This window comes from Phoenix dactylifera, unplaced genomic scaffold (assembly GCF_009389715.1).
Source record: "Phoenix dactylifera cultivar Barhee BC4 unplaced genomic scaffold, palm_55x_up_171113_PBpolish2nd_filt_p 000077F, whole genome shotgun sequence".
NCBI classification, from domain to species: Eukaryota; Viridiplantae; Streptophyta; class Magnoliopsida; order Arecales; family Arecaceae; genus Phoenix; species Phoenix dactylifera.
The window spans coordinates 1065526-1137614 of NW_024067676.1; the positions used below are offsets into that span (position 1 = coordinate 1065526).

Here is a 72089-nt window from a genome sequence, read left to right on the forward strand (position 1 = left end):
CATTCAATGATGCTTCTTAACTACATGCGGCCTCAAGAAAGGGACTATTTCTTTATGACTGCTGTAAATGTATCTGGCTTTGATCCAGTCAGTGGCGGTGTAGCAGAGGGGATAGCCTTGTGGTTTTATGCCTTCTCTGTAATTATAGCCTCGCTGAGCCGCCCCCACCTTGCATCTATTCTATTTGATGTCATAGATCTTTATTTGAGGTACTCTGCTATATTTAGTGCAGTCTACTTATTCCTTAATAGTTAGATCAGGTTTAAACACCTGAAAATGATGAATTAAATGTGCTGTCTTGTTTCGCAGACTCCTTGGTATGGGAGATTTTCTTGTTCTCCTTTTTCTTTTTGGATGGGTTGGCCACAAGAGTGCAAATTCCTAGAAGCAACAATTATTTACAGTGTATCCTATATTTTTCTGTAGTTTTTTTATTCAGCGCTGCATGAGTAGAGCTTTACGCGAGACATGAATGACCATTTTGCATGGGTACGGAAACGAACTGTGATACTAAAATTATGGAAGAGAAAAAGTCCTAAAGATGAAAATTAGTTGCAGTTATCCATTGAGGAGCTTACTTTGGACTTGGATGACTATCTTTCCCTTGATAAATGTCCTAAAGATGGCGACATGATCAAACAATTTTTTTTGCAAAAAAAAAAAAAAAAAAAATGCAAGAAAACACCAAAGCCTAACTGCTTACATTACCATTCTGGATTCACAAATTAATTCCAGGTCGTTATTTTACTAGTTCTCCGGTCTTAAGATATCTGCATGCAGTTCTTCATTCATCATAAGGCATATAACATTCTGATGGACATTATCGCCATGGGAGGAGGGTCGAGCTTACACCATCTGTGGGCTATGATTTTAGCTTCCGTCGAATGGCACAGAAGGATAAACAAATTACATCGGTACCGTCCCATCTCAACATTTGCAATCCCCGAGTGCTTCTTGCTCGTTGGCTATGAGATTCCGTTAGTTTCAAGGTTGTGATGATGCTAGTCTTCTATCCAATAATTGACCTCCTATAAAAACCTCGATTGATGTTTTTTCTCTTTTATAATTTCCAACACTTATAAGCAATTATAATGAAAATTAATAGATAGTAATGGCCTTTATGGAATAAATATATTGTTTAAGCGGATGTTGAAATTTTAATTAAAAAATAGAATTTTTTTAACATGAATATCCTTCTAAAAGTTCAAATTTACTTGAATACCCTTTTCAAATTTAGATTTATTTCTCTACTCTCACAAAATACTGTTTTTGCACAAATGCCCCTAATATAATATAACGATTCTTCTAACAATGTTAATAAAAACTATATTTATTTTAATTAAAAATAAATTAAAAATTTGAAATCACAATCTATCCATTAAGGATATTTTAGTCATTTTAATTTAAAACCCTTAATTTTTTAACGATATTAGATGATATGGGTACAAATGCAAAAATAAGAATAAAAAAGGGATAGAATAGCAAAATAAGTATTAGATGAGGATATATATATATATATATATATATATATATATATATATATATATATATATATATATATATATATATATATATATATGTGTGTGTGTGTGTGTGTGTGTGTGTGTGTGTAAATATTAATTTGGAAGGATATTTATGCAAAATTTAATATTTAAAAGGGTATTTATGAAAAAAAATACCTACAAACTAACATTTTACTAGGGTGAATGGTGGAGAAGTCAAATAACAACCAGAATTTTGCTTATGTAATGACCGTTGCAATGAGACAACAGTTGTGTGATGCCTATATTTTATCAGAAAATTTCTAAACCATTTTACCGGGTATCATTCGTGTAAACCAGCTAGGGCGGCCGGTCAAAATAAATGGCTCTGGTCTGGAGCCTGCGACCAACTAAAAACTGTATGATAACGGGAAAACACCCTCCGCCGTCCGATCCGCTTCATTTCGTCCTCGGCCCAAGTCGCTCTCAACGCTCCCTCCACGATCCCCACCAATTAACAGCGCCATCCCAAGGGCCCCCACAATATATTCCATGCGAACATGCTTATACACCGTCCATATTTTAGCGATCAGACATCTGCCACCGTCGGTAGCCCCCCGCAGCACAAGCGAGCGACGGCGATGATGGGTCGGTGATGAAGCCGATGATAGGATGAACGGCAGAGATAATTTCCATGTCGATGATCGGATGGGATGGGATCACTCATCCGAGCCCAATTAGGCACGCGATGGAGGCCCCGAGAGAGAGAGAGAGAGAGAGAGAGAGAGAGAGAGAGATTTCTCGCACTTCGAGGTAGTGAGGAGATGGAGAATCTCTGATCAGGAGTTCTAGCCTTTGGAAGGGCGTTGGATTTGGACCGAATCGAGGGAGGGATTCGTTCCGTCTTGGTCGGAGTGCGGTTTCTGAGGCCTAGGGCATGAGAGGATGTGTCTGGCGGTTGCGGTGAAAGCGGACGCGGGCGAGGAAGGGGCGACGACGGTCGCCTGCTCGATCTGCCTCGAGACCGTGACGAGTGACGGAGATCGGTCCACGGCCAGGCTGCAATGCGGACACCAATTCCACCTAGGTACGTAACAGTGAACAATTGCCCGGTTTTATTTCTTGTTTCGCACCGAATCGTTGGTTTTGCTTCTCAATTTTGCTGGGAAGTTCTATATTTGAAAAAAAAACAAGGTCATTTTTCTAGAAGTTGTGATATAAAGCTTGGATTTTGTTTGACCGGACTACCGATAACGTTGGCGGAGATCTGAAAATTTTATTGTGGTAGAAGTCGTTTGAAATATTTATATCTGAGGACATTAGAGCAACGTACAACGTAAAAGATTTTGGATTTGAGAATTTTATGGGCATGTGAGTTGCCTTGCATTAGCTGGTGTTTCTGCACCTCTTTCTATAATGGGACCATGCTGATTATTTTGATGAAGCTTTGAGTGGGGGAAACTTTTCTAATGTTTCAGGAATTTTATTGAGGATGCTTGCGGTGAAAAACAACTGTGGGTAGTTGCCAAAGCATATTGCTACTGTTTTAATTGTTTTTTGTAAGATGCCAACAATGGTTAGAGCGTTGTAGGTTGTATGATCAGGATCCGTAAATAAAATGCTTGCAGCAGTTGTGAAAGCTTGCTTCCATCGCTTTAGTTGTTTCTATAAGATGCCTCACTTGTTGTTGCTGTGGTGGACTTGCAACTGCATATAATTTTTTGCCCAAAATATATTTTTTGATGGGTGATGACTGCTCGAAAAACATCTCATATGCATTAATTTATTATGGATTGACCAACAAATTTTGAACTTTTCATTTTTTTATTGTAATATATGATAGGAAAAGCTGATTGTCAGAAAAGGCTAGCTCATATTCCAATATAATATCTATACCAATAGTTTCCAGCAGATTTGGAAATTGCCTTTCTTTTGAAACATCAAAGAGGCCTATCTTTGATCACACATTGGTTTTGCCTTATTCTATATCTATTAGATTTTGGCACATGCAGTGCTCATTGCTTTATTTAATAAGGACCATTCGATGGATGGCCATCAAAGTAGATTGGAGTAAATTTCATAAGTATACTATATTTTATGTCTATTATGTTTTGCCTTATTATATATCGATTCTCAACAAAGAGTATAACTGGCGGTGTATTTGCCAAAAAAAGACTGAGTTAAAAGGGATTCATGGAAATAAAAGGCCTTGTTGTGGGATTCAAGAAGATCTCAGGCCTCATGATGATAGTACGTGGTTTTCTATTTTAACTTAATTTATTTCTTTGTTTGGACCCTCTTTCTTCTTAGTCCTGGTTAAGCTTGCAAGGATCCTCGTCCGTGTAGTTATCATACAATATGGAGATGGTAAAAGATGGATGCCCATAGAGTTTGCTCTATGTAATAGTATAGATGGGGATTGTGGTATGGACCCTTTGAGACGTGACTAAAGTTGGGGGGAGAACTTGTTCTTTTAGGGTAAGACAAGGAAGATATTGGCAAAGGAGCAAGATTTTTGTTTTTCAGAAGCAGGACAAATGAGCAAGGGTGTTACAATGTTATTAGCATTGCATAAGAAAGCTCAACTTTGTGAAGCAAAAGTTGCTGACTTAGAGAACCCGGTTGGGATAAGTTGGTAAACTTCAATCTTATTCTTTGGCTTGAGTACATCTTGGGTCTAATGAAATATGAAAGGAGTGCCTTTATTGGAATTTGTGTGGATGGTGCTTGGTTGCCACAATTACAAGCGAGTGCAGGTACAGGGAAGCAGATATATTAGAAACTCTTTGTCATAAATAAATGCTTAGGAATTGGGTGCAGGTTTGAGCTTCCAAGGATATTTTTAAGCGGGTGCACTACTCTGGACAGAAGATTCTGGCTACTAAGAGATAGTGAGAGGTTAAGGTAGATGGTGTCCCCATATTGCAACATCAAGTAGTTGCCTTACTGAATGTGCACGCTTGAGATCCTATATTAGAATTTTTTGATCAAAGACTTGTGGAGTGGTGTGGAGTGGAACTCTAGATGAGAAAGTTGCCCAAAGTTGGCTTTAGCATGGATCTTGTTAAATGAATAACAACATATCCTCTTATTTGTAACTCTTTGCAAAGCCTTAGCATTTTGATTGTGGTTAAGCTCAATAGTTCCAGTAGACCAAGCAAGTTATTCTAGATGGAAGAGGTGTGGGGCATAAGTAATGAGATTCACCTTGTCAAATCGGCCAAAATTTCAACTGAGCTTAATGTGAGGTGCATGGATGGGTTAGGTGAGGTACTCTAGCATTAGTACTTTGGGAGCTAGAATATCTTGAATCGAAGTTTATAAGGAAAAGGAAAGTAGTCAAAGACAAGGTCTATATGTGGGGGAATTGGGAATCAAACTGATTCTAGTGACCTGTAAAATAGTGTTAGAGGGAGTATTTTAAATGGGGTTAAATGATCTCTGTAGAGGGCACATAAGTGTTTCATGGGATAGTATTTTTTTGCTTTCCAAATCATAAACTTTTGAGTATCCAACTTAACCTTTTACAGTAGTAGCTGAATCTACCTGTTGGTTAAAGTAAATTTCTTATAATACATCATGTTAATAATGAAGAAAGCTTACTCTTCACTGATTCAAGGTATGATATTTGGGGATCAAAATGCACATCCAAAAAAAATTGGAGTCACTTTAAGTCCACTTGAAGTCCCCATTGCTTGCTTGTAGGGCTGCAAATGAGTTGTGTAGACCTATGCCCCCCCCCCCCCCCCCCCCCCCCCGCCTCCTCCACAAAAAAAAACAAAAAATAAATAAATAAATAAATAAAATCTGGTCATGCCCAAATTGACCACTTGTTTTGAACTTGTGGGTTTGGTCTAGGTCTAAAATGTGACTCATTTAAAGAACAGGGTCAGATCTGCTCGTGCATTTCCACAGACTTCCAAGCCTAAAATGGGTCAAACATTATTAAGCCAACTTGGCCAGGCTTAGCCCAATAAACAATTATATACCTTGGGTAGAACACAATAACTAATCTGATCATGAGAGGGTAGTATCCTCACTTGTGTCTTATGTCATGTTTCACATACAGACATTTTTTATGCCGTTTTAGTTGGATCTTGAAAAAAAAATGTTTGACTACCTAATAGAGAAAAAAAAGCTAGCATAGGCTGTCGAGACTTTCCGCTATCATGAAGAGATGAGCCTCCTCATAATCCTGAGGTTTGAGCATCAAATGCTTCTTGTTTATATATGCTTCCTTGGTAATGTGCGATCTAATGGAGTTGTAGGCTCTCAAGGACAAATGCTCAAAGGAATTGAACTGAAAGTAGAGTACTTAAATAGTGCAGGTGACTTTGCGAAGAGATGTACTCGTTTTAATTTTGTTGTCAATTTGCCTTACATCGGACAGATGTTATTCCTTCTTCTTGTTAAAAGTCCAATGAGTTGATAAATATACTTTTTCATTATGGATGTTGGGGTGGGGAGATAAGAACTTATTTGGAACAAACTTGATGTCCTTATTTCCTTCTTGTCCTTATTCTTTTTATCCCTTGGTACACAATCATTTTTCCTTTTTTATCAATTTTTCCTCTGCCATCTCTGCTTACATAATGGGAGCCTTTGAGGCCGACTCCATGCCTTGGGTGATTCCCTCATATATAACTGCTACACAACCATCTAACAATGAGCGAGATTATCGCTAATAAAGAGGGAGAAAAGAAACCAAAGTCATGTGATCTCCCCCCCCCCCCCCCCCCCCCCCCAAAAAAAAAAAGAGAGTCAAAAAACCTTGCCTTTTAGATCCTTCTATCTATTTCTTTCTTTATTTTCTAAATATCCCACTTTAGAAAGTGTATCTATCTTGGTTATAGGCTTCTCTCTCTCTCTCTCTCTCTTTCACCAAAAGCAGTATCTCATTTACCATTCTGCATAAATGACTAAAAATCTAAATCATATAAGATCATGGACATCCATTTCACAGATTGATGAGTTCACAACCATTTATCTAATAATTCTACTTCTAAGATGAATCATGTGCTTGTACATGATGAATGCTAGTAAAGTAACTACAAAAGAATAAGTTCTTGATATCCAGGGTCTGTCTTCATGATACCTTCTATTAGAGGCTACATTCACTATTAGTGCAAGCTTTTCCAAACTCATATTCACAATTACTGTTTGTGTTAACATAGGTCTTCTCCTCTTCTTTTTGTTGAGTCTTTAATACATGAACAAGCCCTTGTCCCAGACAACAAGGCCTCTTTAAATTTTTGTCATGGCATTCCTCTGCCACTTCATCTTTGGTGTGACTTTGCCTATTCCTTACTCTAACCTTCTTAAGGCTACTGCCCATTCACTTTGACACTATCATCCTGGAATCTATCCCAACATTCTTAATCATGCAATATTATGGAGCCACTATAGAAAAGTGTTTCTTTAAGTCTCAAAAAAATTGCATTGACTATATTTGACCCGAGATGCACCTTCCCACTTCATACATTTGGATCTATGTCTTTGAGATATTTCTCTGTCCATCTTTATTTTGCTAGATAAAAAGAGAAGTAATTTAAACATTTTTTGAATGAAAAGCATATTGTTAAGTTTAACATTGTTTAGTATATGATATGATATGAGATTTTTAAGTTGATAGCGATAGGAGTTTGTAGCCTAGTAGTTGACTTTGTTAATTCTGCAAGTTGTGTTTGCTCTAATTTTAACTATGAGGACCTTTGGTCTACACAATGCATTCTTGGTTGACGACTCCAAATTGAGGTGCATTGAATTATGTTTTTTATTATTCATGAATATGGAGAAACTGTGGTCGTATATGTATAGTTGGTTATTATAGTTATGGAGATTAGACTTTGTCAATGGTATTTTGCTTCTAGATGTTGCATACTGAAGGAAAATGATATGCATAAATTTTTATATAATTAAAGTTCGGTATGTGGAGTGGAGATGCTTTATGGAGTGAGCTATCATGAGTCCATGGGAATGATTACTGTTAACATCTAGTTCCATAGGAACTGAAGTTTTGTCTTCTTTTTTTTTGACCTATGTGGATAAGCTGAGGTAGCTAAGATCAGGAAGAGAGTAACTTGTGATAATGCTACAGGAATGTCTAGGAGAATTTAGAATTGTGATTAATGTATGACATGCTTAAATCATGCTCCATGAAACATATTCTTGTTAAGTATGCTCTTAGATGAACTGGTGAAGACTGAGAAGGCTTGATGACAGTGACAGGTGGAATTTGGACTTTGGAAATGACCATCGACACTAAAAATGAATCTTTGTTGAATTATGAATTTTGGAACAGGGTTCATGAAGTCCTAGTGCTTGCTAATTGCATTGCTAATTTTTACTTGATCAAGTCCTAGAGAGCAGAGAAAACAGAAAAAATGTATTAAACTTCAATTTAGTTATGACTTAGTGCGTAATTTAATAATTTAGGCAAGATATCGTTTGTATGTAAAATAATTTTTGTGGAATAATCATAATTTTGTTCTCATTCAATGTCTGTTCACCTATTATAACATTTTCTGCACATTATTTATCAGTGATAATATGATATAGTTATTCAATGAACCACATCAATCACATGGTTCAAAAGTTTACATTATCTACCTATTGTACAATTTAACTTGGATTGCTTTTGACTTGTCAAACTTCATGAGGTTTTAAAATTGGCTATCATGTTCACCTGTTGGGTGCCATTCCTCTGTCCATATATTTATTGCGATGAATATATATGCAGTTGACATGATGTTAATACATATCTAGGTAATTTAGAAACACTTCCAACAATGTATGACTCTCTAATTACTCATCGCTGTTGCTTTAACAAATTGTTCAGACTGTATCGGCTCTGCATTTAATGCTAAGGGGGTTATGCAATGCCCAAATTGTCGAAAAGTCGAGAATGGCAATTGGCTCTTTGCAAGCAGTTCACAGCCATTGCCAGAGCTGAACATGGGTGACTGGGCACATGATGAAGACCTCTATGATCTCAGTTATTCAGAAATGGTATGGTGATCGGTGGATTTATTTGTTTTCCATGATCATATAGTGTAGTCACATACTTGTTCGTATATGTCGCTTTTCTTTCGATAGCATTAATGATGTTATTTTAATCTATATCTTCTGTTCTTTTACATTCAAAACTTTTCTTATTCATTAAACTTGGTGCCCATTTAATCGCTTTCCTGTTCTTATGGTTTGATTTTTTTATTTTTTTATTTTTTTTACATTTTCCCAATTACCAAGGAGCTTGTTGCCAAGTTTGCCTAAAACTCCAGATATTTTAATCAAATGCAATAGGGTACTTTTAATAGAATTATAGTTGTCTAAACACTAGTCTTCCAGAGCATAAGGTTTTATTTTTCCTTCTCTTTGGTCTGTCATTGGGCTATGATATGTGTTCTGATATTATCAAAAATGTCTTCCTCTTTTCATTCTTACCTGCTTTAATTATTTACTTGTTCTAATGATTTCTTAATGATTAAGGGAGAACATTGTTTGGTCTGCCAGACATGTCAGGTAGATGAACACGGTTGAATTTGAGTAAAGAGACATACAGAGGTTTAGGTCTAGAGAACTTGTTCAGGAGTTGCAAGATTAGTAGCCAGACTTTTTAGCCCAATTTGCTGCTTTGTTTCAAATTCATGCTCTCATTTCTGCACCCACTTCCTAACATCCCCCTTCCGTTGGAAATATCTTTGTATCACTTTTAAGTTTTAACTATTTTATTAAATCAGTATCTTTTTATTGCTTTTAACTATTTTATTAAATTAGACTTTTTCAACAATAAATTTGTGATTTTCATCTTATCATTTCTTTTTGAATGCCTAAATCATGTGTTCCTACAAAATGTAATAACTGAGTAGATTCTTTTATTTTTGTGCATTTAAAATTATATTGCTTTCTGGGCACTTTATTAATTTTTATGGGAGTTTCTCTTCCTCATGTTGCTTTCTCACCCTCCCCCATATCTGCTAACTGCATGAAATTTGATTTTATAACACGATATAGGACTCATAAGTCATAACACTCAAAATCAGATGGATGCACCGAGGTTAACTGGTTGTGCTTGTGACTGCAGCTATATTCTGACCTCCTATTCACTGTTTTAAAATGTGGCTTATGCAGCTGCATATGTGGAGGTGGTCCTTGGACTGCAGCGCACAAGCCATATGCAATCTTTTTATGTGCTGGGCCGCATGTCCGGGCGGCCACGTATGTGCTCAAGCTCCCACATACCTTAAGTACTATATATTATTACACTTATGTTTATGAACTATGTACTTCAAAGCTTAAACTTTGTTATAGACTTCTAAGACATCTAACCATGCTTTGATGCAACTTGTAATTTACTCTTTGTTGCAAATTTGAGCATGGTCCATACTCCATTGAATGATATTGTCATTTTATTAGGCTAACATGTTACGTTAGAACTTAGAATATGCATTCAAAAGTCACAAATAAATCTGAATGTGCATATGTAATTCTTATTTTTCTCATGAACTTTCTGATTTATTTCTATTTTTTAATTATATTATTTATTTTTTTAATATTTAAAAATATGAATCTTTCGAATGCTCTACATACAATTAATGCACTATGCAGTCACCTGACTACATGCTTCCACATTTTAAAACATTGTTTCTGTGGGTGCTTTATGATTTGAACAGCATGTGAAGTCAGCTGTGCTGCTTAAAGTCTGCTCAATAGTTTTGTTCTTTTTCAGGAAACATCATGCTGTGCATGTAACTGATAGTATGGTCTGCTGCTGATTAACATCTCCAGGACTTCTATTTGATTCTCTATTTTTGCCTTTGCTTTGTCGTTTAATGCAAATATGTTTGAGCATGACTGCCGAAACAAAGATTTGTAGATGGCTCTCTGTATTATTGTCATCGATTAAAAAAAAAATATCATAACAAGTTGATCTGAGATGCATATTTGAAGAGCTTCTAACTATCATTTTCCTTCAACATGTATATTCTCAACTTTACCATATTCCCGTTATATCTTGCAATTCATCTCTTGCTCTGCTACTTTACCTGACAAATATGCTGTCTATTGCTTGTCTTTTTTGTCTTTATTAGCACTGTTATATGTTTCAAATGAAGGTTTTTATTATCATTTAGTTGAAGAAACAATGCTGTTTTAGCCATCTTTCATGTTAGTAATTGTATTAGGGAAAGTGCATGCAGCTATACTTCAGTTTGTCCAACTAATTTGTTAAGTGTCTCGTGATTCGACTTTTATCCAAAAATTACTCCATTTTGTTTCTTTAAAAAAATATTCTTTAATTGTTTATCAGGGTTTTTTATTGACAGTTGTATCCGTGGAATAATCCGCAAATGTAATCTTATGACATTTCTAATTTAATTTTTGCATTTAATCTGTTTATGCAGCCATTTGGACTTCATTGGTGCCCATTTAGTAGATTAACACGGGTTCTATCATCATTTGAGTAAGTGTAGTATATTTGTTTACAATGTCAAGTTCAATTCCTTCCACTTATTTTTTTGGAGACGTAAAGAAATTCTGATGGCATCACTTCTCTGCTTTTATGGAGGCAGTGCTGCTCACTAAAAACATATAAAATATAACTGGATCTGATCTGTATAAGCATATGAAAGACTCTGAAATGTAAGCATGCTTCCGTTGAAGCTTTAATATATACTTCACTGGCAATTATTCTCAAGGACAACTCAGTTGTCAATTGTAAAGGTTGCCACTAGCAAACTTCATGTTAGTACATGCATATATCAGCTCAAGGAACTGGACTTTGCTTTGCTGGCCTCATATGCATCCATTGTTGTTTATCTTGTGCTAATGCATTCTATCCTTGCTGAATCCTCTTGAATACTCACGGCAAAGTAGGCTTTTGAAGTGGCTAGTGCTGACAATCATCAAAATAAGTTGCTTCCTTCTGATGTTCAATAGATATGAATTAAAGCTATTTATTTTTTGTTGTCCGGTTACTAAATTAATGGTTTTGTGAGCAATGTTTATGCACCAGGTGGTCTCTGTTAAAATGAGTATGTTACTTGATGTCTTAATTTGAAAATTAATTTCAAAGGATCTTTGGTCTTGAGACTCCAGAATGTTCCTGAAGCATTGGTTTGCAGGCATGAATAATTATGCTAAGAATATTAAATTGTGACAACATCTTTTGCAAGAAACATACACTGAAAAACATACTCTTCGACTTGAACAGCTAATGCGTCTATAACCAGTATAGAGAGCATAGCTCAAAGCTTTGGTGCCAGCCTATTGCCATTGAAATATGTCCTCATGATGCTTGGATGCTAGCGAAAAGAATACAACTTGATTGTAGGACCAATCATTATTTAGAGAATCCAAGAATATCAAAAAAAAATTCTTTTGCTAATGATTTGGTGCTAAGAGTTTGCAGTTCTTCGTTGGTCCAATCTTTCCCATTTTTTATTCTTACAAAATTCATTGGTCCCAGTCGTTCTACAAGCATAGATGGTGCGGTACCTAGTCCTTATATCAAAAGGCAAAGCATCATGGTGTCGTGAAATCCCTGACATATCCATATAGCACAAGGATATAAAGACGTGTGTGTGTACATATTCATATGGTAGAGGGATATACAGGCATATGTGTGCATGCACGTGTGCTAAGCATCAAGATTTCTTGAAATGCCTAAGACTTTAGCATTTAAGAAAAGGGAATAAAACACAAGAGCTTCTTCGAATAGCACAAGGATATCCTGACATATATGTTTATATGTGCATGCATGCGTCTGTGTGCCTGCATGCATTTGATTGTGTGCATGTGCATGTGTGGGTGTGGGCATGTATGTGTGTATGTATGCATGCACGAATGCATGTGTGCGTTGTGCGTGTGTGTGGTTGACCGACCCAGTAATACTTTTAATTAAAATAAGTTGCATTTCATATTGAAATAGATTGATATTAAGTAAGATTTTAGAAAGGATATTGCCAAGTAAATATTGTGGCACTACGGATGCTTTAAACAATCGTGTTCAGCACGTCCAAGCATGAAGAATTAAAATGCCTTCCAATAGGAAGTTCTTTAGAAGGACATCTCAATATATTATGTCGAGCACCAACACCTCAAGTTGCCTTGAGTAGAATATTGTTTTTTAAAAAAGGGAAAAAGTGGCAAAGGAATGTGTTGCCTCGCTGTCTCAAAAGGTACTGTCACTCAAAAGTCTCGAAAAAATAAGTTTTAGTGGTTGTACAGCACATGCCCATGTATGCATACACATTTAGCACTTACCATCCATGTTTATAAACTAAATAAGAGCCTTGCTTCTGTTCTTGTATCTTCATTTTCAAATAAATTTGTAATGATTCATGATATTGATCTTGCTGAAGTTTATATGCAGAACCAGACTCAATTCCTTCATCTGGATATACATATTTTTTCCTACTTGGTCTTAATAATTGACATTTGATTAGATGCTTTTATTTTCCTAGGCATTGTTTCACACTCCATTGACATTTTTTTTTCTTTTTTAAGGGAAAGGGAATCTTCTCCACCTATTGCTTGTAAGTTTATACTTTTCCTCAAAATGATTAGTTGCGTGTGTTGGTGTAATATAGTAGTATCATATCAAAATACTGTGCTTTGCAGTCCAAGATCTTTTGGGACATCATGCCTTCTTTACGGAGCATCTGGCTACTTCAGCGGCAGCTTATCCAGGCCCACATGTGGCTTACTTGCAGCCACTGCGACCGTCATCTTCCTCAAATTCCGATGTTACCGCTGAAAATCCTATTGGTGGTTCTGGATATCACCATCACTGGAGTCATATTCCTAGGCCAGTGGATGTCCAGACTGCTCACACATTAGCGCCCACTGATCTTCAGTATCATGGTTGGGAACACCATTCTCGATCATATTCGCCTCCTAACAACAATATCAGTAGTGCTGATCAGGCTTCCGCTTCTACAATGATGAGAACTGCAAGGCTTGATTCTGATGGTCTACTGAGGGCAGGGACTCTTGTCCCCTTTATTCTTGGGAACGGGTAAGTGATGCTTAAGTTCAAATAATTGAATGTTAGCTTTTGTTTTGTTTTGTATTGTATTATAGAAACGCCCACAGATTTTTTGTGGTCTCCAGTGATGCACATCGATAATGTTTGCTATCAAAATGTGATTCCCTGTCAAGGGTTTTAAGATATCTCGCATTCTGTTCTATTTGCAGCATATGTTGGCCAAGCGATCTGCTTTTTGATACCCTTATTTTCCTGTATTCATCGTATTTACATTTTAGAACCAGCTTAAGGTTTCTCATCTGACTTTCCCTGAACAATCTAAATTCATCGAACTTGTCAGCTCATAATTTAGTTGCATACCTCTTAAGAGTGGCAGCTCTCCAATGGTTATTCTGCTTGCAATCTCTTAGTAACAGCATGTCATTTCTTGCTTTCCTTCACTATCCAATATTTTTAGTTGGTGTCGTCCTTGCTCCTATGAGATTCACCAACATGGTATAAGTTTGCAGCTGGCAGATGTATCAGCAAAAATCTTGTTTTTATCTTGTATAAGATATTCCAGGCAGTGATGATACTGACTGATTTATTTGCCCCATTTTCCTCCCAGATCTGCTTCTAGAACCAGAGTCACCAGTTCTTTTGTTCCCCCGCTGGTTCCCCAATATCAGAGAGTTCGTGGCATTGTTCATGATCATCAAAATTCCCAAAGCATACATGGAACCATATTTGCAGGTATACAGCGTTCAGGAGGTTTGAGGGGTTTGGCTACCTTAGGGCCAACACCGCGCTCTCTGCCAGATCATGCTGGCTTTTACCTGCTCCCTTCTGCCGGTCCATCAGGTCAAAATCTAATGGATGCCGAGAACCCTGCAGGAAACCATTTCTATGCATCATGGGAAAGGGACCGATTTGCTCCATATCAGTTGTTTCCTGTTGACAGGGAATCAGGTTGGTGGGGATCCTATCCACAATCTACTGGTGTGTCAGATTCTAGTCACAGGGTTGGTCTGTGGCCCCTAACAGGATCCGAGAGGTCATCATCACGAGGCTGGTCAGAGAGCCTGTCTTACCAGCCTACACATGTTGCTCGCATGCATTGGCCAAATTCATGACATGTTGCAGAAGCAATGTTGTAAAATGAAATGACTTTTACATATGGCTTGGTTGCCTCTTAGAACTGAGACCGAAAACAATCTTTTGGGAGTAATCCAGCTGAAAGCTTGTTTATAGCTTTGTAGGGGCCATAATATAATTTATGCTTGGAAACTACTGGGATGATTTTGGGAGACAGACAGATTTCAATTACTTCTGCTGAATCTATCCCAGTGAGAAAAATCGAGAACATCATCCAAAAATCCCATTGTCTAAAAATAAAAGGGAAACATTTTGCTTTTCAATCTCTGTTTTGAAGCTTTTAGCTCTTCTCAGTTCAGATTCGGCGAGTACTTTGCTATATTTAGTTCCAGTGCTGGTTGATTGTTTTAGTTTCGATATTTAACTAGTTTTTGGAAAAGTGTTGCTGAAAAGGACCATTTGATCTTTTATTGCAGATCTGGAGAAGCATTATTAAGGTGAGCTGCATATTTTGTTGACATATATCATAATGTAAAGAACATGGATTGCTCCCCCTTTCCTTGTGATGGTTGTCTGCCTCTCACTGCCTGCCATTACTTGGTAAAAATTCTTCTCCAGGACTTTACCCTTCCACAAACCATTTGCTTTTGCCTAGTGTTGGAATTCCTCATTATCCATTTGAAAAGAGAATTTAAAGAATATTGGTCGCATTGTTGGAATGATTGTCTTTTGATCTCCCTGCTGCCTAACATTTGTATGTATCCATGATTCATTGTTCTCTTGTTTATGGAACCCCACATCATTTCTGTTCGTATGGACGGTTTACCTTTTGACAATCTTTGTGGTGATTGGGACGTATGATGCTCCCCTCGGACCTTAGAAATTAAAAATTCTCAATTTAGATCCTCTTCCAGCTTGCTTTTTTGGATGAACATAGGTGTTTGATATAACCATCACTTTTCCTATGTAGTATGCAACGTTTCATGTGTGTTATACTTATTAAAATCCACTTTAGTGTTTCTCTGAAAAAGCTTTGTTTAAAAATGTTTCCAAAATAAGTCATGATTAATGTAAAATGGCTTACCTTCCAATGAATGCCACCATAGAGTACACTTATCTGCCCATGAGAGAGAGAGAGAGAGAGAGAGGGTGTAGATCAAGAAATCTTTTGCATGGTTCTCTCGAGAGAAATAGGTATCTACTCATGATTCCAAAATCTATAATGGGATACTAAATCAAAGATCCAAATTATTGATCAAATAATTTATATTAATAATATGTAGAAACCAAAAAATGCATATTTTCGTAGTTTTTAATCTATGCATCATATGGACACCAAAACTCATAGTTTCGTTACGTTAGTATGCTAATATTTATAATAAAATATTTAAATTAAGAATTTATTTATTGAGCAAGAACTATACAAGTTAGTATAAACTAAAATTCAATATATCTTATTGTGTAGACCATAACAAAATATAGTCTCATATCTTTCGTTTTATATTCATTTGATGCATAAGTTAGAGACTACTAAAATATGTAATTCTTCATTTATATATATTTGTAATATAGATCATAATTAATTGTGTGGATGTTCATTTGGATACTTCATTACTATCTTTGGAACTGAGAGCAATAAATACGTTTTCTAAAGAGAATCAAAGTCCATCTTTTATATAGTCTATTTATGCCTTGAATATTGAAGACTATATGCTCTTGCTTATGTGATGAGTGAGAGTTCTTAATTTCTTTTTTTTTTTTTGTGGCATGGTATAGATTTGCTTACTCTACCTCTATAGATTGACGAAGCAGTCTAATAATGTCTTTCTTACCTTTCTACCTTATATATTCTTTCAACCAAGTAAGTTTTCTATTATATATGATAATAGGTTTCAAAGAAAAAAATAGAAAAAAAAATTATCATTCTAGTCATTTTTGGGTATTTCATAAATTTTTTAAATGTGTGACTCTATGAGAATTTTTATTTCATTTGGTTTTGATCCACGTAAGTTTTATTTTTCTAGAATTTATTACAATTTTTGGCCCTTTTTGGTTGATATGAGACCCTAAACTTCTCCCAATAGATGGCACTTTGGGAGCCCTTATTCATTATGGATGCTAGGAGGTGTGAGCAGTTGAAAAAGCCGCGGCCTATATACACAGCTCGAACCAAAACTTGATCCTTATAATAATATCTGTGCATGCGTGCATGCACACGTGCGTCGCGCCCGCTTGCATGCGCATGCACGTGCGCGCGCGCGCGCTTGATTTTTACATATTTTTTTTTTTGTGATTTGTTTAGTCACATGATTTATAACCTCATTTAATAGATCTAAAGTCTACGCAATTTTTACTTCTAAAAGCTCCCATTAAACTAAAAGCCAGATGTATCATGCCAACCTGTACCACCCTCTTCCAAAGGATATCATGATAAAAAAAAAAAAATGGATCAGAAACTATCTTATTAAAAATATTATATTGATTATACCAAACAGGCAATGTATCAATACAATATCCACTGCTGTGGATCATATTCTAAATCTTATCACTAGGAGCCTCTGCGATGTTCGAGCATTTTTAACTTCTAAGGATTGTTGCTGATGGTTTCCAAAACCAGATTGCATAGGATCCCGACTCCTAGTAGAATCAGGACCGTCATAGGATTGAAGCTGTCTGAGTATAATAATAAGATCTCATAAAAATTAAATTACCATATGCTGTTGTACATTGTAATTTGTAATTCAGATTAGCTTCAATAATGCCATTATCTCGTTATTGTACAGCTACATTATAACAAATCATAACAGCCAATATTTGCCCAAAAATGCCTAGATTGAGATTGGTTTAAAAATATTGATAATTACAACAATTTTTATTCCACATCATGTCCAGGTATGATGATTATATCAGCCAGTGCTTGCCTAAAAAAAATGCCTAGATTGATATTATTTGGGTCTACAAATATTGATTATTATAACAATTTTTATTTTATATCATGATCAGAAATTAAAAAAAAATAGCACCATGATTTGCCCAGATTTTTCAGCTACTACAAAGATTTAAATTTATAAAATTACTGATTTCTTATCAAGTAATTAATGTGATTAAATTATATATTATTGACACTAATTCTTTGGCTTACTGAAAAAGAGTTAACATCAGGAGTTTAATATGCTCTAGATATTGACAAGACTACCCACATGTAGAGGGAGAATGTTCGGTTTCCATGATGGAGACCAAGTGATAAAAAACACTGGCTAAGAACCGATGGATGCACTTTTTGGTGTGAACAAAGTAAATCTAATTGCGAGCAAAGGAAAAAGGGCAAGGATGGGTTACATACATGTTTGAGATCAATTGAACAAAGAAAAGACTCAATACTACTGAGCAATTTGAGATCGGATCCACCAGAGAATCTCTAGTTTCACACCCGATCCAATAACTAATAGAAGACAATATAATTATTTTACCTATATGAACCGTAGAAAGTTCCTATTCCATATCGAACTAAAATTTTTTGCAGTTTCTGGCCATTTCCAGCTTAAGATCACCATATTTACTATGTTTCTAATGAGAAATGTACTCTTAAACTTAAACACACAAGTTAATTGTAAAATGTTTGGCTAATGAAATACATTGCTTCCATTAATGAAAAAATAATGAATTTAGAAAGGATCCATTCCCATATAACTCGGAAAAGTGGAGATATTTTAACTTCCAATGCTTAGAAGCTTTAGGATGGTTACATTAACTCTCTTTTTTTTTGATAATACGAAAAATTTTATATCATTCTAGTATGAGTACATCCAACAAAATCAGAAAAGATAAGAAGGCAAAGGAGGGAGGGTGAGGACTCCATACTATCCCAAAGCAAACTACCAAAGTGCTAGGTGACAAACGATCAATTAGCTGCGCTATTCGCCTCCCAGTACACATGAGTGATACGAGCATCCAGACAATCCTGCATAAAATCATGGATATCATACAAAAGAGGGTGCTTGACACCAGCCCTGGATCCATCAGATGAAAGTCACTGAACCCCCTTCAAGCTAAATCCCATCGGCTCCTAGAACGAGGTGAGCATAAAAGATGCCCTCCCAAGCTGCCCTCATCTCCGCCTCAGGAACAGAAGTGTCATAAAGCTAGCAACCACCTGTCAGAATTAAGCTAGAGTCAAGGCTTCTGATGATAAACCCAGCCCCACCTCTTCTTCCCTCATTTTACTACACTGCCATCAAAATTTGCCTTAAAAAAGCTTGGGCGTGGGGGCTCCCGGTGTTAAATATCGCCTAAGGTGCCATCAGAGCTAAATGAGAGCCCCCATCCCTCACAATCCTAGCTCGATCGATGGTCACAATATCGGTATGCTCTTTTACATGAATAAGCACCCTGTCCGCTACAATTCTTGGGCTCTACCCTTTGTCCTCAAATACTCTAGCATTTCTGTTCAACCAAAGATATGATAAGCAATATAGGTGCACCTAATGCCATTGGCCAAATTGGCAGGTCTTCTTATAGACTCCTTCAAGTAATCAAGAAAAGCTGTGGCCGGGGTAGGAGATTACGAAAAGCAGCAGACCACACCTATCAAGCACCACACCAGGACTACCCTCGGGCATCCAAATAGAACATGCTCTACTAATTCCTCCACCTTTGAGCAACTATCACAATGGGGGAGCCTCACCCCTCTCCTATAGAGCACACCCCTGGTCGGCAGACTACCCCACAATATCTTCCACAGAAATAAGACAGCTTGTGGGTGAATGCGGAGCCTCCATAACTAACTATGGACCGACAAGTCGAGCCTCAAATGTTTCTTCCAGTCCACCCAGCCTCGGGATCAGCAAGGCTAAGATCCTCTCTGCTAGCTGCTCCCCAAAGTATTGCTGGACCGTAGCTGCATTCCAACTCCTCTCCGCCGGGTTCAAAAGCTCACACATCCTGAGATTCTAGTTGTCTACATTAACCATAGTGGGCCATAGTCTCAAGGGCAGGTCTGAGATCCAAGTAACCTCCTACACATCAATTGACTAACCGTCACCGATCACCCACCAGATCCAAGGTAATATTCTTGGAGCACGAGAGCACATGTCACGCCAGATGAAGCTATGCCGATCAACCAAAGTCCGCAAGTCTAATCTGGTTGTCATACTTGACTTTCATCAAGGCACTCCATAATTCCTTAGGCTCTAGCAGATACCGAGCTACATATATGGCTGCTAGAGCCTCCCTCCTCATTAGTAGGAAGCAAATGCCCAATCCTCCATTGTTGCAAGGCTGACAAAGAAGCTCCCAAGCGAGGATATGAACACTTCTCCTTACATCCCGCATTCCCCAAAGGAAGTCCTTGAACATCCTCTCCTATCTCAGTAACAACATCTTAGGCAAAAGGGTGTTGGACAAGAGATGCACTGGGACAAAGCTGAGGACTATCTCACCAACGTCACTCTGCCCATCATAGATAGGGCACTTGCCTGCCATCCCTTCATCCTTCTATTGATGCTTTGCTCATCCTCACCATAATCAACCTCCGCAGGAGTTTCCTCGTGATAGTCACCCCCAAATACCTGCAACAGCTAGATATCCAGCTTGACAGCCATGAGGCTCCATCTACAAGGGGCTCGCCAAAGGTCATGAATGAACACCTAGGCTATGATGATGTTGTTAGCAATACTGCGATCGCCAACAAAGGCATCCTTCTCAGGGCCAATGAGTCTAGGAAGGATCCCTCTGAGTCTGGCAACCAAGATCTTCGTAGTGGCCTTGTAAAGAGTAGAGCAAAGATTAATAGGCCTATAATGACCATGCTCGGTGGCATCCTGCCATTTGGGAATCAGAGTAATGAAAGTCTCCTTTCATTCCCTCAGCATCGATGTCATGCCAAGCTGGATTGAAGCTACCACCTAATGATGAATAATAGGTCAATATCTTCTGTACAAGAAGAGGAAAAACTATCAGGGCCTGAAGCTTTGTCTTCTGCCAATGACTAGAAAGTCGCTTTGACCTCCAAGGTCGTGACCGACATAGAGAGAGCTCTCTTCTCGGCCTCCAAAACTCTTGCCTCAAGAATAGGGCCGAATGTAGGACTTCCGTGTTCAGATTGGGCCGACCACCTCTGACTAAAAAACTACAAGAGCTCCCGACTAATGGCCTCTGCATCCTCTATCATCACTCCACTACTCTCCCTGGTGCTCCAGATCCCATTGCTCTACTTTTTGATCACTATCCATCAGTGAAAGAATCTAGTGTTCCGATCGCCCTCTGTAATCCACTAGACTCTAGATTTCTACCACCAGAATGTCTCATGTTGGTCAGGAGTGAGTGATGCAAGGACAACATAGATCTCAACACGACCAAATCCTCTGGAGGCAAACCCCCATCCCACTCCTCCTTGGACTGGAGAGAGATAATCAAGCCTTCTACCTCTTCTAATCTTCTAAAGATGTCACCCACTTCCTCTATGTTCACCTCCGAAGTCGCTCATGAGTAACTAAAGCTTGTGGGTCACCTGGTACATCACATTACCTCACATCGCCATCCTCCACACCTCTGTGACAATGTTCCAAGATCTTGGGTATGATAGCTAGATTTTCTCAAACCGGAAGGGGCACTGATAAGGAATGGTGGACTATACGTAGATGAGAATCGGGCAGTGATCCGACCCAATACATGGCAGATGACACACATGGTGGTCCGAAAACTGCTATCCATCCTGTCGTGGCAAAGGCCCTATCAATCCTCTCCCAGACCCTAACTCCCCCTTGGCGGTTGTTCACCAAGTAAATCTTGGCCTAGTGAAACCAAGGTCCACCAAGCTATTGTAGCACTAAACTCTTGGAGCTCCCTGACCTCAACCTTGCTAGAGAGTACCCTACCCCTTTCTCTTGTAGCCCATCAATATAGTTGAAGTCACCTGCCACTATGGTGGGGATGCCCTGTAGCAGCATATAAGATACCTCGCTCCATAGCCGTTGACGTTCCTTGTAGTCAATACTAGCATAGATTGCAAATAAAAACTATAGACTACTATTATCTTCAGAAATCACTATAATGGCTTGTTGATTATATCTATAAAAGATATTAAAGTTGGCAAAGCCCATTTTTCACACCACCACTGCACCCCTAACAAGCCGCAGGAGCCAATTGAGTAGAATCCTCGTGATGGAAGGAAGCACCGCCTGGCATGCTGAAGGCTTCAACCTAACCATCTTGTCTCTAGGAGGACACACACATACAGATCATACAAGTGTAATAACCTCCTAAACATGGCTAGGAAGGAAGGCTTCTCAGCCCCTCTGCAATTCCATAGTAGCAGCTTCATATTGATGAAGAAGGATCTTGGGGCTAACCACTATCAACTATCCCCTCACTAGCCCCAGTCCTTCCAAATTCTCGTACTGCCCCACCCCAGGCCCCTCACCATAGTTGGGGATCTCAGCCCTAGATGCCAAAGCTGCCTTGAGCTACTAGACAGCTCGAGTGTGTCCACCAATTATCTCTTTCTGGAACCCCAAGTCTGACCCAGCCACACCAGTGCCCCCACCTCCAGTTTCTGTGTCCCGATTTTCAAACCCTCCTAGTACAACCGATTAGCGCAGCCCTGTTCGATGGCCCACTCCACCTGGACATGCAATTTAGGTCTTGTCAACTCCATGCCCGCCACTTCACTAATCATCAATAGCATTCTGGAGCCAGTCACTGCCCTAGCAACTATTGCATCAATGCCCAGTCGCCGTTGTCCCTTCTACTTCATGTCGCCAATCCTCCCAGCTAGCCCAACCGTAAGGTGCACCGCGCCACCCACCACCGTGGTGCCAAGCATTTCTGATAGGAGATTCGCTGCTGGCGCCAGCAAACCGCAGTGGTGACTATCACGTAAAAGGGAAGAAGATGTGGGCTTTGGGGGGGGGGGGGGGGAAGGAGGTCAAAGCCTTACCCTGAGTCATGTCGGGCTCCTCCCGACCCGTCTTATCTTAGTCCGAGGGTGGGCTTCTGGCCCACTTGAGCAGGCCCACACCGAAGACCGCCTCAACCATGTCAGCGTCCGCCGAGTGTGGCCCACTGGCCCTGCGCGCCCCACCACTCCATTGGAACCGACCCAAGGCTCCTTCCGACTCCGTATTCAACTTGAATTCGGGGCAGAGTTGACTCGCTACCACCCAACAAGTGTCAAGTCCAAGGCAAGAACGACCTTCTCCAGCGAGCACCAACGAGCCACCTTAGATGACTTCTACCATCCGTCAGAGTCTGGCGGAGATCCCGGCAAATTCGGTCTATTACTCGGGGAGCTCGATCCTGCCTGGGACAATCTTGGCCCTAAGTTTGACTTGGGTGTGGACTTGCCCAACTTCCTCACCCGCACCCCACTTCAGGTGGTCCTTGACTACCAGATTCTGGTCGTGCCTAGCCAAGGGCCAAAGATCGGCTTTCTTGTCCGTCTTGACCCTACCTCCATGGGGCCTTTTGCTCCCTTTGTGGAAGAATAGATCACCGGGATGAAGACTGTTACCATTCGCCACTAGTGGCGACGTTGGAGGAGGAAGGACGAAGCCTAGGATGTTCTTGTAAATGAAGCTTTGTCATGTTCTCATAAAATAAAGTTTTGCCCGAATACTCTTTCTTCCCTCCTGGTTAAGCCCCGATTTGAGAGAATCTAGAGGATTTATCTCAATCTTCGATCAAGTATAACTGAGCTTCTGGAGCCGCTCGATGAACACATCTAGAGCCAAAGGTCGGCACACCACTGCCACAATCTCTATTATCGAGTCATTATCTCAATACTCCAATAAGAGAGAGGGAAGACAAATACAAACCACCATCTTTTTCACTTTGTCCATGATGGGAATGAAATCTGCCTTCTAAGATTCCATAACAAGAAGTTAGCCGACCACCACCCACGGCCCACCCGCTTCTGGAGCCGCATTCCATAACGGAACCACAAGACATACTTGTTCTCTAGCATCGAGAAAAGCTTCCACCTCATACTCCTTAGCTATCCATTCCACCAAAACCCTCCGCCCGTGGCTCTAAGCGGTGATTGCCATCTGTCTTCCACGTCATCCCCATTGTCTCTCCCTCGCTCCACCGGTAGTTCCAAGACCTCTACGAAATACCGTTGGGAGTTTTCAATCATCTTCTCGAAGACCTGGTGATTTATCCACAATGGTTGCTGAGGGATGCCCTACACCACACCGAACCACATCCAGTTGTCCCTAGCGTGCTCCCAGTTTGGCTGAACCTCACCACCGAACGACCCTTTGCCGGCCTAACACTATGGTTAGCCATACAGTCACCCACCACTTGCTCAACTGTACTGACCACCATTTGGTGGTGTTCACACTTGGTTACATTACCTCTCACAAACACAAACCATTTGGTGCCTCGATATTTTCATCCAGTGCACGGGCATAGCATGTGCATTATAACTAGCATCAATAAAAATCGGTGTGTAAGCTTACTGCGAACGACAGCACATATGCTAATATAAGTATCACACCAACTACAAGATCAATACCCGATTAAATTATCCAGTGCACAGAAAAGTCGCATATTTTTTTTGGTACAAAGAAAAGTTGCATATTTATGAAATAGACAACATTATGCCCTGATATCAACTCTCAGCATCGTTAACATTTAAGATCATTTCTCACAGCATAACCAAATGCCTGAGAATTTAGTGTCTTTTGTAAAATTTTACGCCCACACAAGCTCGGGCAGTAACACTTCCTTCTCAAACATTCACTTGAATCAACAGATCAGCTGTGATTGGACATCTGCCCCAAAAATTAGGAAAAAAAGACATCAAAACTACAATATTATTTATCACCAAGGAACCAATGCGAACAGGAGAGTAGGCTCATACCGGAGAGAGAGAATGTGACGATAAGCTCCTGCTCCTGCCAGGACTCCGCTTCCTTGCGCTTCTGCTCACTTGATTGTTCCAGGGGGGCTGCACATTACAACTCCAGTCAAGACAAAATGATGATGATGACAGCGACGACAAAACTGTGCTAATGTAAAACTTACAGAAGCAATTGGTGATCTGGATCTTGATTGTGATCTGCAAAAGTTCCAGAAACAACTGAATTCAATATCCACAATATCCACTATGTTGCTTTTTCAACTTGATCCAAAAGCCTTGCCTCTTCCACGTCAGAGTACCATATTGAAAGAAGAAAAACTCAATTTAACTTTAGCAGCATAAGAAAAAATAAATCCATCGATCATTCTTTAAATCATTGTAATGCAAAATGGAGAAACTACAAGGGATAGGACATGGAAAATGGCAGCCACAATGAAGGAACACTATAATAGAACTGCTAGCTACCAGACAAAGCAAAAACATATGGATAAAACAACAGAATCGACATGTAGGATTCAAGGAATGAAGAAGTACTTCTCTATCTGTACCACCAAAATCCATATCCAAACTCCCGAGTGCAACTCCTAATAGCATGGTCATCTTGGAGAAGAAATGATGAATATCTTTCTAGCGCTGTTTGGTGGCTCCCATTCCACTTAGTTCTGAGGATTCCGGCTCTAAATCACAACCCATCCATTCAGTCCCACTCTACTCTGATGGCTATTAGCTATAAGCCACATGCCACATATGGTATAAAATCAAGTCAGGTTTCCAAGACCTTATTTTGTAGAACAGAATACCTCACCAACCAAAAGATTGTAGGCACTTGGACAGTATCCCATCAAGTCCCTACTACGCAATCCCATCACCCCATAAGCTCATATCTAGAAAACAAACAAGGCAGATTTCAAAACATATGGTAATTAGGAAACTTGGAATGTTATCTGCAATGGAAAGCCTCACTCTAAAACAGAGGGGAAAACTAAACCAGAAGCAAATAGTCAACAATGCGAAGGGGGAAGAGGAGAGAGAACAGGGAAATAACAGAAGCCTGAAAGCAAAAAAAACCCAGAAAAATTTAGATGCAATGATCCTCACAAACACCACTATGAATTATGTCCCACCAAAAATAATTGAAATAGATGAGATTGTATACTGAAATATCATCACCACAAAAGTTAAGGCATGACAATTAATGCATAATTCCAATGCAATATATTACAGCATCATAAATTTGAAGAGAGGGAGGAAAGAAAACAAGAATAATTTTGAGAACCAAGGATGGAACTACCATAAACATTTCATATTTACTGATAAATAGAATACAAGTAGCAGTTGCATGTTGGCCATCCAAAGCTCTTCCATCCTTTACAGAGCTGATCAATTATGCAAACCAAAATTTTCATGCATCATGAGGATCATAAAGTCATGGCATGCACTTGTGTAGATTACTGACGTATAAAAATCTGAATTCTCAGTTATATCATTGCATACTAGTCCTGATATCTCAACATGATTTCCTACTGATGTGCCCAAGCAAACAGCTGTTACCTACTTCAACCAACACCAAGAAGAAAATTTCAAAAACTAGGCAAAATCTCAATTTCAACTAGCTATCCTTACAGACAAGATGCATGAAATTTGGAGGTTAGATCCACCATTTGCTATTTAATGTATCAAGAAACGGCAATCATACCCAATTGAAAGCATATAGAAAACGATGCACCACAGAGGCCAAAATCTGGCAATATATACCATATATATCACACAAGAAAGCCTTAAGAGGTGAAAGTCTCAAGTCATTTTGAAGAGGTATCAACAAAAAGGTCAACATCCAAGGGCAGCAAAGAAAACCCTCAGGAAAGATATATTACAAAGAGCATCATAACAAAGTAGCAATCACCACAACTCACACAGCCACACTATAATGGAAGATCTATTATTCGAAGAGTAAAAATAAACTGCTATGGAAGACATATACTAGAAGTTATGTGGCCCTCAATTGTACCCAGTGGCACTTTTAGCTTTAAGACATTTATCAAACTATGTACCTTCTATTACATTTCTAAGTAAGAATGCAAATGGACCAAATCAGCCTATTACAGCAGTTGGCCAGCCCAGTTGATGGGTGCTTTGGGTGAGATCCCATTAATACTGACCAAGGTAATAGGGTCTGGCCTGCATCAATGTCAAAATTAACACTAACCCATCAGTGTTGAGACTCCTTTTTCCCCGATTGTCCTTCTCAATTCCTCTTTCCATGGCATATAATCAGTCTCCTTATCCCTCTCCAAGGGCACAAAGTACCGGAAGGTAGAAGGAAGCTAACAGCAAAAAGGCTGCAAAAGCAGCAAGCAACAGCAGCAGAAACATGGTCAAAGGTGTAAGCAGAGCTGGCAATGTCTGGAAAAAGATTTCTCTCCATATACCGAGGCTGAACATTGCCAACCAAGTTGAACTCAAGTCTAATCAAGAAGGATCTCTCTCCCCACAGTCGGAGGCTGAACAGTGCCAGCCAAGTTGAACTCCAATTAAATCCAAAGTTAGTCGAGCAGGCCATTTGCCAGCTTTCAACTTGTTTCAGCTAGGGTTTACAAGCCTCTTTGCAAGGTATTTCTTCTGACCACCCACATGCTCCCTTTTTAAATAAGAATGGGCACCCTAATGTACATAGAATTGATACAACCCATAGAGACACACGTATGTGACTGCATTGAAGAAAATACAAACAATTAATCTTGGTAGCTGTTCCTTGCTACATTTGATCAGGTTCAGCAAAAACTAACCTAAACAAACCATCCTTGGAACATGTGGAGTTTGTATCACAAGCTCTCATTACCAAAATGAGTTGCCCGTCTCCATGAATTCTAGCGACAATATCAACACCACTTTTCACATCACATTTTAACTATCTCATATCATGATCATGTATGGTCATCTGTGCTTAGGTATCAGTTTCTCATTTTTCCCTCTTAAAAAAAGCATCAGATAACAACAGGAAAAGTAATCCGGTCTCATTTCAACAAACAGAATTGTGAAATGTATGAGTTTCAATATATTGCTTGGTGAAAAAAAAGGTAATAATAGGCTAATCAAATCGCATTACCTCACTGATAGTAGAAGGAGAAGCAGCAACCACATTACTGTTACAAACAAACAGAATAGATTCCAAGTGGTAATACAATATCAAACCCTATAAGTCAACTCTGCAAGCAAGTGTTAGCTTGATAATTGTCCTCAATCTTAGGTGCACAAATCATTCAACATTTCAAGGGGTTTCATCATCCCCCCACCCCTACAGCATAGTAAAACAACCTACCGGTCCATTTTATATTCAATAAATACTAGCACTATGAATTGCTGGAAAAAAAATAAATCAAATAACATTCCTTAAAGGTTAACTAGGTCAACTGTAGGTTTGAATTTACATCAGTAAGCCATTTAAGACCAGATTCTGCAGAGTAATAACTTTTAACTATACAAGATTTATCTAATGAATTCTTTTGTCATACAATTTATTATCACCATGAGATCCCTTAAACATACTTCTTTACAAAATCCATCAGGGCTATCGATTATATTATGCCTTCCCATCTTTTCCCAACCAATATAAAAACAATCCCATAACAACCTCGCATCTCACTGCAAGTGGCACTGTTCCATCCTCACCACCTGATCCTCAATTGGTGAAAATTATACACTTCCCTCATGACTCCGATTTCTAGCTCAATCATTAGAACTTATACTTACACATCATTCTCAGTTTCCAAAGCATCCATCTTATGAAACTTATTTAGACAAGGAAAATCTAGCTTTATTAGTTTTCTAGCCATTGACTATGTTCCTTGCTTGTTAGCAAGGCATGGAAAATTAAACTGGAGGAACTACTGTGATAATCTGTTGCTAAGAGATTTGGTAAGATCTAAAATATATGAAACGGTGTCAAGGTCCAAGATTGGTGAACCATGTGACATTGTAAAAACAGAACACCCGACAAGGCTTTGACGAGTGCTTATCCATTACCTTCATTAGGTTCTGATTTCCGAAGTTATCATCCTTCCCCAATACCATGAAGCATATGACTCTTGTACAGCTAACATAAAACCTAATATATAACTCAATTGCAAGTCCTAGGAAACCTGTGTGTATAACTCCTTCATAGTACCTCACAATGGTCATGATCTTTCACAAGGTTTGCCGTTCCAGTACCGGACCTCGTAAGATCCTTCATAATACGAAATTTTTTTTGCGTACCAAGTATCGATACATCACCTGTACCGAATATCGGTACTGAACTGGTACATTACGATATACCCCGTACCGCCCGGTTTGAGTCGGTATAGCATGCCATGGTCCTTCACAAATCACATGTAATACATAAATAAAAATCAAGTACACAACTTAAGGTTCTCCATCTGCGCGATAATGTAGAAGTTATTCTATGATTGACAAACCAACTTGCTTAAAGCATTGCAAACAACACTACCAGAAACAGGACAACATAAGCATTAAAATAGGAGTACACCAACATTTTGGACCACAACCTCTGATAACTCACTGTTGGTGGTTAAGAAAAGCATGAAATAACATTTAAGGAAAAAAAAGAAAGAGATGAACCACCAGTTCTGATAGCTCATTTTTGTAGTTAAGAAAAGCATAAAATAATAATGAAGAAACAAAAAGATAAATCTGCATATCTACAAGGTGAAATAATAGGCGCAGAGAAAAGGATGGCTGATCCAAAATTTCCAGTTTTCATGCTCTGATGTCCAATTATTTTGAGTATCCCAAATCCACATCCACAAAAGCATGGACAGAAGTAAGGTCTAAACAAATGCATACCCTGATAGAGAGCATCCCTTTGATCCTGAACGAGAGTGAGATGAAGCAGATCTTGATCGAGATCTGGAAAATGTGCGAGATGCTGACCTGCCTCTCGGAGACTCGCTGCACAACACATTCACTCAAACTTAAGGATTCTCCACTTCCAAAACATATCTATTACTCGAAAATTTGCACCACACCTTTGGCTGCGGCTCCTGCTTCGGCTGTAACTGCGACTGCAGCTAGGGCTTCGGCTTCTGGAATTGGAACGGCTGCGGCTCCTAGATAGGCTTCGCCTCGAGTCATATTCTCTTACCTATATCACCATAACAGTTTGCCTGAGAAAAGGTCTTCTGATGAGAAGGGAAAAGAGCTGCAAGGGGTACGTGTGGGGTGATACCCTTATATATGCCCGAGAAAATGCATTCCGAAACTCAGAGTCATCAAGTTTCCTGACCTGCATGGAGGTTAAAGACAAATAAAATTTTAGATGTTCAGGCTTACATGTTACATAACAAACTATAAATTTAAGTGAAATTTTCAAGCTGTAACTGAGTAGTGACCTACCGCATATTTCATGTCATCATAGTTTGTATAATCTACAATGCCTGTAGTGCCTGCAAATACACAATGGAGCAATTAATTATAAATTTGTTTTACAATCATTATTCCTGAAGGCAAAGACCTCTCAGCAGGTTCTCTTTATAGGAGGGCAAAATAAGAGATATGGGACCGAGAATTCTTTAGTTTGGTCTATAGCAGCATATTAATTATATTTACAATTAAAGAATCAATAAATTTTAAAGCATAAGATAACCATATTTATATTCAGAACACTCATATTTTATAAAAATTCAAAAGAAGCATGGTTGAAACTCAAGATATAGTTTTCATTATTCAAGAGCATAAACAATCCTTAATTGTCAACAGAATCCACATCCTGATCAGCCTGTAACTTAATTTGTGCAACATAGTACACTAATACACATCACAGCAAAACAAGAAAACAATAATATATATAGGTCACTAAAGAAATAAAAGATGAAAAACAATGCACAGCTCTAATTGTTGGACGGAACACTGTAAAGATTGACTACAGAAATCTGAAAAGCCAGAAGTACAGATAATTAATTTCTATTTAGCTACAAAAATAAGCTTAGATTCACTCTCTGCTGGCATGTCATGGTTCAGCAATAGATGTATTGGGGGAATTCTTAATGATTTGTATCTGAGGATATACAAAATAACCAAGGTGAAAATTCAGTTTTGGTTTCAGCTGGCCAGATGAGTTCTAATTTTCGCAGTTCCAATGGTTGCAGCTTTAGTTTGTATAATTTTCATTAGAAAATTATATCAGTAAATTACCCTTAATTGAACTTTAAATTTAATATGGAAAATGAACCAAGTCAAGAAAAGAAATTACATAACCTTTTAAAGAAAATTTACATTCTTCCGAACCTTTAGATGTATTATTTCCCTAGTTTCACACTGACACATTATATTAGGAAAAAAATAATATATATCATTTTATTGTTTAATGACAATCTAAATGTCCCTGATGTTTGAGTTTTAAAAAAGCTAACCCTACGCCAGAACTTTATTCTCCCCTCATATGCTTGGGCGGTAATGTTATGAAGAGAAAAGTTGAAAGGAATGACAAGATGAGAAAAAGCTGGCACAGGTAGCTCAGAAATATATTATGTGCAGCCCCACAGATTAGTTTTGGTTGAAATCCCCAGATCGGCCCTAGTTTCAAATTCATCTGGGTGAAAAACAAATCATTTGGGGCCTGTCTGGCATCATTTTGTTTTTTGTGTTTTTGTTTTTCTACAAATTAGTGAAATACTACATAGAGAGTGATGTTTGAGATAGCACTTGCCCAGAACTCCTGCTATGCCATGCTTTTATTTCCAGTCGTTTTTGAAAGCAATAAATCTTTGCTTCCAAATATTTTACAAGCAATTTAAAAAAGCAATAAAATATACAAGCCCTTAGGTTTCAGTTTCTGAGTTCAGCATGAAACTTAAAACAGCAAGTATTACCAAACAGTCTGAATAGACATAAAATGTGTACGTCCACCACTAATAGCCAGTACCTTCCACTCTAAATGATCCCTACCGCTCCCACATCCACTTTGACTACTAAATTAAAATCAGATTCCTTCAATTATGAGTGCAACATTCATTTTTTGACTGATTTTTTCATCTATGTATGAATTGTGTGTGTGTGTAAAGGATGGTGTTAACCGGCCAAGTTGGTAAACTATCTTGTGCTGATACAAGAGACCTAACTCAATTCCCACCCTCATCTAATAAAAAAAGGAAATAAAAGGTGGGGCCTCTCATCTAGAAGAAAAAAAGCATTATTGTTTTCCTTTAAAAGATTATTTAAATTATTTATAAAGATATCTCCCCTGGTGTATTCAAATATAGATTTAGAGTTTTCCTCGACTGCTCTAACACACTATTCAAGTCTTTAAGTGCCGACCCATAGTAGTCGGTGCAGGGTGTACTATACCAACCCAGTATGGTATGCGGGGCTCGGTATGTCCCCATATCAAAGCAATGGCACAAGTGGTGTGCCGACTCCAACAGCTTATCATGACCTCTCTTTCACCTGAAGTGAAGCAATCAATTTTGCTTGGCTTTTTGTGGGTAGGAATATTTACATGCTACGGAAAATTCAATAAGTGAGCAAGCAAGCCAAGCTATAGGACACTCCGAAACAAACAAGCTAGCCATAGTCTAGCTTCCAAGAAGAGTTTGAATTCACGTCATGAATGGTAGATAATGCCAACACCAATTAATGTACTGTAATTCAGTTGAGGCATGCATGCAATTATAAACTCAAATAAATATTATTAAAGAGTATAAGAAAATAGGTAAAATTGCACGAAAGGTAAAAAACCTTAGCTGCGGTGCTTACATTGAGATATATAGGAACTACAAAGTCGGTGTCGTCAAGACATCAAGCAACAACCAATATAGGTTTCATATCCTTATGTTAGTGCACATTATCTATATATTTATTTTTTCCTTCATTCCATGTTTAAAAAACCTTCTTTCCTCTGTTTTCTTCTCCTATGCATTTTCCCCCTCTTCTCTCTTCTTATTAGGATGCTAAATGACAGAAAAAGCCCGCCTGCTGATATAGATGTCAATATAGCAAGGCAAACATATGCCTTGTGACTCAAATGAGGCACTCAAATGACATCAACATCTATGATATAGTTTGAATTTGCTCATACCAGCCTCTTCCACGTCAAACAGATCAGTACCAACAGCCAAAAGGTCAAATCTACCAGATTGGATCAATCAGATTCATGGAATGGGAAATATAGATTCACCAAAAGATAGTGAGTTTGGTTATCACCCAAACAAACTGATAAAACCCATTGTTTGATGACATTCATTCAAATCATTTAAACAAGCTAAAAAAAAAAATCAACAAACATAACATCATCAACTTGCAACATAACCTTAACCAGCAAATCTCACATATGGGGCTAATTTGTGTTCTACATCAAGAACTTGATAGAACTATATAAACAACGAGCATTGAATTCTAGAGGATTAATTTAAATGTTCAACTTCACATAGTTTAAGCTAATCGCACATATGGAAGCACCTTCAACTTGGAGCTATAGCAAAGGGTAAAAAGCTAAGGATTGTAAGGCCACACTCATATGGCTTGATATATTTCTTTTACAAAAAGGTAGCTGACATAAATATAAGGAGGCAAGACTAGCAAGCAACAATTGAAGTAAAACCCAGAAAAACGATTTACAAAAAAATCTGTAGGTACATAGAAGTTTGTTTCACACCTTTTTGTTCTACTGATAAAAAAAATTTATCAGTCACTCTCATATTAATTAATTTCCTGCCTTAAAAGGCTAATCAAAAGACCATCAAGATGGCAAAGTGAATTTTTTAGTCCAGGTTGCATAAAGAAGAATCCAAGCATGCTAGAAGCCAAGTATCACAAAATATCACAAGCTTCAACTTCATTTAGGAACAAAATATGGAAGGATATAATATTAGAATCACAATGTAAGCTGACTGGTCATGTCTAGAAATTAGACCACATTCCCTGGATCATCAGTAATCTCTCTCTTAGTGTCAGCTATCATATATTAACAAGAAAGCAAGCAAATACTTAATTTTATAGAATATCTACATTTACTTAAAGATGCATGCATGCATGCATACATCAGTCTCCAATCGTATGTAGTGAGCACCAGATGCAGTCAGAGAACCTAATATTGTGCCAAATCAGAGAAACATCACCCTAATAAACACAGCATGTAACAATTAGAATAAGAAACAGACTCAGGAAATAATTATAGGAGAAGGAGCAATTTACCTCGACCATCACGAAACACTTCAGAGAAACAAACATCACCAGCACGACGCATGTGGTCCTAGTCATTAAGAAAACATTTAGAAGTGTGCACATTCAAGATAAGAGAGGAAAAATGAAAAATAAAGTGAAACTGCATTGGAAACCTACCTTCAGGTCTTGCCATGAGGCAGAAGAAGGTAAACCAGTAACCAGCACTGCATGGTTAAATATATTAGAAAGTTTAACTGCAAAAAGCGTGTATCATCCAAAAAGTATGAAAAAAGAAGCAAGCAAACAACAAATTTAACCACACACCGCGATATTCAGAGCGCCTCAAGACACCACTACGACTACTGCTGCTGCTGTAACTGCTGTAGCGGTCCATGGAAGAAGAATAGCCTCTTCCACCATGTGCAAATTCCACCTGCATAAAAAAAGGATATAAGGTTTACATTATAAACCAGGCAAAGAACAATCAAAATGTCAATGTTTGCCAAGTATGATACCCGTAATCTATGACCATCAAACTTATAACCATCACGACCGCGAATAGCATCTCCAGCATCACGAGCATCTTCAAACTGCAAGAAATGGAAAATGTCATTTAGTAAATACCTAGAAGTACACTTGATTCTCACGAGAAACAAGTCGAATTTATATTTTTTCCAACAAGGAACTCTATAAAGTGAAACTAAAACTAATGCAATTCAGATGAATGGTAGATACATCATGTATTGTGACAACAGCCTGATTATTCCTGTTATCTGGCACTCATAACAGATTATGAAGAAAAGGCTGCAATAACATAACCCATGACACCAGATATTTTTACCATTATATATCAACTACATTTTCATAATGAGACAGCAGTACCTCAACGAATGCATAACCTGGAGGCCTTGGAGGAATCTTCAGATCAATGTCAACAATGGGTCCATACTGCAAGAACACAGCATATCAGAAAATTAACCAATCTGAAAACCATAAAGAAATAACAGTTAAAGAAATTATTCTCCTGTTTATTTTTGTATTCATTTCAAAATGAACATCCTTGATCCTTGGTTCAGCATTTTAGAAGCCCTTCTCTAATGGCAATACCAAGTTACCAACAGATTTTGCAGAAAGATACTTCAAAGCTGCATGCACTTAAACCAAAGCATATTGAAGTTAATCAAGACTCTAATAGTCTAATCTGACTATCCTGAATAATGGCATCATCTATCGAAACAAGTAAATATTATTACATACTTTTTAATGTGTTTGGATAATCAGATAAAAGGTCAGTACAAATAAATGAATATAATGCATAAGTTTTTGAGTTTCACTTCATGTGGCATCCAACTTCATCACATGTTGCTAACATAAGAATCTCGTCCTTAGCAATGGGAAACCACACACTGCCAACTCCCCAAGTCAATGCTAGTCACATCTTTGATAAGTACACCTCATTTCGTTAAGTTTATGCACGCATGAGTGCAAACACTATCCATATAGCATGTGAGAAAAGAAACAACCAGTGCTTCTTATTTTGAAGACAGTAGAGACCCCAATAGAATGAAGAAAATAATGGAAAATGAGAAGTAAATTTGAGAACATGGCTCAATAACCCAAAGGTTGTGGAAGGATATGATCCTGTCTATAACAGCTCATCGTTTTGGAGTCTATCTCTTAAGTCGCTTTAACTTTTCCCACTAGTAAGACCTTCCTGGAAAAGGTTTGCCTTAAGGCACCAAATAGCTTCTTCAGAAAAGTAAAGATTGATGTCAACAAGGTGGCTCCCCATCAATCTACTTAAACAGTCACCCTTCCAAGCATTTTCTTCAGAAAAGGTTAGAAGAATTTGTTAAATTGCATATTGGGCAACTATTTGTGATCTGTAATGAGATTTTAACTACTAACTACTACTATATCCTCGTAAGAACAAGACTAGACATGCACACAACTAATCTTTAATTTTAAGAATTTAATAAAAAATAATAGCAATGAATAATGTTTTACCCAGAAAGAATGTAAAATATTCGAACTCCAATAAGTTCTACAACTATATGATTTTAGGGACTCCTAAAGCAGTTGATTGTCCTTTTTATTTATATATTTTCCCGTTCAAGTAGTCAACGTGGTATGACAAAAGAAGCTTATGCATCAATTGTTGCTTTCAGCTCAACAAAGTACAGGGATTTCTTATAAAATTAAAAAAGAAAAATCAAGTTAGACATTTTTTTTTCCATTCTGGTTCTTAATCACCAAAAGTATTTTTATATGAAGGAGAATATTGAATCCATCTAAATAAAAATTGGAGCATTTTCACGCTAGATAATTGAACTAATCCTTGTGATAGAATTGCACTCCTATTTTTGCACCTCTCCTTTTCATTTGATTATTCCATCAGAACTCAATCCAATCTTTTAAGAAAAATTAACTTGGATGACAACGAATTCAAGGTGGACCAATGAGGATTTAGATTATTGTGTCTTGAGAATACTTCTCACTTCTAATAGGTGGTTGTTTCGGAAATATTTATTTTCAATTGGAGATTTTCTGTTGTAGAAATGATCATAATAGAAAGAGATGTTTCACCAAGAATCCAAGCTGTAGGTGGTTATGAACCTTTCCACACATTCTTTTTGAGAGAGAGAAAAAGAGGAGGAGGAAGAGCAGCAGAAGACAAAGGAGGCAAGATCTTATCTAGTAATATGTAATCACCAAAAACTTTCTTTGTCATGTAACTTCAGATGTAAAATACTATGGATACTTTCATACTTTTTATACAATTCTTGTTAGTTGAGGTATCATAAAATATACATGTATATACATATGTATAAGCGACGTTAATGACTTAAATTTTACTTTTCAACATATCAATGAAATCACTATTTTGAACTGCTGTCAAACTTTGATACTCTTACTTATACTTTCTATTTGATAAAATGTCAATCAACTTCAGCAGGTTCACCTCTACCACAAATAACAGCAAATGTCACCCTTGCTGTCAGTTACACTAAATTCCAAACTCAATACAGATTATATTTGGTATGGACATGATCCTCTGAACTTGGTAATGTCATATAGTAGTGCATGCATGTCCTTGCCTAACTACCTACTCCTTTAAGAATAACAATTAAAGTCTAACAGCTTTATTTATGGGTTATCGGCTTGCCACTTAACTTTGCAGTCATATAACGTATTAAGATAAGAGTACAGGGCAAGGTCCGCCAAACCGGTACCAGAACCTGTACTAGTCGGCGGACGGTTCGGTACCGTACCAACACATGGTATGTTAGGGCGTATCGTTCCGTACCGGCACGCCCTTTTTTTGGAAAAAATTTCAAATTGATTTAATGGATAATAACTCTTTTTGAGCTTTTTCTATGATTTTAAGCCTAATTTGATTTTTTTTTGTGTGTTTTTTGATATCTCTATGATTCTGATTTAACCTAAATAATGCATCTTATTATGTTAAAATAATACAAATCATAAAAAAATAAGTAAAATATTGCATGCTACAATGAGCAACATAAAATATCCTCAAATCTAGTGAGGTAAAAATTATAAAATAATACAATCAATTACAAACTTTTAAAGTACAACATACATACCGATATCCAAAATTGGATCGAGTGGCGATGCCTCTCATAGATATCCGGATCATCAAGCAAAGTCAGAAGGCACATCAGCCCACCCCTCTAGCCAAGCGGCATTGTAGTCTTGCATATCCGGATTACAAGCACTCTCGGATCTCTTGCTAAAGCTCTGGCTCTAAGAGATGTCTTTGGCTGATAAAACGGTTGTGAAGGAGCCCATCCGAATAAGTCGGCAACAAAATTCGACCTGTATGATGCTCTGAGCTGCATAGGGTGGTAGCCATTGGAAGATATCTCAGACACACTATATCAATATTTGCATCCATATAGGTCATAGGCTGCCTGTGGCTGCGAATAATAGGATCCAATATACAACTCAAAACCTAATACATCTATGGATCCTACTCCACGTACCAAATCATCTGTAGCTACATCGTGTCCTCTTGAATGACCTCGAGGAGCTCATCTTCTATATGCAATCAGATCACGTGGGCTCCACCAGATCGTGCATCGTAGTCTATATCTTGTGTGACATGCGTAAATTGGAATTCATCGGTGAATCGAAGTCCACCCTGTGATTGTCTCATATATGGTGGTCTTGGAGTAGGTCTATAGACATCAGATTCCGAGTCGAATATTAGATTCTATTACCCGCAACCATAGACAGCCTATTGTGAAGGTCCAATTTGGACCCGATCCACTCGATCGGCCCAACCTAAGGTCTGGCCCATGAAGAGGCCAAGCACAGAAGACTCCTTCGAGACTCCAACTAGGAGTTGGAGTCCTAGGATAATCGAAAATTTAGGGCTCCTATATAAACAAAGAGCTCTCTCCATCCCGAGAAAATCCTCCCCTTTCCCTCTCCTCCCTTTTTTTTCATTGAGTTCATGACTGCCCGTTATTATGCTCGCCGAAAATCAAGGCCGCCAAACGCTGTCGGAGCCAAGGTAACACCCTATCCTTCCTCCCCTTTTCTTCCTCTTCTTCCCACGACTAGGAATCGCGGCCGTCGGCCAAGAAATTGGCCGAAAATCGACCAACAAAAAGATTGTTTTTCTCCTATTTTGGCAGAATTTTTCTTCCTCTTTCCGGCCACCAAGTCCCACGCCCTCCCTACTCTCTTCCACGATGAAGCTGTGGCCTTCGATGAGCGACCAATGGCCGGGAATCAAGAAAAGGTCCAATTGTCCTACTTTTCGGGCCTTTTTTTTGTGGATTTTCTCACCGGCCGACCAACATCATCGGCCATCACCACCATCGGCTACCACCTTATCGGACCACTATGACCATAGCCACTAGTCGCCTCTTTCTTCCTCTATTTTGCCAAAAAAAAAGCATGAAGAAAAAAAGAAAAGAGAGAACTATCCTTTTTTCTCTCTCTTATTTTCTCTCTCTTCTCTCTACTCTCTACTTTCTCTCCCTAAAGATCCAAGGAATCCAATATCAAATTTTGTCGACCTGATCTACGAACCCGAGTTAACCCCTGTAAAGGGCCCTGATCTGCCCCGATGCCCGGGCTGCCTACTGGACTGTTCACCCTGGCTCTATTGATTATCTTTGAAACCTCCATTGATGAACGTTGTTGATTGACTTGGCCTGCTTGAGTTTGATTCATTGAAGAAATCATCTAGACCTAACCTGCCCGGCCGCCGAACACTATCACCCAACCAACCGTCTCCATTCCTCATTATTTTAATTCAAATAGAAATTAATCTCGCTTTTAATGTCTTGAAATAGGTCTAGCGGACTCGCCCAGCAAAGTTTGACGATCTAAGACGAAAGAGATAAGTAAATGTTATACTTCTTACTAATTTTCGAACTTGTAAGTAGATCTTACACTTATTATTTTTCAGATGATCATATTTTCCACGTATAAAATTTGCTTGTGAAAATATCATGCTTTTTTTTTGAATTAGGAATTAGCATTTGTGTAATAAAAATCATATTTTATTATGAAAAAAATTATGAATATTTTAATAAAAATAGCTTTGCTATAAAATATGAATCTGGTAATGCCATTTAGTATTTTTTATCTATTTATATGCATGTTTTAAGAAAAAAGATATAAGCTTTCTAAAGGCTCTCAGATAGCTATGTATGATCCCTAAAATTAGGAAAATCGATATTCGGAGCTAGTATCCATACGAACAGGCCCGCCAATGGATATAAAGTTGGCATACAAACATAAATCTATATCGATTACGAATACTGGTCCTATTACAGGTATAAAGTGATCATAGCACAAATATCTATGAGCAATATTTTGAACTATAATAGAGCTAAATGGCATAATAATTATATAAATTTATTTGCAAAATAAACTTGGAACCATGTTTATGAAATATAAATGATTTATGCACACATGATTTGCTTTATAACTTGTTCTTAATATATTGTACTATGAAATACTTATTTTGGAATATTTGTTATTTTTCTTAAATGATGCATTGACATAAAAAATTTATACTTCCGATAAGGTAGTGAAAAATTTACTTACTGAGCTGTGTCTCATACACCTCTCTTTTTATTTTTTTCTCTCCAAACGAATAGGATCAGTAGGAAAGAAGGTTGGTCCAAACTTGTCAGTTCACGCTAGCAAGCTTGTCGATTTTGTAGACAGATTTTAGTATTTTAAATTGACTATGAATTTGTAATCAATAATTTTTATGAATATTGAGGATTGTGGGTTTGGTATCTATGTTTTGAGCATCTAAATCCAAACATAAATACGAAACCTACAATTCTCAATATTCAGAAAAATCATTGACTACAAATTAATAGTCATTTTAAAATACTAAAATTCTTCTACAAAATCGCTAAGCTTACTAGCACAAACTCCAAGCATGGACCAACCTTTGTCCCTACTGATCCTATTCGCCTCAAAAGAGAAAAATAAAAATAGAGATATATGGGTGACACAGCTCAGTAAGTAAACTTTTCACTACTTTACCGGATCAAGCATAAGTTTTTCATGTCAATGCATCATTTAAAATAACAGATATTCCAAAATAAACATTTCATAATACATTATATTAAGAACAAGTCGTAAAGCAAACCATGCATGCATAAATCATTCAAATTTCATAAACATGGTTCCAAGTTCATTTTGCAAATAATTCATAAATCATTGTTCTGTCATTTATCTATATCATAGTTCAAAACATTGCTCATAGATATTCATGCTATGGTCACTTTATACCCATGACAGAGCCAATGTTTATAATCGACATAAATTCATGTTCGTATGCCAACTTTATACCAGTTGGTAGGCCAGTATTCGTATGGATGCTAGCTCTGAGTGTCGATTTTTCTAATTCTAAGGATCATACCTAGCTATCTTAGAGCCTTTAGAAAGTTTATATCTTTTTCGTAAAACATATATAAATAGATAAAAAAATACTGAATGGCAATGACACTATCAAATCATATTCATAGCAAAGTTATTTTTATTAAAATATTTATTAAACTATTTTTTATAATAAAACATGATTTTCGTAACACATATGTTGATCCATAATTCAAAAAAAAAGCATGATATTTTAACAAGCAAATTTTATACATGGAAAACATGATCATCTGAAAAATAATGAAAATAATGAATGTAAGATCTACTTACAAGTCCGAAAACTAGTAAAGAGTATAAGATTTACTTACAAGTTCGAAAACCAGTAAGAAGTATAAGATTTATTTACCTCTTTCTTCTTAAACCATCAAACTTCGCTAGGCGACTCTGCTAGACCTAATTAAAAACATTAAAAGCGAGATTAATTTCTATTCAAACTAAAATAATAAGAAAGGAAGACGGTTGATCGGATGACACTGTTCGACGACTCTGGGCAAGTCAGGTTTAGACGATTCGCTCAATGAATCGAACTCAATCAGGCCAAGATCAATCAACAAGGTTCATTAATGAGAGTTTCAGGAACATTCAATAAAGTCAGAGTGATCGGTTCAGCAGGCAGCCTTGGCACTAAGACGGATCAGGACCCTTTATAGGGATCAACCTGGATTTGTAGATCAAATCGACAAAATTTAATACTGAAATCCTTAGATCTTCTAGAGAGAGAAAGTAGAGAGAGGAGAGAGGAGAGAGGAGAGAGGAGAGAAGAGAGGAGAGAAAGATAGGAGTAAAGAGAAAAGAGAAAAAAATAAGAGAGAGAAAGAGATGGATGGTTCTCTCTCTCCTCTTCTTTTCTTCTTCTCATGCTTCTTTCTTGGCAAAACAGAGGAAGGAGGCGGCTGGTGGCTATAGTCATGGTGGTCCGACAAAATGGCTGCCAGCAGTGGTGACGACTGATGGTAATGGCCGGCCGGCGAGAATCCAAAGAAAAGGCTCGAAAAACAAAGGAAGCAGACCTTTCATTGATTTCCGACTATTGGCCGCTCACTGACGGCCATGGCTTCATCATGGAAGAGAGTAAGGAGGCCACGAGACTCAACCGAAGGTCCAACGGCAAAAGGCGGCAACGCTAGTGGCCGAAAAGAGAAAAAAAAACTCAGCCAAAACAGAAAAAATAGTCTTCTTTTGTCGGTCAATTTTCAATTGATTTCTCGGCCCACAGCCGCAATTCTTAGTCGTAGGAAAAAGAGAAAGAAAGGGGAGGAAAGACGGAACGTTACCTCAACTCCGGCGGTGTCCAGCAGCCCCGATTTCCAGCGAGCACAATAATGAGCAGCGTGAACTCAACGAAAAAATAGAGAAAATGGAGAGGTTGCTCAGGATGGAGAGCTCTCGGGGGAAGAGAGCTCTCCTTTTATAGAGGAGCCCTAGAGTCACGACGACCCTAGGACTCCGACTCCTAGTCAAAGTCCCGAAGAAGAAGATCCCCTCTAGGAGTCTTCTGTGCTTGGCCTCTCCATTGGCTAGCCCTCTGGTCAGGTCGATCGAGTGGATCAGGCTCAGACCGGGCCTTCACACCTATGGCCCATATGGATACGAATATAGATATAGTGCGTTTGAGGCATCTTCCGAAGGCAACTATCTTACGCAGTGTAAAGCATCTTACAGATCGAATTTTGTTGTCAGCTTATTTGGATGGGCCCCTTTACATTCGTTTTATAAGCTAATTTATCAACTAGAGAACATCTTTCAGAGCTAGAGCTTCAGCGAGAAATCCAAGAGCACTTATAATCCGGAACGCATTCTTTATGAAATAAACATATAAGATTATAACGCCGCTTGGTTAAAGAGATGGACTAATGTGCCTTTTTACTATGTTGATGATCTGGATATCTACGAGAAGCATCGCCACTCGACTCGATTTTAGATATCGGTATGTATATTACACTTTAAATATATATAATTGATTGTATTATCTTATATTTTTATCGCACTACTTAAGTGAAGAATATTTCATGTTGCTTCTTATAGCATACAACATCTTACTAATCATTTTATGATTTGTATCATTTTAAAATAATAAAATGCATCATTTAAGTTAAACCGAGATCATAGAATCATCAAAAATATATCAAAAAAAAAAATCAAATTAGACTTAAAATTGTTGAAAAAGTTAAAAAAGATCGATTACCAATTAAATTAATTTGATAAACTCCACACACAAAAAAAAAAATTGGGCGTGTCGTAACCGGCATGCTCAAGCGTAACGTGTCAGTACGGTACCGAATCGATACCGCACCGACCCATCCGCCGACCAGTACGAATCCTCCAATATTGGTTCGGCGGACCTTGCCTGATACCATGAAGATCGAGTAAGAAACATGACATGGATAATATAGATCCTTGTTCGAAAAAACTAATTTCAACTTGGCAAACCCAATTTACTGATCTAATGACATCATTAGATTTTATGGAACAAATTGGCTAATTTCGAGCCATTATTATCAGCATCCCATATTTCTTCTCCAATAGCACTTCACATGACTCTATGGAGAGCAAGGGAGAAAAATGGAATGAATAACATAGGCCCCTCTTCAAAAAACCTAATTTCAACTTGGCAAACCAAATCTATAGATCTCATGGCATCATCAGATTTTACAGAACAAATAGCCCTGAAAAGAAACTCAGACCTTGTAAAACAGATCTTCAACCTCTCTCTCGCGAATATCTTCCGGCAAATTTCCTACATAGAGGGTTCGGCTGGCTCGCCTGCTCATATTTCCTGCAACCGAAAAAAAATCAAAAGAAGATAGAAAACAAAGATAGAAAGAAACAATACAGAGAACTCCTAGGATACCTTGAGAACAACAGGTCATGAACTCATCTCTACATAGGATTCATCAAGATAACAGCATGTCATCATAGAATGCAAAACCCTAAATGCTCATGGAAAAATGAACTATTCAAGAATAAAGATCATAAGAGACAGAAATTTGGTTCTCTACTGGTATGACTTTACAAGATCTTGAAACAGCGTATAGATTGGAACATTTTTTAAAAAGAAAAAGAAAAAGTAGTAGAAGAAGAAGACAGAGATAGAACGAAAAATTAAAGAAGAACCAAGAATATCACGAGGAAAAAACTCAAATCAAACATTATCTTTGCATGGGATTCAAAAAAAAAAAAACATCCTACCAAGAATACAAAACTCGTAATCTAAAAACCTATCCGACCACGAAGAAAGATTTTAATCAATGGTAAAAATCATAAACCACAGAAAGAATCGGATCTTTACAGGAAAAGCTCAAGAAGATCGGAAAAGAAAGTCGAATTCGGGATTAAATTTTACAAAAACATGTAAATAATCGGAGCTCCAGATGCAACACTCCAAAAGTCGAGCGCAAAACCCCGAATACAGAGATCAAAAAGGAAGCCAGCCTCCGCAGGAAACGGAGAAAGATTAGGGAGAGAAATCGAAAGCCTAGGTATTTTCTTCCTATGATTTAGAGGAATCGGAGGGGCACAGACAAAGGCTTACCTCGGCGTCGGATACGAAGGGAAGAGCAGAAGGGTATGAGAGCTTCAAGTACTCGAGCTCTGGGCGAGAATAGGAGGGGCCGAAAAAGAGAGAGGGGGTGTTATTTATAGGAGGGCGTGCAGTGGCAAAAACGTAATTGTGTGCGTGGGCTCGGCGTCTTAGGCGGGGGTAGTTCTAAATACACCCCCCCGATTGCTCAGGACACCCCCCAAAAACCAAAAAAAAAATACCCAAACTAACCTTTAGTGTAATTACCATATTGCCCTTGAAATTTTCTCAGTACACCCCCCTTCCTCCTCCTCCATCTCCTCCTCCGTTTCGTTTTGAAAAGGAAAAAAAAAACCACCCCTCAAACCCCCCTTAAACCCCTCGATCCATTTACATCGTTTAGGCGATCTTTGAAGGAGATTTAAGCCCCATTCGAAGCATGGACAAGCAACTAGTGATTTGGGACGAAGAATCGGCCGCAAAGGTACGTGTTCCACCTTGTTTCGAAAGTTTTTTTTTTCACGGTTCGTGCTCCGTTCGGCACTGGATCGCCGAACAAAAGGCTTCTGTTCGGCTGCATAGTGCCGAACAGAAGCCTTCTGTTCGGCAACGCTCTACCGAACAGAAGGCTTCTGTTCGGCTGCACAGTGCCGAACATAAGGCTTCTGTCCGGCACACTGCAGCCGAACAGAAGGCTTCTGTTCGGCACTCTGCAGCCGAACAGAAGCCTTCTCGTGCCAAATCGCGTGCCGTGCTGAATTTTGTGCCGAACAGATCCTCTGATTCATTAATTCTTGATGATAAATTATTTTATATGTAGGGCTATGCTACAACCGAATCTAGTATAATTGGATCAGAATTTGTACTGGATTACACAAGCGAATTTACAACTTACGAGGTATTATAATATATTGTGCAATTTTGTATTAGTTTAGCGAGCTATTTTTACAACTGTGTACTTACATAAATTGTTTTAGATCTTCAAGAGTAGAGAGGACTTGTGTAATTGGTGTCGTGAAGCTGGGAGGCGAAATGGTTTTGTTGTTGTAATCAAATCATCCGATGCAGGTACCATTTCTAAGAAACCCAGAATTACGTTAGGTTGTGAGAGGGGTGGGACGTACCGAACCACAAAAGAAAAGCGAATAAAGACTGCCTGTGGGACAAAGAAGTGTGGATGCCCTTTTGCATTAAGAGGAAAGAAATTGGATACTGCGGATGATTGGATATTACTGGTCGTATGTGGAGTGCACAATCATCCCGCTGCAGAGAATCTGGAGGGGCACTCATATGCAGGGAGATTATCTGAGCAGGAGACGGAATTGTTAGTGGATATGTCGAAGAGTTTGGTTCGTCCAAAGGACATATTATCCACATTGAAGGAAAGAGATGCCCTCAATGTTACGACTATCAAGACTATCTACAATGTACGTCAACGGTTTAAGGTTGCAGAGAAAGCCGGGAGGTCTGAAATGCAACATCTATTAGGTAAATTATCAGAGGCTAAATATATTGAGTGGCATAGGAATTGTACTAATACGGATGTTGTGCATGACTTATTTTGGGCACACCCTGGCAGCATTGATTTGTTCCGTGCATTTCCCCGTGTGTTGATAATGGATTGCACGTACAAGACGAATAGGTATCGTCTTCCGCTCTTAGAGATTGTGGGGGTGACATCTACTGACATGACATTTTCAGTTGCTTTTGTATACTTAAATTCTGAGGGGGAAGAAAGCTATACTTGGGCATTAGAGAGATTGCGCAGTGTCATAGCTGATGATGTTTTGCCTGAGTTGATTGTTACAGATAGAGACTTGGCTTTGATGAATGCAATTCATAGAGTATTTCCTACTGCTAGACATTTATTATGTAGATGGCATATTAGTAGGAATGTTTTGGCCAAGTGCAAAAAAATTTTCGAATTGAAGGAGAAATGGGATAAATTTATTATGAGTTGGAATGTACTAGTGCTGTCCTCCACGGAAGACGAGTATAATGATCGCTGGAGTGCACTACAGAGAGAGTTCGGTACCTATCCAGATGCACTACAGTATGTGTCAGATACTTGGCTGAGCAAATACAAGGAAAGATTTGTTGCGGCGTGGACTGATACATGCAGGCACTACGGAAATGTGACGACAAATAGGTATCACAAATAAAGACTCATTTAAATTTAATTTGCCTCAATTCTTATATCTAACTTTCATTTGTTTACTAGGGTCGAGAGTGCACATGCAAAGCTCAAAAAGCAGCTTGGATCAAGCCAAGGAAGTTTCGAGTCATCTTGGACTAGAATACATGGATTGATTGAGTTGCAGCACAGCTCTGTTAAAGCCTCATTGGAGAAGAGTTTATTGGTAGTGCAGCACAACTTCAAGCCAGCTGAATTCAAAGAGTTGCGAGGTTTCATATCTATAAGTGCGTTAAATCATGTCCTCGCCCAATCGAAACGAGCCAATTCAGTTGGGTTTGATGATTCAAATTGTGGGTGCGCTATTCGACGCACACATGGTATACCATGTGCTCACCAGATTGCGCGGTACAGGGTGGAAGGTCGGCCCATTCCTCTCGACTGCATAGATCCTCATTGGAGGAAACTTGATATTCTGCCTACCCCCCCCGTGCAGCCAATTCAGTTGAGTTGTGATGCAGAGTTAGATTTGATTGCGCTACGATTCAAGAAGTTAGATGGGGCTTCTCAATTGCAGATGATCAAGAAGTTACGAGAGATTGCAAGTCCAGATAGTACACCTCTTTTAGAGCCTGCAAAACGGAAGACCGGTTCACGTGGGCGCGCTTCACTGAAGGTTGATACGTCTACTCGACGTGACCCGTCTGCGTTTGAGTTGGTTCTATCTGGACAGGATAGTTATTCACCTGGTGTTGAGAAAGTTACCATCCGCAATCCATCTACTCAGATTCAAAAGAGACGGCCCAAGCAAAAGGTAAGTACCAAATATTTATTTCCTTACAATAGGTATCACAACGTCTACGGGACGGTCCGTGCCGTGCCGGTATGTCATGTGCCGATACGGGACATGTCGGGACGTGCCGTGCCGAGATGTGCCGATACGGGACATGTCGGGACGTGCCGTGCCGAGATGTGCCGATACGGGATGTGCCGTGCCGAGATGTGCCGATACGGGACATGTTCTGCCATTGTTACATATTTTCTATCATTTGATATTATTTGCAGATTTTTCGTACTAGAGCCCAGTCACATACGCCCATTATCTATATTGATGCTATTCCTTCTGCCTTGAGACCATACATCCAGCATATCAAGGATGTAAAAGCTGATGGGAATTGCGGATTTAGGGCAATAGCTGACTTACTGGGATTTGGAGAAGATGACTGGGTGCGTGTTAGGAAGGATTTATTGCAAGAGTTGCAATGTCATTCGGACCACTATCGCACATTATATGGTGTGGAAGGGACGATTGCTGAGATCACTCATGCATTATCATATTATGATGATTGTCCACCATATGACAGATGGATGACTATGCCGGACATGGGTCATCTTATAGCATCCTGCTATAATGTTGTCCTATACCATCTCTCGTTGCAACAATGTCTGACCTTCCTACCTCTCCGTTCTGTGCCAGTACCTCTTCTATCCCGCAAAGATATCGCTATCGGATTCGTAAATGGAAATCATTTTGTTGAGGTACTACGTTCACAACACTTGCGAATATTTAATTTTGCTTATTTAATTTTGCTTATTTATAATTTTGTAGCTATTAATATTTTCTTATTTCTAATTTTGAAGGTGTTCTTGTTGCCGGGACATCCCGTTCCGCCAGTAGCGACCAACTGGCGAAAATATCATCTTCCTTGTGCTACCGGATGGGAAAATTCATATGAAGCACGGATTCAACAGTTCAAAGAGAGCATCTCACCTAATGTTATAATTAGCGAGATAGTAGAGTTAGATTGATTATTTATATATGTACAATTTTTGAAAGTTGTAAATTTTTTGGGGCTCTTAGAGTCATGTACTGTGAAACTCCATCATCAGCTGGGAATACATATGACGACTGTTGTTTCCGTTGAGATTTCAGATGTAAACAGAAACATACTTAAGAGCTGGTGGGAGCAAACAAATCAAACAGGGGAACTAATAGACCTTTCTGATGTACAAGAACTTAACGGTGACAAGCTTGAGCAGATGATTAACACATTTGTTGGAAAAGAGGGCTCTGTGATGTTCTTGGTTAAGAGGTTAATCGGCTGCCCTCTCCTTGCAAGGCCAGGTCTTGCCACTGGCACCCTCTTAGGCTTTGCTGCCTTTTTTGGAGGGGAACTTTGTCCAGGGTCAGCTTTAACCCTAACGACGATAATGATGCTCAAAAGGAGAAACTGCCTTCTAAACCGGCGTGGCACTGCCTTCTGATCAATAGAACAGGAAGACCCGCCGCCCCCGGCCTTCCTAACGACGATAATGATGCTCAAAAGGAGAAACTGAACAACATTTGGAGGTACCTCAGGGGGAGGTGGAGGCAGAACATCAGTCGTATCAGATTCAGGGTCAAACCCCCCACGGGACTCCATCTCCTCAGGGGGAGGTGGAGGCAAGACAGTAGAGTTAGATTGATTGTTTATATATGTACAATTTTTGAAACTCCATCATCAATATAAATCAAAAAATATCTGTCTTCGCATTGTTAGATTGATTGTTATGTGCACTGTTATATTTATGTAAAATAGAACGGGCCAGGCTTTACAAAGATTACACGTAAATGTACCAAAAATATATATTTTTCATTAATATCAAAGGCTTTACAAAGATTACAAAGGCTCCATCATCAATCCCTATGACGCCATCGTCGACGCGTGTACTGCTGTACGTCCGAATGAGAGGGTCCTGGATCCAAATGAGAGGGTGCTGTACTCGGGCCAGGCTCATCACCCAGAAGTACCTGATGCATCTGAGAAATAGCATCATATAGGTGCCCGGCACCTAGTGACGTAGCCTCTGAGGGACCCATCCGTACAATGTCGGTACTGATACCGAGTGCAGCTGCATTACGCCGCCGGTGCATGTCAGCATCATCATGACCTCCCCTAGCTCCAGAATGAGTACTCGAGCGCAGATGAGGAGGCTGAACTGCAACGTGCGTGATACGGAGATACCACTCCATGTATCCCGGTACGCTGTCTGATGGCCGGGTAACTGGGTGGCTCCTGCTCGCCTGGCTCAGCACGTGGTCCTCCCACCGCTCCCAAAGCTGATCCATATAATAATAATGTATCCGGTACGAGCCTGCTGTGGAACCTCTGTTGGCTCGCGTAGGGGCTAGTGGCGCTCGAGGGATGGTCTGAATACGACCAAACTGTCTAAGAACCCTTTCTGGATGATAGGGTTCTACGATATCAAGGCACTTGATGGAGCCACTAAAAAATGCGACGGGTATATATGGGCGATCTCCCCGAAGCCGATGATGGGGATCCCAAATAACCTGTAAAACAAAAGGTCCATTTCAGTTTTATACTATATCGCATATTAAATGTACTGACAAACACAAGCAAATGGTAATATGATACGTACCTCATCGATGCTCAAAAGGTCCAATGACTCACGTAGAACCACTAAATGGTCCATCGTGGTACGGGATGGAGTACCGGGCATCCAGCGGTGCACGCGGGGACTGGCATCAGTATACTCGAGCGACGGGTGAGGACTGAGTGCTGGAAAATGCTCATAAATCCATGCCTGCAGAAGCGTCATATAACCACTGATCTGTCTCACTGATGACCTCGACGCAATCCCCAACTGCCGATACAAATATGCTAAGGCAGCTGTACCCCAGGCATATGTGCTCACCCTATCCAGATCCCGCAGTAAACACAGATACGCTATAGGCACCCTGGTCCCACTCTTATCAGCAAAGAGTGTGCAGCCTAACAAAAATAACAAATAGGCTCGTGCTGCACACTCTATCCTCTGCTGCCTGTCTCTATCAGATACAGAGTGAAACTGAGTCCTCAGCCACTCCATCCTCACAGACTGACCGCGCGATGACAGTACCTCCTGACGCGCGTCTCCAGCTGACACCCCCAACAACTCCACAAGTAGCTCCTCAGCATCCCGATCACTCATCCTCTCAGGAGAAACTGATACTGAGGAACCTGCGACAGGAATCCCTAAAATGGCGGATACATCATCCAACGTGATAGTGATCTCGCCAAATGGTATATGGAAGGTGTTCGTCTCGGGCTGCCATCTCTCTACGAAGCCCGAAATCAGAATCTTATCGATGAATCGATAAGAGCACTGTACTAACTCTACGAGGCCCGACTGCCTCAATAGTGCTCTGAACCTGGTATTTGGTTGGTTTGAAGACCACCACTTCCATTCACCAACCTTGGCAGTATGGTTCATGCACTTTAGTGGAGCTCGTTCCTGTAATATAAATGTATAATTACTACTACTTTATAAAACATCAATAAACAAAATATAATGCTATAACAAATAAACAATACCTGTTGCCTCCAGATGGAAGCTGCTATATGCGTCCTGAAACTAATCAGGACGGACTCATCCTCTGGACCTCCTGGACATGGTCCAACGGACTCATCGTCTTCGCCCCTAGCGGGCATATCATCATGCTCTGACTCAGGAGAGTCCGATGGCATATGAGCAGGCTCGGGAGAAGCAATCCTAGCACGACGTCTCCTAGCTGACGCCGTAGGTCTAACTCTGGCGGGACGGGGATCCATGTCTGAAAATATAGAAATTCAATGTTAGGCTATATCAAAGAAAATAATTCAATTGCATACATAAATGTTCGGCACAAAATTCAGCACGGCACGCACCAGAACCCTTCTGTTCGGCTGCACAGTGCCGAACAGAAGGCTTCTGTTCGGCTTCACAGAGCCGAACAGAAGGCTTCTGTTCGGCTGCACAGAGCCGAACAGAAGGGTTCTGTTCGGCTGCACAGAGCCGGACAGAACCATTCTGTTCGGCACCGTGCAGCCGAACAGAAGGCTTCTGTTCGGCACCGTGCAGCCGAACAGAAGGCTTCTGTTCGGTTGAGTGTTGCCGAACAGAGGGCTTCTGTTCGGCACTGTTCAGCCGAACAGAATCCTTCTGTTCGGCGATCCAGTGCCGAACGGAGCACTGGAGGCGGGGGGGCGGGGAGCTACCTCGACGTGGTCGTGGAGGCGCCGGCGAGGTGCTCGTTGCTCGGGAGATGGCTGGGGAGGTGGTTCCGGGAGAATGCCGGCGACGAGAGGGAGAAGGGGAGAATGCCGGCGACGAGAGGGAGAAGGGGGAACGGGGGGGTTTTGGGCGAGGGAGAAGGGGGAGACGGAGGGGGTTTGGCCGCCGGCGAGGTGCTTGAGGTTCTTGAGGCGAAGTTTTTTGGGGGGAAGGGAGAAGCCGGCTGGAGTGGAGTTTTGGAGGGGAAGAGCGGGGTTGGGGGGGGGGTTTGGGGGGTGTAGAGAGCAATTTAGGTGAGGGGGTGGGGAGGGTGAAGGGTAATTTAGGATTTTTCAATTTTTTAGGGGTGTCCTTAGCAAATGGGGGGGGGTGTAGAGAGTATTTAATTTTTTTTTAATTTTTGGGGGGTGTCCTGAGCAATCGGGGGGGTGTATTTAGAACTACCCCTTAGGCGGTGGTCCCTTGTCCTGAGCGACGACGCGTAGCATTGCTTATGAAGTTATCCTAATCGTCGATCAGCCCGATATTTGTATGTCTTTCATGTTAACCGTTTGATTTGCTTGAGATCCCGCGGAGGGTATTCTTGGTCTCGGTGGGATCCATCGCAGGCCTTTCCTTTTGCCTCTAGAATTGGCACGTAGGCTTAGGATGACGCATGCGTAGATGAAGTATATATTTTACTTAGTAGATGTGAGATGTCGCTTCTAATAGGTAAGGATTTAGAAGGGATATATGTAACATCGCAGTTTTCATGATTTCATATATTGAAGGTGTGCCATGTAGCTACTTTAATTCTATTGTAACACCAAATAAGACTTGACAGATGTTTGTGGTTTGACTTCTAACAATGAAGGAATAAAATTTTGGCTTTTTTAATATTTATGCATTCTCCATGAACAAGGAAAAAAAGAAGACAAAACAAATAATGATTTATGGTGATGATCAAATCACAATCTGCACAAGACTTGATAAACTACAAGATTATAGGATGAGATCCAATGGTTACATGAATCCTATCATGATTTAAGAGAGTTATCACATATCTCATATGGCAATGCAAGTTAATCTCATATAATGGTTTAGTGTTTGTTAAAGAGGAATACAGGTGGAATATGTTGGAAGCTGGTTCCTAGAATTTATTAGTAATTGCATAAAAAAGATATTTTAAAAAATTAATAGTAAGATAAATTACAAAAATAAATAGAAAGGAAGATGTTCTGGAAACAAAACTTGTATGAGTTTACAATGAGATCGTCCCCAAAGTACAACAAACCCAACTCATTCTTAAACTTTCTATCACGAGTACGGTCGCTTGGAGGTCTGACTCAATGGACTCCTCCAGTTGAGGAAGGAGAATAAAAAAAAGCTTAGGAAAAATTGAAAAAGGGAGGAAGGAAAATAGTGTGGAAAATTAGAGTAAGGAAAAAAGCTAGTGGGGGCTTTCTCTTGGAGTAGTAACACAAGGCTTGTTTCAAAACCTCATAATAGTTTCAGCAGTGTGTGAGTATTAAGATCTGTTACATATATGTTACAAGTTGTGACTACAAAGCTTGCTAGCATTGGCACCTCATAATTGTTCGATAACATGTGTGCATTAAAACCTATAATACATACGTTCCTGATTACAAAGCTTACTAGCACTTGCGCCTTATAAGTATCTGATAACATATGCGCATTAAAACCCACAATATATGTAGATATAATTTAAACTCGCTCTGTAATACTATGGTAAGAAATCAAATTTCAAAATTTGAATTGATTGGGGCATATGGTAAAATGTGCTACCCACACATGCATAAGCACCGTGCATGCCTCACCTCACCTCACTATGCGCACATGTATGGCACAATGAGCCGAGCCAAGCCGAGCAAGGGCATACATGCATGTGATCACCATCCCATCACCCTAAAAATCCAACTAGACTTGGAGCAACTAGATATTAAAAAATGCAAGTATATTTATGTTTAAGTATTCAATATGGACCATCAAGAATGAGATTTTTTTTTTCAGAAAGGAAATGTCTATTTAAAAATTTCAACCTTTTTAAAGTTTGAAATTAAAACTTCCATCATAATGTAAGTGACTCGAGGGAGGAAAGGATGAGCTTTTCTACCATATGCTAAAAAGGAAAAAGGCAAGCATTCTAAAACTTCTAAAATCACAATGAAATTCGATATGAGGCCATCCATCCATTTGGCATACTATATGCACCCTTTTTTAATTAATAAAAATACATATTAGTCGGTTCATTTTTTGCTCCTAAGAGAGATTAAAGGACTAAAACAACTCTCAAGTATCATAATGCAATTTGATATAAAGCCATCCATCTATGAGATCTGCATGGCCCTTCACTAATACCCTAACTTTGGTAAAGACGAGATTTGATCACATATCACTTCGTACACCTTTGAAAGAAAACTAATGCTTGAAAGTCAATATAAAACTAGAAAAAAAAATGAAATTGAAGTGGAGAAAAAATATGGTAAATCTCATACATCTGCTTAATTATCTCTTTAGTTTATCTCACTCTTTTTTCTTCATCATTGATTGAATAGCTTACGGATTGCCCGAACCAAGTCATGATTGGCGCATAGGCCATCTCACAATTATGACAACCATAAAGGTTTATTAAGAATTTGGTTTTTATTTCATGCCCGACTTCAAGCAAATTTGGGTTAGACATTGCATCTCTTCATCAATTATTTTCTCTTTGATCACACTAGGGCTTGAATAAACTCTATCCCAACTTCATCTTTTGGACAACTGACTTTGACCCATTGAATAGTCGGCCCGAGTGCCTATTGGTTATGCAAACCATACCCTGAATTTGAGTATGGTTTGAGTTGCCAAGACTTCAGAAGGACATATGGGTCAAGAGGTAGGACGTTGGGTGGGATATTGAGAGAGTGTATTAAAGATATGGTAATGGTTGGATTGGTTGGAGCATAAGGAAAGGACATGTAACACATGATCAACAAGCCCATGGTTATAATACAAACAAGTAGTAGGCAAAGGATTTTATATTTATGGACAAATTTAATGGTTGGAGTTGCAAAATCTACAAAGTTTAAAATATTTTAAAATTTATATTTTGTAAAACATTTGCATTACATTAAGTTATGATAAATCTGCTTTCGAGATATTTAATGCATAGTCCAGAAATCTCCAAATAAAAAGCATCGCTCTTTTCATTGATAAGCCTTTCAAATCATGCAAATCACTTTTAATCATTTATACTTTTACCATATTATTAGAATCATTGAATTTAGCAATGAGTGTAAGTTAAATTTGTTAAAAATTTAATTAATTATTGATATTATGGAAAACAAAATTTTCTTTTTTAATAGGACGATACAAACTCAATGGTCCGTAATGATATTTAGATATTAAAAATATGTATATCAAATATATAGTAGATGCATATTACTCATCTCACCCTATAATCTACGGGCAAAATTGACTATTTTTTTTTGATGTATTATTCTGCAAAAAGATTTTTTTTTCTTGTAACACTAACATTTTTTTTGGGTTTTTCCTTCGACACTCGTTATGGCTACACTAGCACCATTTACCAACGCCATTATTTATAAAATATTATTCCCAGGTTGGTATGAACCGGACCCGAGCCTAACCCGAATCAGAATGGAGAAATGCGGTCGGGCCAAATTTTGGCTTCCTGGTCAAAAACTTTTTGACCGTACCGGCATAACGCAGTCGGGTCCGGGTCGGTTGCGTGTCAATACCCGACCCGTTAACGTTACAGCCCAGCATTACCGCGGTTAACTCTACAAGCGGTGACCAGATCCTCACCCACCAACGAGCTTTCCAAATCTCACGAGCGGGAACTCCCAAGATCTGAAGCGCTCTCTCTCTCGCTCTCTCTCTCTCTCTAATGGAGGATGAGGAGAACGAAGCCCTCTCTCGAGTCATTTCCGAGCTCGAAGCTCTCCACCACGACGACCCCAACACCCCTTCCCCCTTCTCCGAGCCCTCCCTCCTTGACCTCCTCTCCCTCCTCGATGGAGGCGGCGGCGGCCACCCCCTTTGGGACCACTTCGCCGCCCGGAAGCTCCCCCTTTCCTCCCTCCTCTGCCCCCTCTCAGCCGCCATGGACTCCCCCTCTCCCCGCCTCTCCCTCCTCGCCTCCCGCGCCTACCTCTCCCTCCTCGTCTCCCCCTCTGCTCCCCTGTATACCCTCTTCACACCCCTCCCCTTCCTCTCCCTCCTCCGCTCCCTCCGGCGCGCCCTCAAGCCCATCTCCTCCCCCTCCCCAGCCCCTGCCCCGCCGGTCGACACCTCCCACGACTGCCGGAAGACCCGCCGGAAGCGGAAGGCTGGCCGGCCCCGCGACGCCGCCGCTGCCGCTGTCTTACCGGCGGACCACCAATCGGACGCCAGGGACTTGTTATGCCAAGTTCTTGAACTGCTTGACTCCGTGCTCCGCCGCATCCGGCTCGACAGCTCCCACGATGGCCTGAAGTCGTTGATCGAGGCCGTGGCTGCCATCCTCGACGCCTCCACTGGCCATCACCGGCTGCCGGACCTCTGCTTCCGGATACTCTATGGTTTGGTCTCTAGGCCCGACCATGGAGACCAGATGCTCTCGGCGGTTGAGGTACTGCGATCTTTGGCCCCGATGATCCTTTCTCCGGTGAAATGCCCTGCCCGAGCCTCTGCCCTAGGGTTTCTTACGAGAACGATGGTACCTTTGTGTCGGGACAATGATGGGGTGAGGAAGGCTCTGGTGTACCTTCCGAGGTTCTTGGCAATGAAGGCGCCGGAGAAGTCCGAGCCCAGAGCTCTGGCAGTTGATTCCATCATGGAGATTGTTCGAGCAATGGAAGGTGAGGATCAAATTGGTTTCATGCAGTATACGGTGAAGATGACAAAGGGGAAGACACAGCTCAGGCTGCTCGCTGTCGATCTCATTGTAGCACTTTTGACATCGTTGCCTGACCCGTTGGGACTGAAGGATTCGAGTGAGATAATTGATTGCCAGTGGGGGATGAAGTGCTTGGAAGCATTAGTACAGCGTTGCTCAGACTCGGTTGGAGGAGTCCGAGCTCGGGCATTATTGGATATGGCTCAAGTGGTTGGCTTTTTATCTGGGGATGAGGAGAATCATGCTCAGCTTCATGAAATTATGGGAATTGGCAGTGCTGGCTTCAATGAGCTCCTAAGAAGGAGGTGTGTGGATGAGAAGGCTGCGGTGAGGAAGGCGGCACTTCTTCTCATCACAAAGTCGATGGCTTTGATAGGCAGGCCTATTGATGAGGTACTCCTCAAAACAGTGGGATCTGCTTGCGCTGACCCGCTTGTCAGTATCCGCAAAGCAGCTCTTGCAGCTCTGTCAGAGGTAATGATTTCCTTTCCATTTTGGGTTCCCCTGCTGGGTTTTCCTTTGCTATGACTGTTCATGCTTATGGTTGTTGTGCTTCGATTGGGTTGGGGTGGCAGGTCTATAGAAGATTTCCAGATGGTAGAGTGATAAGTGAATGGCTTCATGCTGTGCCACCCTTGATTGTAGACAATGAGACAAGCATTCAAGAGGAATGTGAAACTTTGTTTCTTGAATTGGTCTTGGACAGGATTTCTCAAGCTGGAAAAGTGAACTTGGGTACTAATGCAACTGATCTGGAGTCATTATTACCCGAGGGTGTATTGGATTTGTTGAAAGGGATCTGTGATGGGGAGGTGGCACCATGTATAAAAAAGATATGTGCAAGCCTTGGAAAGAAGAAAAAACTGAAGAATTCCATTGCTAGTTCACTTCAAAACGTCATTACAGCATCAGAATCCTCGTGGCTGAGAAATTCCATGCCAATAGAGAAGTGGATTGCCCCTCCTGGGGCTTGGCAGCTTCTTTCTGAGGTCTCTTTATTCACGCCCAAGGCAGTTGACTGGGAGTTCCTTCATCACCAGTGGCAGCTCCTAGACATGGTTAACCTAGAAGAGAAAGGTGAAGCCCTCGACAGAGGGGAACTCAATTCTATTTCATGGGCCAGAGATCGTGTTTCCCTCTTGCAAACCATTTCCAATGTCTGCTTGGAATTGCCTATGGGGCCTGCTGTAGATTTGGCTGAGAAGCTGTTCAACCGTATTGAGAATTTTAACATGCACTTGAGTGAGGTAACTGCTGATTAATATATGATTAACATGCATATGCTATAAAGGCAGTTAGTTCCCCAAGCTCAGAAGTCTATATTCCATAATTTATCTCTATGACATGTCTCTTGCCCCACATTTACAACATGAAAATTCCATTAATCTTGATGCAAGGAAACACGATAAATGATCTCAACTTTAAGAAATTCCTTGTCAACTAATTTTATCCTATACCACGTATTTCCTTTACCAACCCCTTTGATATTGGAAATAGGAAAAAAAAAACTTAAGGGATTTTGGGTCACTCTCCATGCAGGCCTACTGAATTGCTAACTTAGCACCCTCCCCCTACCCCCTAACATAAACATACTTCAACGCTCTTCCACTATTTTTCATAATACCCTTCAGATTCTTAACAATGGTCCTGATGATCCCTGTATTCCACTCACCCTTTTGTTTTTCTAGCAACTTATCTTAGCCACTTTCTCCCACGTGATGGCCTTCTCATTATCCAAACTACAAAGTCAATGACCCCTTGAAGTAATTAGTGTGGATGGCCTTAGGTTTTTCTATAATAGAATTAGAGACACATAGTACACAGATATTGGCTAAAATGACTGTTAGAACTATAATAGAATTAGAGACACATAGTCCACAGATATTGGCTAAAATGACTGTTAGAAATATAACTCTTCCCTCCTCCAAATTAATTTCAATTCCTATATCAATGAATTAATAATGCCTATAGCTCATATTAGAGCATTGTTTGAAAATCTATGCTAAAACTAACCTGTCAGACATGCAAGGAGTTGAACAAAATTGTGGGATCAAAGTGGCACTCTTGTACAAGGTATCCGTTTTGCTTTATTTTTTTTGTTTTTCCTATCTCTTTGCTTCAACTGTTCAAGAGGATGCATCCACCTTGCTAATCAGAACCTTCAACTTAATGTTCTGTACTTGCCTTGGACTCTTCTTGTTGCTCCTCTACCTAGCCCCTTGCTTGCGATAAATTTGTGTAGGAGTTCCTTGGCCCTGTTCCTGCATTAGCACCTGCCCCGGCATCCTGCCTCACAACTAACAATTGCACTGAAATGTTTGCATCTGTCACAATTTGATTTGACATAGATAACATGGATTTGGGAGGATTCTAGTATCAATTAAGGTTGGTCAATCTCACAGCCTTGGTAATGCAACAAATGGGTCAACTGATAAATGGATTAATGTGTTAGACTGGTCTGCTCGTGTTTGAAGTTTGTGCTATTTCCAATTTTATTCCCTCCTTCCTTTTTTGAAAATTATCAAAGTCTTTTAATATAGTATCTTCAAGAATATTGGTGCACAATAGATCAGATGTGATACAAGCAAGTGGTTGGTGGAATCTGGTTCTGGTATACATTCTGATAGTAGTTTGCTCATATAACAAGACACAGACTGCTTGAATGAGCATCGATTTAGTCATGCCACTTTGGATTCTTAGAATTTCCTCCTTCAGTGGCGTGCCATTCTATAGCTTATTGAATAAGGAACTAAATGAAAAGCTATATTCTACAAGATATACAGCCCTTTCTCTCTCTCTCGGTCGCTTGCTTGCTCTCTCTGCACTCTGCAATTATTTGTGCTCGCTTGTGGCCTTTCAGCTCTTCTCTTTCTCTCATTATCTCCCTTTGCTTTTGCTGCCATGGAGGTGCATCTCCATATTCCAAATTGATGAAGATCCAAATATTGTCAGCGGGACCCCCTTCTTTTTTTTCTGATAATATCATGAATATGCTTGCAACTTACTGTAAAATAATATTAATAAGCTGCCTGGTTGGATAGTATGCTTTCAAAGCTTTATGGTTACATAAAAACTGTGAAGTTGGTAAGGTTTTCTTGCAGCTAACTTATATGATTTCATGATTTAGATGAAGTTGTTTCATTGTTAGAGTGTTAATAGCCAGAGAATGGCTAGCTATGCAACATTCTAGAGCAAATTCTAGCCAAATAGATACCACCAGGTTCACAATTCCAAAGTTTCACATCTGGAATATGCCAGGATGAAATTTTTTTTATCTTCTGGATAATTGCAAACACCATAATTTCAGGCAAGAGTTTGTTGGCATATTCCCTCATGGTGCAATTAATCTAGCGTGACCTTGCCAATTTGTCTTTCGGTTTCTCTTTCAACCAATTCTTATGAAAATAATCATCTTCAGAGTTGTTTTTTAAGACTATAAGAGCCATCAACAGAAAAAAAAGCCGATTAAATAAAACCTGCACTAATTAGGGTTGACAAATATCATCGCGTGATCTGCAAGTTCAATAGTCAGCTTGGCTGAGCTTCATCTGGCACATCAAATTCTTCATGGGACTGCTCAAGTGTTGAGGTGTGTGTGAGTGCGTGCTTGCATACTCCTTGGCATTGACAAATATCATTTCGTCATCTGCAAGTTCGATCATCAGTTGGCTGAGGTGCTGAGCCTTATCTGGTGCATTGAATTCTTAATGGGACTGCTCACAGTTAAAGCCATGTTCAACTACAAAAATTATTTTAAAAATAAAATCTAATCCATAGGTTTTGCAAATATATCGTGGGTAGGAGCATGCAAATTAGAGGACTCTGTCAGTCTGAGAGTTGGAGTTTAAATAATGGGTAGAGAATTAATCGTATAGGCAACTCAAATATATATGATATTTTTTTATTTTAAATATAAGCTATTTGTTTCTTCAATCTACAGTTCATTTAATTATTGAGTTATAAAAAAAATTATGTTTCATCAACCTATCTAACATTTACTTTTTCTGTTGTATTCCCTTGTTACGAAGTGAACTAGAATTCCAATATTAAGCTAATGTGAGCACAATTGTTTTGAAGCACTTTGCTCCAGCTTAAATTTATAATTCTTTGCCATGACAGGCATGTGGCATTGATTAGGATTGGATAGCAAGACAGGATTCACAAAGCCAATCCAAAAATGCCAAAATGATGCTCCTGATCATGGCTGGTTTTCACTTTATGTATCACATGAAGGTTATAGTTATTGATATCTGCTAGCTTCATGCATTATTACTCTGCAATCATGTTGCCTTCTCTTTGTGTCTGCACATAGGTTGATGCTCATATAAAAGCTCTGAAAACTTTATGCAAGCGAAAGGAAACACCGGAGAAAGGCAATGCCCTTGTGTTGCACTGGGTGCATCAGTTACTCTCCAAAGCTCTGAAGATTGTTGATGGTTATGTATCAGATGTCTCGGAAGCTGAAAAGGCTAAAAGCTTTTTAACACCACCTCAAAGTGGGAGAAGAAATGGGAAGGACTTCTTGGCATCAAAGTCGATGTTACAAGCAGTGACTGCAGTCTTCACTGTTGGGTCTTTGGTTTTGTACTGTCCATCTGCTGATTTGCAGGGCATTGTACCTTTATTGCACACCATCATAACTTCCAGGAATTCTGAACCAAGACCTAAAAAGCTTGCAGGCTTGACAGTTTCATTTGAAGAAATATCCCCTTCTTTGTACAATCAGTCCTGGGTGACACTGGGAAAAATCTGCCTTGTTGATGATAAACTAGCAAAGCGCTATATTCCTCTCTTTGTGCAGGTTTGCAATTTGAGATGCTGTCACCTATCACTTGTTTAACTGTTACTGTAAGTTGATTGTGGTTAGTTGGTGCTTCAGGAGCTTGGGAGGAGTAACTGTGCAGCTCTTCGCAATAACATCATGGTGATGATGGCTGACTTTTGTGTTCGATATACTGCCTTAGTTGACTGGTATTGCTCTTGTCACTGAAGTTCCAAAGGATTTCGTTACATCTGCTTTTGAAATTGTTTAACAATCATCTTCACACTTGATCTAGTCATAATACTTGATATCAAACAGCTAGTATGTGGTTCTTTTTGGAAATGGTAAACATCACAATTTTGAATCATAATGAAACTTCGTTGTTTTACTTCAACTACTCATGAGGTGCGCTGTTCCACAGAAACTCCCTAATTTACTAAGCACCATAAGTTGAAACAGGATGCTGTTAGAGCTCTGATGACAATTGGAGCCAAACATGGGATTGATTTTTTTTTCTTTTCCCCCTTTCTCTATATGCAGCCATCATTTACATATCTCTAGCTAAACTTTCCTGTATGTCTAGTTCTTGCATCATGCTCCATCAACCGATGGTGCATGTCGTATCCCTTGACAGCAATATAAATGTGAAGATGTGCCAAAGGAGGCACATTGTCAAATTTTCCAAGGGTTTAAATGTTTGACTAATTTTAATTTACCATGCCTCTGTTATATAGTGCTTGGCTGATCTCAATTTTCTGCAACTTAAACAGTTATATTCCAAAGATCACTAAATCATTGCGAGATCCTTGTGAAATTGTGAGAAGACAAACATTTATCTTGCTTTCACGATTATTGCAGGTGTGTTTTCTGAATGACTTTAACCTCTAGATTGTCACTTAAGTTTATGATTCTTGGTTACTCAATCATCGAGGTCTTTGGCTTTTATCCAGAGAGATTATGTAAAGTGGAAAGGAGTGTTGTTCCTTCGGTTTCTGCTATCTCTGGTTGATGATTCTGAAAAGATAAGATGCCTGGCAGATTTCCTCTTTGGGAGCATCCTAAAAGGTTTGATGTTTCTTACTTTGTTGTTTTGAACTATTACCCATAGTTGAAGTAAATCATTTACTGGTGGATTTATGGGGCAGTTAAGGCACCACTTCTTGCATATAACAGTTTCATAGAGGCCATTTTGGTTCTAAATGATTGCCATGTTCATGCTGGGCATAGTGAGACTCAGGGAGGTCTACACACTGAGACTCAGCTTTTCTCCATAAGGTATGCTTTTCATTCAGATTCTGAGCCATCAAAGGAGATACATTGATTGCTATAATTCTTAGTTCAATACTTGTGATTGCAGAGGCACGGACGAGAGATCAAGGTCACAAAGAATGCACATCTATGTTTCTTTGTTAAAACAAATGGCACCAGAGCATCTTTTAGCTACTTCAGCCAAATTATGTGCTGAGATCCTGGCAGCTGCTTCTGATGGCTTGCTCAATGTTGACGATGTCACCGGGCAGTCTGTAGTTCAGGTACGCTATATAAATATGAATTCTATTTCTAATTCAGGGCATAATAAAATACTTTGGATGGTGTCTTGTCGAATAAATCAAATTGCATTCCATTTTATATTCTCATCTAACAAAATTCTTTAAAAACACGGATCACTTTAGATATAAAATCCAAACATGCAGATATAAATATAACCAAATAAATGATTTCGTAATATTTGATATATAATACTCAATCAAAATACTTTATTCTTTTTTCATCAGTAAATCCAATAGGATTATCTCCACACTGTAAAACCTACATGACATCTACCAGAAGTTTGATCCAGATCTGCTACCTACAAGCTGTTCATATTTTGCCCCTGTACTGTATGATCACTACCATAAATTTTTTCAGGTGGAAGGAAAGTTATTTATAATAATAACCATACTTTGGCTTCTTGAGTAGTATCTTGTCAATTAAAGAATTTGAAAACTGGTCTGGATGTCTTTGTTATCCTGTATATTAGCATAATGATATGTTTGAGTTGATGCATAAGCTGAGGTTACACTTTTCTAGCCGTGGGAGGTGGGGGCTCTACCAAAAGGCATGCAACGACACAATCAACAGGTGAGCCCTTACCCGCACTCCGAGCAGGTGGGTATCGACGGACACAACGATGCTCAGGATTCAGCAATTTGACCATTTGCGCTGGTAAGTCGCCCAAAGCGGGAACTGCTGGTTTCCACCAATGAGCGGGTTTCAACTTCACGTCGGGAGAATGTTTTTTGGTTCAAAACAAGAAAATTCATCACAGGAGAAAAAAGACAGTGTAGACGATAGATTCATCGGATAAAGAGTAACCATATTTTGGCTTGATTCGATAGGGGTCAAAATAAGGATTCGTTATAAAAAAAGAAGCATTTTAGCAGTGGAGTAGCAGAATATGATTTCTAGCTGTCCTTCAATAATTGGTGTGAGGCTTTATCACTTCCAATGCATTTGAGAGCTTTACCAATTGAAGGTGATAAGCCTTCTATCTTCTGTTTTTGTTGTTAGCAACTAATACAAGAGAGAGAGCGGATTTGCAAATGGAAGGAATAATTGCAACATAAAGTTGCTGGTAGACCTGTGGTTGGGAGGTTGTATAAAAGATGATCTTGTAACAAGCTTTAGGAAGGAACCTGGAGAAAGTGTGCTGAATCTACTGCTTTACATCAATCTCCAGTGATTTTAGGATTGGGCCTGCTGCCTTTCTTTGTTGCAAGCATGATGCCAGACAGCTGGGAGCTACCTATCAGTACCTAGCTGACTACTGGATTCGTCCTCATCTGATATATGACTGTTATACTCAGTCTGGCAACTTGTGTATATCGCATTTGGGAGACTTAAAATATCTGCTAGTTATATATCAATGATTGAATGAGAATAAACATCATCAATCACTTCATGACAAAGACTACTAACTAAATTGCATATTCTTTAAAACGTGTTACTCATCATACACTGCACCTACCAGACATGCATCATACATTTTTATAGAAATACACATTACACGTGTCCACCAAACCATCCATCAGAATTTGTCATGAAATTTACTTGACCTTTTGTAGTTTTATCAAGTATCCAAAGTCCAGAATTATGTAAGATGAGAATCTTTAGCAACCTGACAATATGACATTTCTGTGTCTTATGGATGGTGTATAAATATGTATTTATGTATGTACATGTGTGTGTATCCCTATGTATATGTATGCTTGTTTACAAATGTGCATATACATATGGTATGCACGATCTGTAATTATTGAGGCCAAGTGTGCAATTTTTGGGTAAACCTGAAGATCCTTGATCAATATAATGCTAGTGTTACACAGATATAGAAGTGGTAGACCTCTACATGGAAATTTGCTTTATGGACAGCCATCAATAATCCTGCAATCCAAGTCTGACATCTCCAAACTTAATTGTAATTCCTTATCCTGATTTGTGTTTGCATTTCATGTTAGTATGGATAAACACTCAACTAGTAAGAAGCAAAGGTCTTGAAATTGAGAATGACTTATGCAATTTCTGAGCATAATCTCTTTTGCATGTGTTTTGGCATGACTGCAGGTCAATTTCTTGTGAGAATTGGATTGAATTGTAAACTTGAATAATAATTCCAGGGACCAAACAACAGTAACTTAGAATTTTATCTAACCAGGATACTTATCTTTGGTGCTGATGAAAAGGCTTTACTAACAGGACACCTTACAAATTCTGGCTTGCAAAGAGATGCGAATCCATTCCAACCGTGGCTCTGACACGACAGAGATGGACGATGAAGGTGGGGATGGAGGAGGTGGAGCCCTCCTTGCTGCCAGGGGGAAGGTGGTTACTCAACTAGCAAAAAAGAACCTGATTCAGAATGCCATTCCCATATTCATTGAGCTCAAGCGACTGCTTGAGAGCCAGAACAGCCCACTCACAGGCTGCCTCATGGAATGCCTCCGTGTCCTTCTCAAGGACTACAAGAATGAGATTGAAGAAATATTAGTTGCTGACAAGCAACTCCAGAAAGAACTCATCTATGACATGCAGAAGTATGAGGCTGCCAAGGCCAAATCCACTGTCAAAGAGGCTGTTGCCAATGTCCAAAGGTCTGACAGCTACTGCTCACCTGCTGACCGGACAGCCACTGGAATTTATGCCAGAGTTTCAGAGAAGTTAGGAACTGGCGGGAAGATTGCGTCAGCTGTGGCTGATGCAGCAGCCAGAGCTACAGTTCGATCTGTGCTTAAGGAGGTGAATCGGACTGTGGCAACCCCCCCACTCCGTTCAATGAGCGTTCCCAAGCTGAAGTCCGTAATGGGTAATGCTGGTGTCTTAAGCAGCAATCGGCCACCGGATGTATTGGAATCTCTGAGGCGGAGACAGTCTTTCGAGTCTGATGAAGAGAATTAGCATTCTTCATGTGGCCATGCATGTTAGTGCTGTATGTGTCTGAACTAAGTTGCTTCACTGACTCAAAAGAATGTGATTTACTGAAGTGGGGTATTTTCCTACAGTCTCTGTAACTCGCCACTTTTTTGTTGTCCAACCAATTTTGTTTGCTTTATAATTTCAGTTCGCTTTAGTCTGCAGCAGTCCTAACAAAATCTTTGACCAAAACCTACCATTTAACCATGGCACTGCTTGACGGTTTCACTCAGCCAAATAATCTGCTAGTCTAGGTGATATACTGTCATTAGAATTTCATATATACAATCATAAACAACAAAGCTTTTCCTCAACATGGATTCCTTCAAGGGTCATAACTCATACAGAAGTCATCCAAGAGCAGCTAAATCATGTTACGCCCTAAAACAATGAGTCGTGATGTTAATCCACTGTGGTGTTGCTTAATTATCGCTTTTTTTTTTTGCTAACATTTGGATTATGAGATATATTTTTCTTATACATCCTTCTGTAATTTGGATTATATTGTGTCTGATGATTTGTCTTGGCAATGAAAAGGCCATGTATGCTTACAGATATGTTAGTGATGGTTTGTTTCCTTGAAACCTGCAGCTTGAATATTTACTTCTATCTATTTCTTTGCAGTTACCTATCGTAAAATTCTGAATTTTTATCCTTGATGGTTACTTTTTTTTCTACAACCGAAAATTAGGTAGGTGCAGTGCATTATAACTCTTAATCAAGTAACATTTGCATGTGTACCATATGATGAAGCATCCATCAAGGCAAGGAAAATAGTCTGCTCGCTTCACAAGCTTCTTAGCATGCTTTTCTGACAAACTGGAATGTTAGGATTGCCTTTCTTGAATAACAGTCTTCATATACCACTGATATAACTTCTCTGCTACTTTTGATGGGTAATGCTAAGAAGGCACACTTTGTGAGTTCGCTACATAAAATAACTAGATGAAGAGAGCTTCTAGACCAAGCATCAGGGAGAGGAAAGAGGATGCTAGCTTGCCAAACACAATGATTTTGCTTGTCTTTTTTTTCCTCAAAAAGAGCATCAAAAGGAGAACAAGAGGGAGAGTTTCAGGCAATGTCTTGTCCAAGAATTTAATTGGAAGTATCTTAACAAACTCAATAGTCTGATCCCATTATTAACTTAATCTTTTCAAGTGTAATGCGTGTGGCTGATTGAAGAAAGAAATAATAGGAGCTGATGAGCCACCTATATTGTTTATCATAATACTTCTTCTATTATGGATAGAGGATATATGCTCATTAACAATTTATAAGAGAGAGGAACAAGAAAAGCGAGTGGATTTACAAACTATGTAAACACAGACAATCTTATATAGGTTGGATGCCAATGAGCCAATCTGAACTAAGTTGAACGAGCTTGTAATCAAGTCAAGCTTCTATCTGTTTTTGCAAGCCTAAGGTCTCAAGGCCGAGCTTGATCATGAGCAAAACTGAAGGCGTCTGAGCTTGTTTCCTAGTTGAACACACTGCAGTGAACTTGTTCCTGAGGGAGCGAGAGTTATGCACCAACAACTCGACTTGTTTGCAGCCCTACGTATGGCAATTTTAATCATCAATGTAAACTCTAACACACGTAAGGCTGAGGGCAATACTGTTCCCTATGCTCCCACATCATTCTCCCAAGGGTTGTTCAATGCTTGGGAAGTTTTGGGAGCATCATAATCTCACAAATTTATGTCAATGCTTGGGCTTTTTTTTCGCATTACAAAACCAAGGATCTCATGTATGATAAATGTTGCATCTTATATTTGTTGGTAGAAATTGACCAAAAATATGGAAATGCCTAAAACTTGAGTTGTAAGATGATATATATTTGTTTGAAGGTACTGAAAATCTAAAAATCAGAAAGAAAAGTGAGCATGTGCAGACTGAAGATATAGTAGGCACTGTTCTAAGAGCAGGATCGACCTTGTATGGGTGACCAGCATATTTGCTCTATAGATATAACCTATTAGCACAGAATGAGCATGTGGAGGTATATGGTCTGATGACTCCATCAATCATCAGGAATGAACTTTAAAAATAGGGGAGATAGCATGGAAAATCAGTGAAACATGTATCAAAATATATGAAAAAGGAGAGGGGAATATAAGAAGGCTTCTCACAAGAGCGGGACATTTATGCAACATTATATTTGGAGTAAAGGCTCGAAGGCAACTAAGCATTCCTAGATGGAGATAGTATAGATGCAAGCGTTCTCGCATTAATATGTTTAATATAAGGTTAAATAAAAAGGAAATCAGTATGCTTATGCATGTTTGTAGAATGCAAGGACTTATGCACAAATGCAGTATGCTGATCCAACATGAGACATCGGTGCTTAGTTACAGAAAGAGTTTGGATTCTCTGTAGTGCGTGTTTTGTGCTGTAGAAGTTTGAGTAGCTCCGAATAACCGTCACATCATTCATCTGGCTATTGCTTATATTTGAAACCCAAACATGGTGTCATTTGGTGCCAAATATAGCATGAGTGACAGCTATCCATCTTTGAAATAGAAGATGATACGATGGCTATTCAGAATTGTATAGCCCTCTGCAATACAAAACACCCGTCGCAAAGGATCTTGAGAGAGAAAGAGCAAAGTAGAATCGACTTTATTCTCTCTCTCTTTTCTTCCTTTCTTCTTTTAGCACGAGGCCCAACACCCTACTACCCCTTGTGCAAATTTACCATTGGATCATCCACTAGTCACTTTATGATTGGTGCAAGTTGTTGTGATGGAGTTTGGAGCACTTTGAGATCTTTGTGGTGGATGATCCAACTGTGGATTCGCGCGAAGGAAGATGGATTCTTCTTCCGTGTGAAAGATACAACCCTATTCCATACGAGAAGAGATACCTGTCAACTGTCTTTGAGCACTGATGATTGATTGTGCCAGCGCAATGTGAAAGATGCATGCCAAATGACTCCAACTAAAGTCTAAAACTAATCCGAGTAAGCATGAGGCATCGACTGTATTAGCAGCAAACTTGTGGCAGCCACCAAGTTTGAATAAACATCTACTACCAAGTTAAGCCTTAAACTTAGAAAAAGATCAAAGCATCATGAATCTTCAGCCATCCATGGATTTCCAGTGAATTAAAATAGAAAACTCAGATCCACATATGCTCTCTTTTTTTTTTTCGAACATGATTTTTGATGTCGAACTTATGTTTCAGACCTAAGACGAAACTCACCAACAGACAGAAGGAGAAAGGGTCCATATAACTTGTATGGCTTTCAACATTCATCACCAACCATAATCACACATTCCAAAGTAGCATCCAAGCCATGCGTTGCACCGGAAGTAACATGAACCACAATGATCATGAATCTTCAGCCATCCATGGATTTCCAGTGAATTAAAATAGGAAACTCAGATCCACATATTCTCTTCTTTTTTTAAATGAACATGATTTTTGATGTCAAACTTATGTTTCAGACCAAGACCAAACTCACCAACAGACAGAAGGAGAAAGGGTCCACATAACTCGTATGGCTTTCAACATTCATCACCCACCATAATCACAATTTCCAAAGTAGCATCCAAGCCGTGCGTTGCACCGGCCGTAACATGAACCACAGCGATCAGGATCATTCCAAAGTAGCATCTTAAGTCATAGATTCCAAACAAATAAATACAGAACATATTATTCACTAATGGTTCCTTGTCCTCACGAGCAAATTGCTGCTCCACACTGCATCATTGCATTATGTATTCAACTTCGAGCTGCTGTCAGACTAGATTTTAGCAGAGGCTGGTTATGCAACTGACCAAAATAAGGTTTTCAGATATCGGAACATAGTCTGTTCTGAAGTGATGGAGGAGAGAGTTTCCAAACAAATAACAAAACATATTTGTGACTAGTGCTTCATCGACCTCGCAAGTAAATCATTGTGGTTTGAGACTACAGGTGGTTGAACATGGTTCAACTGATACCTCGTTGAAATAAGAAAAATCGGATCAATGCAGTGCAATAGAAATTATGGATTAAAAAAAGCATAAAATCAATTACCTTATTAGTCATCAATATATACCTCACAATTTGAAAACCTGGCAAGACATGCGACCATATATCATTGTAACGTTCAGCATGTCAAAGAAATTTTTTCTTAATCCTCACTGAAAATCAGACCAAAGTTTAAACAAAATGATATCCTCATTCAGGTTATTATGATTATTACCTTGGCCTTTGCATCGGCCAAGCATATGACACGAATCCTGAAATGAAATCATGCAATAGTGTTGCACAAAATCATTTCATGTTAAAACACAAAGTATTGCTCAAGATTTAGTCCTCAGCTTGGTAGTCAATACTTGCAATGACTGCTAATGATGAGTGCCTGCACCACCTTCTTCAGTTTCCTCCTTGGCCCTTCTTGCAGCTGCTCTGATTTGACGTTGCTCCTCTTTATAAATTCTGTTTCTCCGTTGGAACTGCAATAAATTTCACATAGTCAAGCTAGGAATGGTATCTAGAACTTTATTATCTTTATAATTTTGTTCACAGGTCAAAGACATGCAGATTGATGCTTGTAATTCATCAAGCATCCTTACATTATAAGGAACTGATGGTATCTAGGCAATCCTGATTGGTGCAAGCTTAATGACTAACAAGGGCCTTAATCCCCTTCTGTTCTAACCATGGTGGAAAAGTGAACAGTAGAACAGTGAGTTCTAATATTACAATTGCCAGAAAATTAGCACCTGCTTTTCAGATGTGGAGATGTCCATTCTTAAACATAACATTATTAAAAAAAATTCTTTCATTGGTCTTGCAATTTTTTTAATCATTAAGTGTAATTTATTTGGTAGCTTGGTCAGATGAAGTTTCCTAGTATTTATCGATTGATCTCATTAAACTTGTCCTGGGTATTAGGTATGTATGTAAAATAAATAATATGGTTTCCAGTACTATCGATATAATTTCACGAAAGACCATACATAAGACATTAAGGGCATAAGCATGTGGTCAGAATTCTCATTTCAGACAATTATTTGAAAAATCAGACTCTTTATCAGAAAGATCCATAAATTATCAAAAACATTCAGAGCTGTCAAACTTTCCCATCCCACTCAAAGATTTTAAAGAGGTTCCATCTGCATATTTTAACATCCATATTTTGCTAGCTCTTGTTTGGCATTTAAATATCAATAGTAAACAAGATGCAGCCAAGTAAGAATCTCATGTGACTGTTGCTTTGCAGGTAGTGTTGAGAGCTGCAGGAATCTTCTTGTGCACATTGGGATCTTCGATCCACTTGTAGCTAAATGTTGTTTAACTATGTAGCATAAAGCCATGGAAAGACGCCAGTGCTTACTTAGCCATTGATAAAACAGGTGCTTGCCTAACTAATTACAGTTCTTCTATTATACAACTCTTCATCATATATGTTTCTCTGTATAAATGTGCACATGTGCCTATTTCTTATGCCCACCCACCATGCAAGCTGATTCAGGAATTGCAAGTAAATGAAAAAACCATAACACAGAAGGAATTAGCATGTGGTGTTGACAACTTTGTCAATCCATCATGAATAAACCAGTAGTTATAGCCAACAATGTAGAAGATAAAGTTTAATGTGCTAGTACATCTACTCAGATGGCTATTGCTATCAGCACATGGGGCTCCAATTAAAAGTTCATTTTTTGTACTTTCATGCCTTAATTGAAATTTCTATCATTAATTCCTTGTTCCTTTAACAAAAGCATTACTTTAGGTGAGTGGAATATATAATGCTTTACAAAATAATATGTTCTCAGCAGATCATATGCTCTCACTTGGTCTTGTTTTATTAGCTCCTCTTGAATTAGGTGGTAGTAGTTGAAGATTTTGTATAATTAAGGGCCGGTTTGGCATTGCTTTTATTTCTTTTTTTCTATTTTGAAAAACAAAATTACAGAAACCAAGACGAAAAACATGTTTGGTACTATTTATTTTTTAAAAAATCACTTTCTTTATGTCTAGAAAAAATGAAAGTAAGAAATCTTTACTTTCCATCACATTATTAGTGCCTTCACCACCAGCACCACCGTTGCCTCCACCACACCACCGTCTCCACCACCATCACCATGTTTGTTTTTAAAAAATAATTGATTATACCAAACATGTTTATATTTTAAAATAATTGATTCTACCAAACATGTTTATATTTTTAAAAAAATAGAAATAAAAAAAATATTTTTCTAAAAACAGAAAAAGTGAAACTAATGCGAAAGAGCACTTGTTCCCTACTCCAGAATTGGATCTGATCTTAAGGAAGGGCTTGGAGGGGGGACAGCAACATGTAGCTTTATGCTGCTACAAATACATTGTCCTCTTCAACTGAAAAGCTAAACATTCAGAAATCTGTTGAATGATACTTCAAGAGAAAAAGTAATTTGGAAAGCATGCACTAATGAATGTGTATGCTAGGTCAAAAAATGTATAAAACAGAATAGCATAATCAAGATTGAAAATCGTGTTTTAATGGCGTGAAAAAATGGAAATTTGGGAAGAAAGGTAAGGTTAGATCTTCGAATCAATTTGCTGTAAATTAATTATTCTGCTTTCTTGTTCAGTTATTGTAGGTCATAGATCTGATCAAGGACAGAAAACTAGTTTTGGTGTTGGTCAAGCTTGTCAAGTTTCGGCTTGAGTCTGGAGTTTCAGCCAAAATAAGTAGTATGATGAATAGTTAAGAAAAATAAAATAAGCTCAGGAAACATATATTACATAGTTTTGAAAGATATTGTATTGTTTATAATTATCAAAGCTATGTTTTCATGTTTTCAAGCTGAAAGCTTGAAAGTATGAAGAATTATAATT

The 72089-nt window shown here is 39.1% G+C and overlaps 5 protein-coding genes across 14 annotated transcripts in view; 3 read left to right on the forward strand and 2 right to left on the reverse strand.

Annotated features, from left to right (window-relative positions):
• The window catches only part of LOC103715082 (auxilin-related protein 2-like), a 22531-nt gene extending 22242 nt beyond the window's left edge, over positions 1–289 (forward strand). Inside the window, exon 8 of the mRNA XM_008802598.4 lies at positions 1–289. This exon is cut by the window's left edge and continues 164 nt beyond it. The gene's annotated coding sequence lies outside the window, so the exon portion shown is untranslated.
• Positions 290–2210: 1921 nt separating this feature from the next.
• Positions 2211–15278, forward strand: LOC103715081 (E3 ubiquitin-protein ligase RFI2-like). 3 transcript variants are annotated; one of them, XM_026807683.2, is made up of 8 exons: positions 2211–2568; positions 8320–8489; positions 9612–9698; positions 10883–10941; positions 12987–13015; positions 13101–13497; positions 14075–14415; positions 15018–15278. In XM_026807683.2, the coding sequence occupies exons 1-8, from the start codon at positions 2427–2429 to the stop codon at positions 15035–15037; spliced, it is 1245 nt and encodes a 414-aa protein (XP_026663484.2). In that variant the 5' UTR covers positions 2211–2426; the 3' UTR covers positions 15038–15278. The 3 variants fall into 3 exon arrangements, with proteins under 3 accessions (XP_026663484.2, XP_008800817.2, XP_008800818.2); XM_008802595.4 differs by lacking the exon at positions 15018–15278 and having other exon boundaries at positions 2212–2568; positions 14075–14864; XM_008802596.4 differs by lacking the exons at positions 9612–9698; positions 15018–15278 and having other exon boundaries at positions 2214–2568; positions 14075–14864.
• Positions 15279–24025: 8747 nt separating this feature from the next.
• On the reverse strand, positions 24026–44102 carry LOC103715080 (serine/arginine-rich splicing factor SR30-like). 8 transcript variants are annotated; one of them, XR_605324.3, is made up of 16 exons: positions 44028–44102; positions 43180–43271; positions 34442–34507; positions 34075–34149; positions 33884–33992; positions 33737–33783; positions 33590–33647; positions 29795–29844; positions 29628–29684; positions 29428–29543; positions 29246–29350; positions 25204–25287; positions 24938–25080; positions 24568–24685; positions 24404–24490; positions 24026–24314 (listed from the first exon to the last, which is right to left on the reverse strand). XR_605324.3 is itself a non-coding variant. In XM_008802594.4 (14 exons), the coding sequence occupies exons 2-14, from the start codon at positions 43264–43266 to the stop codon at positions 24297–24299; spliced, it is 909 nt and encodes a 302-aa protein (XP_008800816.1). In that variant the 5' UTR covers positions 43267–43271; positions 44028–44102; the 3' UTR covers positions 24026–24296. The 8 variants fall into 8 exon arrangements, 1 of the variants encoding a protein (XP_008800816.1); XR_605323.3 differs by having other exon boundaries at positions 24568–25080; XR_605322.3 differs by having other exon boundaries at positions 24568–25080; positions 25182–25287.
• Positions 44103–55013: 10911 nt separating this feature from the next.
• Positions 55014–65455, forward strand: LOC103715120 (condensin-2 complex subunit D3). The gene is made up of 9 exons (XM_008802651.4): positions 55014–56539; positions 56641–57312; positions 60378–60866; positions 60945–61036; positions 61598–61685; positions 61778–61892; positions 61973–62102; positions 62185–62359; positions 64563–65455. The coding sequence occupies exons 1-9, from the start codon at positions 55076–55078 to the stop codon at positions 65259–65261; spliced, it is 3924 nt and encodes a 1307-aa protein (XP_008800873.2). The 5' UTR covers positions 55014–55075; the 3' UTR covers positions 65262–65455.
• Positions 65456–69304: 3849 nt separating this feature from the next.
• The window catches only part of LOC103715079 (NADH dehydrogenase [ubiquinone] iron-sulfur protein 5-B-like), a 7980-nt gene continuing 5195 nt past the window's right edge, over positions 69305–72089 (reverse strand). The window contains exon 2 of the mRNA XM_008802593.4: positions 69305–69718. Within this exon, the coding sequence (XP_008800815.1) occupies positions 69611–69718 (108 nt within the window). The 3' untranslated portion in view covers positions 69305–69610. The remainder of the gene's footprint in view (positions 69719–72089) is intronic.

Excerpts from the sequence above, each read along its gene's own strand:
- LOC103715120 (XM_008802651.4), top strand. The coding sequence starts at position 55,076 with ATGGAGGATGAGGAGAACGAAGCCCTCTCTCGAGTCATTTCCGAGCTC. Across the intron at positions 61,037-61,597 it reads TATACTGCCTTAGTTGACTG|TTATATTCCAAAGATCACTA; the intron begins GTATTGCTCTTG and ends CAACTTAAACAG. Across the intron at positions 61,686-61,777 it reads TGCTTTCACGATTATTGCAG|AGAGATTATGTAAAGTGGAA; the intron begins GTGTGTTTTCTG and ends GCTTTTATCCAG.
- LOC103715080 (XM_008802594.4), bottom strand. The coding sequence starts at position 43,266 with ATGAGCAGGCGAGCCAGCCGAACCCTCTATGTAGGAAATTTGCCGGAA. Across the intron at positions 29,685-29,794 it reads ATGATGACATGAAATATGCG|GTCAGGAAACTTGATGACTC; the intron begins GTAGGTCACTAC and ends ACCTCCATGCAG. Across the intron at positions 24,491-24,567 it reads CCAGATCACCAATTGCTTCT|CCCCCCTGGAACAATCAAGT; the intron begins GTAAGTTTTACA and ends TGTAATGTGCAG.
- LOC103715081 (XM_008802595.4), top strand. The coding sequence starts at position 2,427 with ATGTGTCTGGCGGTTGCGGTGAAAGCGGACGCGGGCGAGGAAGGGGCG. Across the intron at positions 8,490-9,611 it reads ATCTCAGTTATTCAGAAATG|CTGCATATGTGGAGGTGGTC; the intron begins GTATGGTGATCG and ends TGGCTTATGCAG. Across the intron at positions 13,498-14,074 it reads CCCTTTATTCTTGGGAACGG|ATCTGCTTCTAGAACCAGAG; the intron begins GTAAGTGATGCT and ends TTTTCCTCCCAG.